Below are 72,089 nucleotides of genomic sequence, written 5' to 3' on the forward strand. Positions count from 1 at the left end.
CAGCGAGTCGGTGGCGTCGGCGCCTACCACAAGCTGAGACAAGATGTTGAACTCCACTACGACGTAGAAGTCGCTTACTAATGTAGAAGGGAGTGATTGTGTCTATTTACTTATTGGCTATTGGGTTCTGTCTGTACCTGATCGTGGGTTTCTTGTATTTTGTCATCATGGCAAAGAAGCAAGAAACACCGATAGACGTTTTGGTGATGACGAACCATGCTCGACCAATTGGTCTGATGATCTACTTCTGCGTGGTTATGTTGTTCTGGCCTATTGCAAAGTGGGCCATATTGGTGCTGGCTTATATTGAGGACTGGTTCTTTAAGCCATTGTTAGCCTACATCCCTTCCTTTAGTTGGTTTGTGTTTCGTTCACGTAAGAAGCCTAGCCAGTACCCTAGTAGCACGAAGGTGAACTCAGTAGGGTCTTTGTCAAAGCCCAAGTTGCCAGCGGGTCGTGTGAGATACGAACACCAAGATGAGTGAGGAGCAGTAATGCTTAAGCAAACTGAGACGCAACCGAGGCGAGTCAGTCCATTGATTAATCGTGGTAAGCAAGTGCCACGCATGGCGCGCAGTAAGTCGGTATCTAAAACCTACTACGTGCAGTTGACAGTGGACGGCGTACCAATGATTGCTAATGCGATCATGGCAAAGATGCTGCTGCTGATTCGCGATCACGGCTCTATGAGCTATCGTGAATTACTGCTGCATTTTGATGAAGACAGTGACGGCACTATTCGCACCTATGGTTGCCGTCTTCATCGCTGTGGTGTTTTAGCACTCTCTAAGGGACCTTGCACTGTCAAGCGGGGTTTCTCTGTCTACACACGTTTGAGTCTTGCTAGCGGTGTTGTAGTGGGTGAGCGGGTGGAGTTATTGCGATAAGCGGCATAGACGGGAGAGGCAAAAGCCTCTCCCTGTATGACGTCTTTTTCTTTCTTCTCACTAGGTAAAAACTATACCCTGTCTGTATGTTAAGAATGGGTAAGAAGAGAGCTATGCTTCAACTAAGTAAAAGGAACATCCCAATGTACTTCCTCGATAAGCACATTCCTTTGCCTGCTGGTTATGTTCACCTGCTGGCCTATAAGAAACCCATCAGCGAAGGCATGACCAGAGCGCGCGGTGGCTTTCGCCCAACCGACTTGGTCGCTATGTCGTCGACGCAGAATCAAGAACCTTCGATTCTGTCTCTAGTTGCAGGCAGTATCAATACCGAAGCAGGTGTAACTAGTCCAGCTCAAGCACTTGATATCCGTCCCAAAAACAAACACACCTGCAATGTGGTGTCAAGTAAGACAGCATTCCGGAAATCAACTGAACTGCATCATCCAGAGATCGACTACAACAAGGTGGCGATGGATGACGATTTGGTTGGTATTTCCGACTACTTGCTCTGTGCAGCACTTGAGCAGAAGAAGACGGACCTGCTGATTATTGATGCCGACAAGGTCATCGTACCAAGCAATGGCGAACCGACCAATACCACGCAGCGCTTCATTCGAGACATTACCAAGTATGCCTCAGTGCATGACGTTGCTGTGATACTGCTAGTTGAAGAGACAGGTGGCGACTGGCATTATCGTTCGGCTCTCAGCCAGCAGGTAAGTCAATACATCAGTTACTTCCCTGATTGCGGTACTGACCGGAAGGCGCGCCTCTACCGTAGTTCCCTTTACTGTCAGCATGATGGTAGCGAGTTCCGTAAGGCGTTGCCGGGAGAACGGTGATGGTACACCGTCTACACTGACGACCACAGCGATCCAATACTTAACGATAAGGAAAAAACAATGAAGCAATATCTGGATTCTCTTCGCCTGACCATGGAACAAGGCTACGACCTCCCTGACCGTACTGGTATTGGTCGTCGTACTTATCCTGGCATGATGATGCGCTTTGATGTCTCAAACGGCAAGTTTCCGGCAGTGACTACCAAGAAACTGGCATTCAAATCGGTGGTAGGTGAACTGCTTGGTTTCTTGCGCGGTAAGCGCAGCGCCAAGGACTTCCGTGATCTGGGTACGAAGATCTGGGATCAGAATGCCAACGAGAACGCAGCCTGGTTGGCTAACCCTTATCGAAAAGGCGAAGACGATCTCGGTCCTATCTATGGCGCTCAATGGCGTCAGTGGCCTGCGTACAAGGAATTCCTCTTCCATTTCGAAGGTGTGGAAATTCCTGAGTATTTCAAAGACCAGGACCGTGTGCATCACGTTATGGTTCCGCGCGAACAGACAGGAGAGGCCATCAGGCAGATTTTGGCAGAACGTAAAGCCGGGGTAATCGTCAGCGATAATCTTGTCCTCGACAACGAACGCAGCATGATTGGTTTTCACGTCATTACGTATCGTTCAGTGGATCAGCTGAAGGACTGCATCGAAAAGATCATGAACAATCCTACGGATCGTCGGATTCTGTTCCATGCTTGGAACCCAGCGGTTCTGGATGAGGTGGCTTTGCCGGCGTGTCACCTATTGTACCAGTTCTTTCCTAATCCGGTTACGCGTGAATTGAGCCTTTCGTTGTATGTGCGTTAATTGTAGCGCCCTCTAGGAGTAATCCTAGTTGAAAACTTCTCTAAACGGGGAAACTCTCTTTGCGAGACAATCCCGTGCTAAGCAGTAAAGTAGCATTAAAGCTACAGCTATTTTACTGAAATGCCTAACGACTATCGAAACCACTCGAAAGAGACAAGGGAGTAGAGTAGGGTTCAAGCGAACTCGAAAAGAGAAGGGTCCTTCTGTTTGAAGGACCATGATATAGTCTATCCTGCATGGTGACATGCAGCTGCGAGTAAAGTCGCGGGTTAGAATTAGCGAATCTAATCGAATATAGAGTCCAACGACAGCGGCCTCGGGACGCCCTTTAATATCGCTTCCGCTGCGTTGCTACTGAATATCGTGGCAAAGCTGACCGGTTACAGACCGAAAGAGTACATCCACATCGCTGGCGACTACCACATTTACCACAATCACTTTGACATGGTGAATGAGTTACTGACTCGTGAGCCTTTCCCTGAACCAACGCTGAGTATCTCCGACAAGATCGGTCCGGCCGCTGATGCGGACGATGCCATTCGTCAACTGGGTCGATTGAAACCAGAAGACTTTGCTCTGGTGAATTACCAGCATCACGAACATATCACAGCACCCATGGCTGTGTGATCCATCACTAGAGGAGGGGCAATAACCCCTCCCTCTGATTACCAGGAGACTCCTGATTGAAGACATACTGCTCCCCTTAGCCTAGTCGCTAAGGGGAGCTATGTCGACTCATTTGTTTTTTAGAACTATTCAAGCATATATTACCTACTCGCATCAGTGGAGAAAAAACACAGTGCAAACATCGTTTGAATTAGTACAAGGAGTACATCATGTCCACAGCTACTTACAGTCTGGACAAAGACATCAACAAGTATGTGAAAGGCCTGATCAAGAAGGGTTGGTCTTTCACACGAGGCGGTAAACACGCCTGCCTGATTTCGCCAGGCGATCGCAAGTTCCCAGTTCCCGGCTCTCCCAGTGATAGTCGTTCGTTCTACAACTTCAAGCACCGCATGGAGAAAGAGATCCGTCGCTACACGACATGTGAAGATGACGGCTTCATGCAGGTGGATTAGGAGATAGCATGGGTACTCATCATCCGGTACTGAACGCCTTAGATGTCAATGCATTCCGTCCCATCATCAGCACACCGATGACCAAGAAGGAATTGTTGGAGATTGTTCGTGAATTCGGTCCGTCGAATAACGCAGAGTACACAGTGCCTGTATTGCCGACGGACAATCTTCTTTTCTTTGCTGCGAATATGGACCACAGCGTCGTCTACCGCTGCAATCAGACATTCAAGATCACTATCTCACTCAGGTTGGGTGGTGACATGGGTGTCATCCTGCTGGTCTGTCCGATAGACGATGCTGTGACTATTCTCTATCGCAATAATCAACAAACCACTGCGAGTGACTGGCATGATCAGGCTATCCATCTTGACAAGCTGGCCATTTACGAGCAGCTCCGACATCTGAGACGCGCCTTAATCGGCACAAAGAAATGAGGAAGGGAGATTGAGATGAAAGACAAAATTGATCCATCGGAGTACTCATTCGAAAGGTTTGTTGAGCTGTACTGTCCGATGTTTTCAAAAGACCGTATAAGTGCAATAACGGCAGAATCGATCCCTTCACCTTTTCCCGTCGCCACACGGTTAAAAGCTACCGGTGATTTATATAGAAAGCAACCAATTTGGCCGGATAGACATACCAGTATCCGAAACTTGATTTCTGAGTTTGAAACAGAAACAAACATCTCCAAGGCACATGCCGCAACGACCAAGGAGAGAGTTGAAGCGCTGAATAACCGGAGTAAGCGCAAGAAAAAGCCTTCTGGTTTGCTCTCTTCTTTGATTGGTATCAGAAAGTGAACAAGGAGAACCATAATGAAACTAGATCAAGTAATGGCTGACATGATTGCTAGGCCGCATGAAGAAATAAGGCAAGACATTGTTTCAGTTATGACAACGGGTAAGTTACTACCCTACCCGATTATTGGGTCGAATTCCTACGGTAAGAGCACAGTAAGCATGATGCTTTTGCATGCACCACGTAAGGAAAACGGTGAACCAGGTCTTGTGCCCTTAAAGGAACGTGAGCCAGATCTCCGGTTCGATCTGGAATACAGTCCCTTCTGTGCATTGGAACCGTCATGGCTGAAGAACAAAGAATCCCACTGACTCGAACACAAAGACTCTGGATTGCTGGTGTCTACCACAATCTGAATACGGCTACGCCACAGTGCCCGGTCAGCAACAGTAACATCGATACACTGATGGACGAACACAAAGTCCCTGTATATCGGGATCAATTATCGCACGATCAAGGTTGGGTCTTGGATTCGCCTTTTTGATGGAGAAAAAGAATGAGTTGCGCGCTGTTCATCGGCGATGGGATTGATTGGAATCGCTTTGGTGGTTACCAGGGTATTGTGAAAGACTCGCGTGATCCCGAGGTGTTGCGGTATTTGCGTGAGTATCTTTCAAAGAACTCGCTGGGTAAGGACACTGGCGATATCGATGAGATGGAAATCTTCTTCATCAATACGGAAGATAAGGGCGCCAAGAACTGGCAGAGACTATTCGGTAACACTTACCGTGTTGAGTGGCGAGTAGAGGCCGAGGAGTTGGCGGCATCTCTGACTAATCGCGCCACATTACGCGATAGCAGCAATAAGCCCATTACCCAGACAGTCGATTTCTCCGGTAGCTACGTGCTGGAATACAACGCCTGGGGAGAGCCAGTAAAGCCGTGCTTGGTAGCCTACAACTAGACAGCATATTAGCCTGGGTTGAGTCCCAGGCTAATATGCTGTTGATCTCTTTTACCTGTTTGCCCTATTCGATGTAAACAAGGAGTTACAGATGGAAACTGAAAACAATTACTCGCTGGAAGTTCTCGAGCCTGGTTCTAGCGAAAACCCATCCCAGATTGTTCAACCTCCCGTCATTGGTGAAATTGAAGTCAAGGGTATAAAGTACGAGGGCTCCCTATTGCTGGTCACTGTGGAAGCTAGGTTTGATTACTGGGGAAAGAACTTCTTCAGGATGCAGCTATTCCTTTTTCGGGGCGATGCCCTGATGCGTCTGAAGAAAGACGGCAAAGCGGTTTCTCGACATGAGGCCTTACGCCCTGTGAAGATGACGGAAGTAGGGGATGAACTATACGAGATTAGTTTCAGCATGCTGGACTATCCGTCGATCCTTAAGTGTCGCTTGGAAAACATCGTCCAGCAATGTACCGATGCCGGCTTTGTTGCCACAATCGAGCACGCGCCTCTGAAGCCCCTTGCGTCCGGTAACTACGAACACGTCGTGAATGTCCGGCCCGCGCGCATCAATAGCCAGTACGACTAAGGAGTAAGTCATGATTGCAATCGTCGTTGTTCGTCACCTTCAGCCACATGATCCAGTGGCCTGTTACATCAAACTCGGTTCGGACGCCCCCTCTAGCGCCGATATCGTCGAAAACTGGCTGACCGATGGAGCCAACACCTACATCGAAGAATTCAAGGCTGAATTCCCTGAGTTCCGTGAAGCCAAGTTCATCACTCAATTTCTGGATGTTTGACCATGACGCAGATTACCTTACCGCTGCTTTGCACAGAATCCCGGCTGCTTGACTATATCGCCCTGGATAACACAATCTATCCGAAGGTGTTCGCGGAGTTTAAACGCGTGTTCGATATGCGTGCTGCCGAGAACGGCGAACCCCCTTATGAGGGATCGATCCGTGATATTGCGATGTTTGTCGATCTGCGCTGATTCCAATTGGTGCCCAAGGAAGACGGCAGTGAATCTTTGGAAGAAGTGACCGGTATCATTCTCAATATGGTGCAGGAAAAGCCCCTCGACAAGGAGAAACCAGTAAAAACCAAATGCTGTCTGGCTTTCCCGCAGCCAATAACTGAAAACGGCGTTCAACTGTACTTGGTGATTAAGGACATAGATGCCGTCCTACTAGAGCACCCGCTGCATATTGACCATCGTGTTTGGTTGGCTGATTACGACAATGATGAGAATCTGCTGAAGAAAATCAACATGAAGTATTTTCGCTTCAGAGTGGTCAAGTAAAGGAAAGCGCTATGAAGATACCCCTAATCGGTCTTGAGCTTCGATTGTTTCACGGAGGCGTAAGAGAAGTCCAAGTGATGCAGCCTCTTGAAACGGGCACAAAAGTGAAGGCCTACGTCTTCGAGAAGGACGGCTGGTTGGGGCGTATCAACTGGCCTCTTCTTAACTCAGATGATCCCTGGGCTAAACTCGCTTATAGCAAGAAGATTAAAGAGTTCATGGACTTCTACGCTCGAAATAGCTTCGACGTTTGTTCCATAAGGGAACTGAAAGAACTGGTGTATGGTAAGGACTCCGGCCTACATGAGCCCGCAGAAGTCTACGAGAAGCTACATCTTGTCCACTGCGTTGATTTCGGAACGCTGCCAACGGACCTCGTGGAAACTATCCCAGATTTAATCAACCAGTATTTTGGCACGGCTATGTTAGAAAGAGAAATTGACGAAGACAACTTCGCCAATGCACTACCTAAGCCGTAAATCAACATGTAAGGGAGTATCAAAATGGGTAAGTGGTGTTTTAGTGGTGTGACATTCCCTAAGGAGCACGATGAAATTGTCGAGCAAGTAAAGGGAATGCTGATCGAAGATGTGATCAAGGAAGTCGATCTTGCTTCGAAGGGAATTGGTCTTGAGGCAACCATGCACCGTCTGGGGTTGAGTTTCTATAACGGCGGTTCTGGTGGTGGTTGGGCCTGTGTCGATAACAGTGGCTGCAAGCACTACGACTACACAAAGCAGCCGGTCCGTTGGATCATGGATAGAAAAGACATCAGTAGCCATGAAGCACGGATTAATAACTCGTATCGTGCGTGTCTTGTGGCATTACGACTGGGTGTCTCTATTGAGCCGTCTCAGTCACTTGATAAGAAGGATCTGCTTCAGCGGATTATTCTGCTAGCGACGATAGGTGACGCCAATCAAAAGACCGAAGCACTTAAGGCGCTTTATACTCATCTTGATTTCGGTGATCTGGACTTGACGATGCAAATCTTGTTCAAGAGTCTGCTATATATGGCCGACAGCGATGAGCGAGATAAGGTCTTTTCTGCGTACATGGAGATCGTTCCGCAGCTTGAAGAGCAGCTCGCTATTGAGAAGCTCGCCGCAACGCAAGACACGGGCTACATTATTGCATCTTTCCTCTTCGAGCAAGACAAAGAGAAGAAAGAATACTGGTGGAAGGCACTGGAGGCCAAGAAGGAAACCCATCGCCTGAGACCGCGTGCGCATGATAATCGACTGGGCTTTTGTCTGGCTACGCTGGTCGCTTTGGTGGAATGCGGTCCGGTCCGGGATGGCGACATACCTAGTAAATCTGGCCGTGATGACCTAGTAGGAATGGCTGCGGCTGTTCGTGCCATGGTAAAAGGCGAAGACGGCTATACCGCTGCTACCTATCTTGGTCGCGAGTTGTACAAGTACCACTACGGTAATGCTACCACCGTCCAGGAAGCAAAGGCAAACCGCATTGCTCAACGTACGATTCGGAAGATGGAACAAGGCTGAGTCACTACATCAACAGGGATACAGAACGAATGAACAAAACACAGTACCTACTGCAAAAGCTGGCTGAAGAAGTCTTTGAGCTGACCGAGGTATGCAGTTTGATTCAGCACTTTGGTCCTGCTGACCACATCCAGAACTTCATCAAGGAGTACAATGATATTCTGGGCGTGGCTTACCTTTTCAAGGCGAACGGCATTGCTTTGTTTGATTACGAACTGAAGACTGAGTTGGTTATCTTTCAGTCTTTGCAGCACGCCGCGCGACCAAGCAACGTACTACCTGTGCTGATGCGTGATTTGTCACGCATGGGTCGAATCATCAGTAAGTGCCTGATCTTCGATTTGGACGACCATGCACCCGATAAGCCTGATGCTCCTACAAATCGTCAGGATCTGGAATTCCAACTGAAACAAGTTCTGAACACTGTGGAATTCTATCGATTTGAGATGAAAGGTATTCCTGACCAATCACACAAGTCGTTCTACAACCCGCGGGCGATCGAAGAGAAGATGGCTAAGATAGTAAAGTGGTCTGAGCGTTCGCGTTCTTTCGGTGTTCTGGACTCGAGCATCAGTGTTTATCATCCCAATCTGTCGGAGTGGCACAAGAATGCAGCTTGATGAAGCAGAGAAAAAGGAATTACTCGAACGCGTAACACCTTTCGAGTTTGTGGTCAGTGAACAACCGGCATTGGATCTCAGTCCTGCTTACGACGGCGAGACAATCACCCATGCCGCTATCCGAGCACCCAGTGACGTTGTTTACGCTGGTAAGGCCCCTGCAAGGCATCATAACGTCATTGCCTACATGACGTTGCTGGGTCTGAACGACGTCCCTGGTAGCGGTCTGCTACGCCAGCAGGGATTCCTGACCTCCAGAGGGCGTTACGTAGATCGTGTGTTGGGTCTGGAGATCGCCACTAAAGCTGATCAGCTTAACAAAGTCCGACCTAAGACACATCCCATTACGTTGTTGTATTCTGAAGACGTATGGCGATAATTGCTGACCTGCCTTATTCTGACGCCGCAGACATCGCATTGTGTCACGAGTTGTATGTGCGGGGCTGGTGTCTTTACGGATCACTCAGTAGATTCACCGAAGGCGAGGTTGTTCTTCTGGCAGTAGAGGGAGAAGAACCCGTGGGTGTAATACACTGTAACAATCTCAATTGTGTTATGCTGTACGTACACCCCGACTATAGGCGCCAGAGAATAGGAACATTGTTATTTCGTTATCTGGCTTCATTAAAGGGTTTATCCATGGGTAGTTTTCAGACCCATCAAGGCATCGAGGGATCTGAGCAGTTCTTCAATAGCCTAGGAATGTGTACTTTAGACTGGCAATAGACGACATACACCCCACTAGAGACCGCTGTATTGGTCTCTAGTGGGGAAAGTATGGCGCTTATTTCTTTTGCTTAAGCAAAAGGACCGTTTACTGCGGGATCAAAATCCACCCCACGAGTATAGGGTAGATTACTGCGCATCATCGTGCGGTAGATTTTACCGTACATCGGTGAATTGATGTAGCCGAAGCTATTACCGTATTGGAAGTTCGAACCAGCACCATCAGGCTGCGGGCGACCAAAAGGCTTATTGTCGACAACTGTGGTCAGGAAGACCCCGTTAACCCAAATACTCCAATTGGTGGAATCACGCATAACGGACACCAGGTTCTTCACGCCAGGTGTAATCGCATTACTTAGGTTATCAATCAAGACAACCTCATCCACGATCAATTTCAGGGTACCGTCTGCATTCATGAAGAGACCACTCATCAGTGTCGAGTAATCTTCAATGAAAGACCAGAGTGTTTGCGCCCTGTTCACTGCGTCGGGGTTAAACAAAAGGTCTACTGTCACATCGCCTTCGACAGGGAAGCCCGAGATGGTGTTTGTATCAAAACGAGGGTCAACACCGTAACCAGAGAAGTAACAGTATCCACCTGGATTATCAGGATCTTCGATTACTGCTGCTGTGCCCTCAGCGCTACCTATGCACCAGTAAGGGCCATTAATGGCATCATCATTTATACTGTAAGTGGACGTTTGGGTGAAATTGTGGGTTGAGAAAACTTCCGGTGGGTACTTACTACCCACAAACACAGCTTCGCCTGTGAAAAGTCCTGGTCCGTAAAGCAATGAACTATCGGCAATACGGAAAGTGAACCGCTGCCTGACACTGGGATCATACACAAACGTCAACTCGCTAGTGTCCACTAAGGCAATCTCGCCTGGATAGATCTTTTTGTCTCGCTGTAGTTTTGTAAGTAGCTCTGCGGCTGCCCAGTCGCGATCGTAACCGACCTCAAAAACCAGCTCAGGATCAAAGACCACAAGACGACCATAGCGGAACGTATAGCTACCCGTGTAGCCACTTTCCTGACGTGGTGTGATAGTCATCTGGGTATTGTATCCGTTGTTGGTGCTCGGATCAATCGCCATCGGAGTACCGATAGTCACGCCTTCTTGCGCGATAGGGAAATTACCCCCATTGCCGTCTTTGACCAGTTCGATCAGGTTACGACTGGGTGACCATTCTTCACGAATATTCATTGTGTTGCTCCGTTAAGCCGCGATGTAAGGAATCATCTCTTCGAAGTAGCCGACGTCATTGGCCAAACCAATACCGCCGACATCACCACCAGCACCTGGTTGGCTCGGTGTATAAACCAAACCGTTCAGCGTGAGGTTAGTGATGACAGTACTGAGTTGGATGTCTTCTGCACGCAGCTGGAACTCGAATGTACCGAGCCAGACCAGACTGGACGGCTTGGCGACAACCGATGAGACTTGAACCTCATTGGGCGTACCGGCGAAGGTGGGAAGAATTGCATCGGTGTAGTCTTCGGTCTGAAGATTCACACCGTAGCGAGCATTGATCTCAGGCACAATGTCCGAGACCATCGTCGCATCACCTATCTGAAAGGTGTTGCTCATTCCGCCGGCCAGATTCACAAGGTCCACACGATCATATTCGACCGGTACAGAACCCGTGAATCCACTGCCGGGCACTGCTGACACCGTCAGTATGGTATTACGCACTGGATTACCAGCGCTATTGACTTCCGGCGAAGAGAAGGATACATCAGCTGAGGAAAGACTCGTACCATTATCAAAATTGATTAGGTCGAGTACGATTTGTTCTGATGTCTTGGTGAAATCCGAAACAATTGGCATATATCGCACTTTGTCAGAGGTTGATGGGGGGGGGGGGTGCAGAACCTACATAGGATCGAGCGAGGTAAACTAGAACATTTTGCTCACATATCACCCACTTGATCTTAGCCTAGGTAGTTATTTACTAAGTGGAGCTATTCCGTGAGCATCAGTCAACAGAACAAGGATAAATCATGAGCACTACACCTCGTCCTTCATTACACCAGCAGGGACAGACAATCATCAATGAGTCCAATCTCAGGATGTTTGTCCTGCTTGACAACATGCATAACAACAAGTTGGATGCCGATGAGGCAGCTCATCTGATCAAGATGCTAGGCATTTACACCATGGCCATGAGCTATCGTGTCGGTAAGAACATCCGCGAGAACAATAAGCAGGTGTTTGATGAGTTGCGCCGTGTGGCTAGGTTTGGTGACTACACCGACGGTAAGACATTGCACATCGATGAAGAACTCAAGGATCGCGTACGCATGATGATTCTGAAGTTCGACGAGCTTATCATCAAGAAGATCGTGAGTCCTATGGATGTTGTAAATGCATCTCTGGCATTCAACAAGATCCTCGAGCGTAAGTTTAGCGAACGGATGCAGGCAGAACTCGATGGCGCAAGTCTATAGGCGACCGTTCCTCGAGGAAGAGAATCCCGAGGAAATCTTTCCCGGTGATGCAGTGTACTTTGATTACCAACAGAAACGTCAAGGCTTTGTTGTGGACGTTGACGAACAAGGTATTGTGATCTGTTTGTTTGAACCGCGCTACAAACTATCCCGAGAATGCATCACCATCCAGAAAGCTATTGGTCCACTGGATCAGAAGACGCTCTTCATGCTCAGTATGAAGAAGAACCCCGAAGCTCAGCCCCACTGGGCTGATTTCCCATTTCCCTGGAAACAACTTAACTAACTGGAACCTGAGTAATGAATAAGACAAACCCATTTGTTGTACTGGGCTTCACCACTGTCATGGTGTACTTGGCATTTGCCATTATTGGCAACGTAGTAAGTGAAGCACAGCCCGGCGTGTTTTACTTGTATCTGACTCTGTTGGGAATACCAATGACGCTGGTGATTGCATTCACTTGGTACGATACCGTCAAGCGTCACCGCAATGCGAAGAAGTACGTCAAGAACAATCGACGTGCTATTGATACCCGCCTGGCTTCTCTGCAATTTGAGTCCGGTACGATTCGTCAGCTGTTCCAGAAGTACGGCATGGATACTACTAATCCGGAACGCGTGATTGCCTCTGCATGTCGACTGAGCAGTGGTGTCATCTATGCAGTCGCTGATCCCGGCACACACCAAGATCTTGTGATCAAGATGTATGCCGATGGTGCACTCGATCACGATAAACTGCGGGACAATGGTTATTTGACCAACCGTGGTCGCTTCCTCACTGAGGCTGAGCTTCGCGCTTTACCTAAGGTAATAGCAAGAGCAGTCTAATCAAACACAGGAGTAGTAGACATGCGCACTAAACAAGAACCAGGCGAGAAACAGTACACGCTACTGGATTACATGCCGGGCATTTGCTTCCTGACCTTCTTGGCAGTGAGTGTCGTCATACTCCTGGGGTATGCCAAAGTAATCTCATTGGAGATGACCACAATCCGGTTACTCGGTGTGGTGGACGTCATCCTCGTGTGTCTCTGCGCTATCTTCATCATCCGTAGCGCAATACATGAAGAACTGGACAATTAATAAAGAGAGGAATGCACAATGTCTGAAAAGGATCGGGATCTGCTGGCATTCGCCAATCTGTACGACGACAGTAGCCTGAAGTTGTCGATGGCATTAAACGGTCTTGTGGAAATCGTAGAGGGTCTTCAGTCACAGGTCCAGGCACTGGGTGGTGTAGTCAATCCAGCTCTGGCTGAGAAGATGGTAGAGGTCAAGTCTTACACGACTGACGCCACTGCTCAATATAGTGTCCAGAACTACTTTGGCGGTACGGGTCCTGTGGCTAGTAAGATTCAGCAGCGGATCTGTATGGATGAGCTACTGACTGGTCAGCGTTCATTTGCACAGGAAAAGCGTGCTAGTGCACTGATGATGAAGTACTTCATCTTCCAGTGTGAGACTGATCGTCAGGCCATTCAGCAGACCAAACAGTTCCTTCAGGAAGTGACACATTACTTCCTGGGTAAGAAGCTGTATCCGAAGCCGAGTAACTTCCCGATATCCGCCAAGGCAGATCCAGTCTTCTATCAGGAGAATCTGTTGTTCCTTCGTGACTTAGAGGGCTATCTCCCGATTACGGCCACGCTGATTCTGGTTGGTGATCTTCCTTCGGGTGTTCGCGTGCGTTTCAAGGCTGATGAATCCGGTGATTGTAAGCTTTCCTATTTCCATCCGGGTGAATCTGAATGGCTGGATGTGGGTATGGATTACATCCTGAAAGGCACGCACGAGGTACTCCGCGAGAGTTACTTGCGTCTGATGCGGTTGCTGAATATCAAAGACCGAATCAGTGAGGAAGACCTCAACACCATGCGTGCGACTGCACTCATGACGGCTGGTTCGTTGTTTGATAAGCCCGAGACGACGAAGATGCTGATCGATGAAACCATGGAGTTCTACGTGGATGAATTCGGACAGACGATCCTCAAGATCGACGAAGGCTATCTGGGCAGTGTGGTGCTCAAGCGTAGTCCTAGCGGTGACATGGACTTGGGTATCTACCAGACGGTAGATGAGGTCGTAACACGCAGGCCCATTAACACCATGACGATCTACAGTCGTCAGACGTTCTTGCTTAAGCTCAATTCCGTGCTGTTGGAAATGGCTGAACGCATGAAGCGCGTGTTGCAGCGCGAGGCACGTAAGGTGCCAGCCAAGAAGCTTCCTAAGCCTACGCACCTTCCGGTACCTACTGTGCAATAACAGTCATAGCCCCTCTCCATTACGGAGAGGGGTGTATGCTGTCTATTTTTCTTTGGTGTATTTCTCTATTGACTAGGTGAATCTATAGACGACTAAATATAAGAGGTAGAGCAGCATGATTGAAACAGACGACTATGTTGCCTTCTACGGTAAGCGCGATATCTACAGCAACTTCTACCCCTGTGAATTTGTCTACGATGGTCACACCTTCAACTGCTCTGAGCAGTGCTTTATGTATCTCAAAGCCATGCACTTCAATGATCCGGACATTGCTTGGAAGATCCTGATCACGCGTTCGCCCTTTGATCAGAAGCAGCTCGGCAAGCAAGTCAAGGGCTTTACTGAGGCAGCGTGGATGAAGGTCAGGGAGCAAGCTATGTTTGCGGCATGCTACGCTAAGTTCAGTCAGAACGACTTACTGGGTAGGGCACTGCTACTGACCAAGAATAAGCTACTCATTGAAGCTAGTAGGTCAGACACAATCTGGGGCGTGGGACTCAATGAATACGATCCGAACGTCGGTAATCCGGAACAGTGGCGCGGTATGAATCTCTTGGGTCAGACACTGATGGAGGTCAGGCAAAGACTCTCCGACGAATAGCAGTGCCATTTTTATGGTGAACAGGAGAGAAACCATGTCTATTGCTGACGCCCTCGCGGCACTGACCAGCGCTACAACCAACTTCGGTTCAGCGCTCAATAATGAAGTACAGAACAAAGGCAAGAAGTCACTAAGTATCTTGCCATATGCCCAAGTGGGTGATCTGAACATGATCCCATTTGACATCTCTGCCGTATTTGAAGGGGCCGAGGATTACTACATCACGCGTCAGATTGTGATGAATGTGGAGACGGACGGTAGCTTGGCTTATCTGCGCACTGGTACCGACGGTAGCACAAATGGGGTCTACTTGTCGTATATCGATGGCATTCTGTCAGGGCCTATCAAGAAAGTGAACCGTAGCAGTAAGAAGTATCAGCCTTCCTTCCTGCAGCCCAACACCTATGTCAAGATGTTGTATAGCTGCGAAGAAGGCCTGATCGCAGGCATACTGGGCGATAAGACAACGAATGCTGACGTCTGTGGTTTCATTGCCTATGTCGATGGTTCTTTGTCGGCGCCCGCCCAACGTGCGGTATTGATCAATAACCAGGGTAACTATTTTAACTTCCGGACTGAATTCATCAAGGGTAATGACGATTACTTCTACGCCATTACGCCTTATTCCACCCAAAAGTCGGGCGTCACCATCTATCGAATCCCCAAGACAGGGATGAGTACTGCTGGTGCATTTGTGGTACCAGAGACTATTCCTAACTGGACGTATGAGGGTTTCCGGAAGTCTGCAAGTACAGCCACACCTGAGTTCTTTGATGTCCTGACCTCGACGAATGTCGCTGACAATCCACTGGTTCTATTTGGTGATGCGACAGGCATCAGTGGTGGACCAATCCAAGGTGGTTGCTTCGTGCATGCTTCGTACAGCGGTCCTTCGTCTGGTACTGGTGGTAAAATCCGTGTACGATGGTCGGCAGATAGCTATTTTGTTATCCCAGCCACGGCACAGCAAATTCGGCCCTTCCTCAGCTTTTCGTTCACGATGGACCTGACAACGAAGGTCATCAAGATGGACGCCAGTACGAATGTGAATGACTTTGCGAGTGTCACCCGTGTTGGTAACAGCGTTACCCATAGCGGGACGGCCTACAGTCGGACAATGGGTCAGGTTTATCCGTACGGCACAGCCAACACAGTTACGTCGGCCATTTATCATGCCGCCAGTCGTCAGTGGATTTCCTACAACGACAATAGTACTGCCGGTACCAGCAAGGTGATTGCGCGTGGTCGTAGTAAGCCAGAATGGACCACACGGTACGATGCGCTACAAGTTGACTGGGTAATCCAGGACACAGTGGCTACGGCCAATCAGTCTAATTACCCAACCGCTGTTGGTGGTAGCTTTTCTGGGTCTATTCCGCTGCCAAATGGTTATCAGTTGACGTCCTGTCTTGGTCGTGACGTAAATGGCAATACCAATCGCGGCTATGCCAGACTCAGGCGTGGTGCGTATGGCTTTACCTATAAGTCACTAAACAAGACGGCAGGTCGACTTGGCTATGAGCCGACATTGGACCGCAAATTCGTGACTGATCTGGGGTTCTCCAATGCTAATTACATTGGTGCCATCTCGCACGTTAGTGGGACCACAGTCAAGTGTAGTATGCACTCGTTCATCGAGGGCTACAAGACAATTGGTCATACGTCTCTGACTGAGAATCTGCTACATGGTGGCACTGAGGTGAGTTGTGATCCAGCCGTCTTCGGTTCGGTGAAGTCCGCCGTACTGGCAGCCAAAGGCGTACCCGTTGATGACGTATGGGTTTCCTTGTGTACGATCTACATGTTGGATCAAGCAGAGCTAGGGCTGGACAAGCCGTTGGACTTCTTGGGTATTGCAGTTGTGGAGGTACTTAAGACCAACAAGACAGCTCAACTGGCCATCGCTCACATCACAGCGGTCAATAAGACGAATAACGTCTACACCAGCATGACTATCGATCCGACCACAGTGTCGCCTTTCAGTGCTGCGCATGGTAACTGCGTAGCTATGGGCTACGACCCATACTGGATGTCGCTCAATAGTGGTTTGGTCATCTACACTACCGCGTCGAAGGACGGTATTGTGATTGGTGCCGGTAGTAAGGTACTTATCAGCTATGTCGGTAATAGTGGCGGCCTACAGTTTGCCTTCCACTGCGGCGTCAGTAATGGTAAGTACGCCAAGTCGGATTGGTCTGCCTATCGAAGCATCAATAATAACTACACCTACAATTACGCGCCGTACTTTGCGACTGAGCGTGGTTTTGGTCAGATCTATCAATCCAGTTCGACGGCCATTAGCGATGCTGGGACGAAGATGAACCTCAATCCTGTTTGTAAGACTAGTATCTCAGAATGGGTGACGGGCGCAGCACTCGAAGCAGATTGTATTTTGGCTGGGCAGTATGTGTCTGGCAGCTACAACGTCTTTATCAGCCAGATCATGCCTTTGCTGATGGATGGCGTCAAGCTGAACATACCACCCATCTCTTTCAATATCTCAGACTACTTCACCGTAGCTGCTACTCCGGCTGTCTATAAGCTCTACCTCTCGAGCTACAATGGTGCAGATACGGCGACGTACAAGCGTGTCAGTAGTGACGGGCAGTACAGATATTGGCTGGCCCTGTCTCCGAACACACCACCTCTTGTGGGTAGTATCGAGGTTGCTGAGGTCTACACTTCAGCAGGTGCGATTACTGAGATCATCCCGCTGCGTCAAACACGTGTTGGGTACTATGATCGCTCAGGTCAGTTCACGATCCCTGTAGCGAATCGTTTGCCTGTGGACACTTTCTAAGGAAGCATGATGAGTTTTGATCTAACTAGCCTCAACGCGGCGCTGGACTCACTCAGTACAGCCGTGGTCGATAAACTTGGTGAGGGTGCGAATGCACTTGTGCCTGAGGACGTCATCCCTGTCTCATCTTGGGGCGACCTGACCAATAGCGCACTCCCCATCACCGCAGGCACGACTAACACCAACTTCAGCATTGCTGCAAACGTGCCAGCTTTCTTGAAGGGTCGCTCCTATCAGATGCCTGCTTTCAATCAGGTACTGGCAGTTAACAAGACCTACTATCTGTACGTGGTCTGGGAAACCGGTAATGTGAGTTACCAGTTGTCCGAGACACAGTTGGCAGAAGGTCTCCTTCGCATGTTCATCGGTAACATCGTGACAGATGCTACGAAGGTTGCCAAGCACACAGTGCGCCGTGTTCGTCGTATTGATACTGTGCACTTCGAGAAGGCACCTTTCCTGGTCCCGTATCGTGCAGTGGCTGCTGGTTTCTCACAGACGATGCTGCCTTACGACAACGTGGGTCTGTGGCGTAACGGTGTGTTGATGACGAGCGTGGATCGTAGCTACGGCGTATCGCATGTTCTGTTCAATGGTCGTATTCGTCGCTGTAACAGCTACGATGTACACATTAGTGCAGCAAATGCTGAAGCCATGGCTACTTTCCTGAACGCCATTCCAGATGGGGCAAACGTCATTATCACCACGATTGATGAGCCTTACACCAATCTGGACAACGCGAATCTGCGTACTGCACTGATTCGAATGGGTGCCACTGCTGCTGTGCTGAACACCATCAAGCAACGTGGTGCTTACGTGCTGCTAGGCGTAGCAGCCAAGACAAGACCCACCTATGAATACGTAGGTGGTGTCGTCGACAGCGACCCCAACTCAGCCGTCGAGGTTTACTTCGACATCGACGCTAGCGGGAATTACACCAACATCACGAGAACCATCTGAGGATCAACATGGCTAACTGGCGCTACAAACTGAAAGAAAACTACAAGTACTTCACACCTGAACTGAAGGGTGTGGTCTTCAAGAACGAATGGACGGAGATTGACGGCGAAGGCAATATCTGGATCAAGAAAGATTATGCATGGGACGGCATGAGCCCCACCATTCAGATCTTTGGCTTCAAGGGCGCATACATCGCACCTTGGCAGGGCGGTAAGGATGAAACACATCCTGAATACCCAATTAGCTGGGAAGCCTCGCTCGTACATGACGTATTGTGTCAGTGGCGCAACCACATCCCCGTAACCAAGCGTCAATCGGTGCGTAATTTCAACCGACAGCTGAAGGACTGCAACTTCATCACAGGTCTTCGCTACCTGTACGTGAAAGCAGTCGACTGGTTCGGTCCTCAGGTATTCCTGGGTGACCAAATCAAATAAGGTCATACTCCCTCCTCACTACACTGGTGTTTTAGTGTAGTGAGGAGGGTTTTATGCCGCAAGGTAGATAATTTCAAGAATATATTACCTTGGTGAATTGTGCTAATACTCACCAAGGAGAGCTGTCATGCGTTTCGTTGATGTACGTCTTATTAGTTTCCTGCTGCTGATTCTTACTGCGGGTTCCCATTTGTGGGCATCGCATTACAAAGCCCCTCAGAAGCAACAGATCCTCTACATGGACCGTTGCGAGTACAAGCGTGCTGTGACGTCTTGTAACAAGATTGCAAGCAAACGGCAGCGTAAAGATCCCTCTTACCAGAACACATGTGAGCATCAGGCCCGTGTGTTCTCGTTTACCCGTAATCCGAACAATGTGCCGGCCGCTTGCTTGGTCATGACTGACCTCTAAGGAGTAACAATGTCTTTTCAGCTTTATACATTCAGAGAGTTGCTCGAGGAGTTCTTTGAGCATGAAGGTGTTAGATTTGAATCTGAGCGCCTGACAAAGGAACATTCAAAGCTAGCCATACAGGGAGTGCTGGCTATGATCCAGTATAAGGATGCTTATCCGGCACCTATGGTTGGCAACAAAACAACAGATGACCTTACGACGCGCTATAGTGATTTTCTCGATAAGCTGATCGAGGACAATCGGTTGTTTCCTTTACATCACGACAAAGAACCAGGCATCCAGAACTACACCCTGTACGCTAGCGACGATTTTAAGGTCTACAACAACGTCGGTAGTTACGACGCCACGACAACACTATGGCGACGTGCTTCTGAGCTGCAAAATCAAGTCTCTTTAGCGATCTATGACCGCGAAGAACACAAGACGTATTTCTTCAAGCGACCTTTGCAATAAACCCATTCACTATTCAAGGAATCCCCTCATGCGCCTGAACCAACCTACTCACAGCCTGACGTATGGTCACTACGTGGACAACAAGCATGTCAAGTTCACTCAAATTCACATTCACTGCACCAGTAATGCTATCGCGGCAAATCCTGGTTTGTCGTATGAGCAATTGGGCGAGCAGATTACGGCTCGCGTGGCGGTGGACGGTGAAAACATCCGCTGTGAGCATCGTCAATCTCTTGCCTTTATGGACCCTAATTATCTAATCGTCCGTGATGGCGTTGACGGGGCTGAGTTTCTGGATATCACAAGCATCTACAAAGATCACGGTGCGAAGTGGATTCCCATTAACCTCGAGACCATGACCAATGAAGAGCAGAACAGCGTGTATAGCACGTATGGCTGTATCTCCGAAAAATACTGCAAACAGCTGGTGTCCGGTCAGCTCTCTGACGAACATAGCGTCAATCTTCGTGTTGTGCCCATTGGCTACCATGAGGTTTACGTTAGTGAGTGCGTTCCTTATGCCATCTGGGATCGTAAACACTGCCCTAGTCTCTAACAAGGATCAGCATAATGAACATCTGTCTGGATATCCACCCAACTCAGCTTGAGTGTTACCTGATCACGCCGTCTGTACAGGCGGCTGAACTGACACCATGGCTACTCACCATCGAAGGTTTTCGCACCAGGGAATGCGTGATCGGTCGTAGCTTTGATGAGGTCGTTAAGTCGACACTCGACAACATCAAGCTGCTGAACAATCAGGTCACTCCTGTGCGATCACAGTTCCTCACGTTCTCTACGCGCGATTATCCCGAAAAGGAGGTGCTGTACCGCGTACAAGACGGCGCTGGCCAGATTATGGTCAATCCCGACTATGACAACCACAGCGGCATCGATCCGATTTGGCTGCCTCTCGATCTGGACAACGTGACCGAAGAAATCCAGAACGAGATCTATATCAGTTACGCTATCGAGCAAGCTAGCGACATTGAAAAGTACGCGCGGCTGCAGCGGGAATTGGTCAAAGAAAACCCCACTACCTGCTTCAGGACCATCGGCTATCACAAGGTCTACATTAGCACGCGTACTGATTCGTCGATGTTGCTAGACCTAACCATTTAATTTGGAGACTGCTGTCATCCAGAAACAAGTACCGCTGTTGTTGTTCTCTGGTGGTCTGGACTCCACCGTAATGCTCTCCCATGCTCTCACTTAAATCGCTGAAACCAGCATCAGAGAAGTCAAAGCAGACCCGCCGATTGCCTTCAACTGTAATCAACGACCACTATAAAGGAATCCCCCGAGATGAAACACCAGATCGTTTACCATGCCGACTGCATGGACGGCTACGCGGCCATGTCGTTACTGAGTTTCTACTTATCGCTTCGCATGCCCATTGGGGATGTCAAGAAGTACCCTATGCGGTACGATCAACGCGATCAATTCATCGATGAGTTTTGTCCCGATGAAAATACCGTACTCTGGGTGGTGGACTTTTCCTTCACACCAGAACAGACTCAGATGCTTGCGCCGTGGTTGCATCGCATCGTGATGATCGATCATCACGACAAAGCTATTGAGCAATGGAAAGACATTACTATCCATCCCAAGGTCGAACTATATTTAGACAACAAAGTCTCTGGCCTGATGGGTGTCCGAAACTATATCAAGGATCGACCACTGCTGCCCAAGCCTGAGCGTGAAATCACATACCAGATTGGGCTCAACATGTTGGAGGACCTACTGGATTGTGCCGGCATCAAGCTCCTGCAGGACTATGATTTACATACTGGTCTGTACGAGGAAACTCTACCCTTCATGAAGTATTTGTTGGCGCAGGGTTTCCTTACTAATAATGGGCCTTCGGAGAATCTGCTGGATGTACTAGTAAAGACTACCGACCTGGTTATTACTGGTAAATCGACTTCAAGCAGTCGGCCACTCATTGTGCAAGACCCAATCATCGAGATCGGTCGCCTGATCTTGAATTATGAGGAAGGTATTGTGGCTGGCCTTGTAGAGAAAGCATGGCAGGGACCAGTCTGTGGTCATGATGTCCCAGTGGCCAATATCCCTTACATCTACCGGGACATGGCAGGCACTATGCTTAATCAGCAATTCATTAATGCACCATTCAGTGCGACATTTGCTGACGAGTGGGATGAACATCGGCAGGTCAGAATTCGTCGCTGGTCACTGCGCAGTGCCAAGGAAAAAGGTGTGGATCTAAATGACATCATGTCCAAGGCTGGTGTAGACGGCGGTGGGCATCCGACTGCTGCTGGTTTTGTTGAAATCATTGACACCAAACTGATGGGGATTCAGAAATGAGCACACCACTGTTCAATTTGTGCTTGGGGCGTCTTACTAGCTCGCGTTGTCAGCGAGACTTAGGACCAGGTCCTGAGCGCGGTCATCGTGGTTCTGGGTTCTGCGCTGATTGCTACTACGACGGTATCGAGGAGGAATACGAGCACTACAAAGAACTCCGTAGCGATGGTGTAAGTGCCAAGCAGGCTGCAATACAGGTGGGCTGGGACGACCCCAGCTAGCCGGCCAGGGAGTCCAGAGAGTAATAAACTCTGGACTCCTCTCTGATAGTAATTAATTCATGTCATGCTTAATATGTTTAAAATGGGGTATGAACATGAGACCAATGCGTGCAGTAGATGCGGTACTAGATAAACTCTGGTATCCGTTATTCCTTTTTCCAAAGATTGATGGTGTTCGCGGCCTCATTACTGATCGACTGTATAGTCGGACGATGCGTAGCTTCAACAACACGTACACTCACAACAAGTTCCTCAATGCCGGTTATCCCAAGTTCGACTCTGAACTGACGCTGGGTGACAACTGGACTCTCGACAGGCTTGTCAATCACACAACGTCAGCACTAAATACGGTAGAGGGAGAACCCGACATCCGTGTAAATGTGTTTGATAGCCTTGAGCAGTTGAATCTACCATATCACGTTCGGTATGAGAAGGCGAGTAAACTAGCTGATAGGTACCGCCTTCAAGGTAGTGAGCTATTCAAGATCATTCCCTACGTCGAGTGCTTCAACGTCGACCAGGTAAAAGAGGTACACACACGTTACGTTTTAGAAGGTTACGAGGGCAGTGTGGCTCGTGACCCCATGGCCGCCTACAAGGAAGGGACAGCAACAGTAAACGAAGGTAGTTACCTGCGTATCAAGGATTTCACAGATACGGAAGGTGAAGTCATTGGTGTTATTGAAGGACAGACCAACAATAACCCGAAGACGCTGAACAAACTGGGCTTGTCAGAGCGCACCAGTCACAAAGCCAATATGGTGCCAAACGGCATGATTGGTACGCTGATTGTGAAGAACCTCTATACCGGGAAGATCCAGGAGGTTTCGCCTGGCAAGATGACCCATGCTGAGCGTGTCTTCTTTTTCATCAACAAAGAGTACATTCTAGGTAAGATCATCAAGTATCGGTTCTTCAATTACGGTATCAAGGAGAAGGCAAGGTTCCCAACCTTCCAGACCTTCCGTGATTTGAACGACATCATCCTACCTAGTTAGTACAAAACAGGAAGCGACATGTCCACAAGACCAACCACTCTTTCGGTAAGTGCTGTAGTCAGTATGAGGGGTATCAATGAGAGGGTAGCGACTACTAAGCTGGTGGATTTACTTAGCTCAGATAGTCGTGTGGCTTTCTCTATCCCTTATTTAGATATGCTGGCTTACCCCGTCTGCTTGATCGGGGTACAGCTACTGAGGGATACGGTTATTTCCGTTTACCTCGACAGCGTAGAAGAAGAGCTAAGAGAGATCCTAGTGACACAGAAGGGTCGCTTTGTGGTGGATTTTGTCTCACTCACTTATCTTGATAATCAAGGTACGGTGTTATCTGAGTATAAAAACACCTAGTCTTAATGTATGAGGAAATCCAATGTCGAATACCGGTATGCAGTATCCGGCCAACATCATCGTCGACTGCGGTATGCCCATGATGACGTTAGTGCGTATGTTGCCTGACAACCAGAGATCAGAATTGTTTCTGGATGACGCACTGGATAGCTTGGTGGATTGCGTTGCTGTTCCCACTACTGCTGAAACAGATGTCATGACTGCAGTGTCGAATATGCGTAATTCGCTAGCCTACACACTGGGCGTGGATGATCCATACGGCGACCAGGTGAGCTACTGCTGCACGCAGATGTACAACTTGGGCGTGGAGATATTGCATAGGCTCCGCGCATTAGGTGCTTATGTTTATGGCAACATGCCCTACAAGTACACGGGTAGGCTTGACAACCAGTGCATCATTATAACCAGGTGGACCAATGTATAACGAATATCTGAAGGAGATACCTGGTCCTGCAGCGGTCTATTTGGACCTCTATGACCAGCTACTCAAGCTGTACGGTGCCCTCAGTCTCTTTGAAGACTTTGGGTTTGATCTGAATCTGGAGATGACGCTACTCTTCAGCATGATCAAGAACAAGGAGACCGCGGGTGAGGGAGCACTGCATTATGTCTCTACTCAAATCCAGAGTCTGAAGAACAACAAGCTCACTGAGCAAGCCGACGCACTACTGCCGCATTTGACCAGACTGGCCCAGTCACTGGTGCAGCAGCTTGAGCGCTTTGGTCTTTATACCCACAACGACACGCTACCTTACGAATTCTACGGTTGGCTCGATCCCTTCACGCCTGTCATCATGAAGAGTCTCGAGACTGATGCCTTCGTAATGGACTGAGGAATAGGAAATGACACATATCACGAATTTACTGACGAGTCTCATCGCCAGGATGAGTGAGTCCAGTGGCTTAAATGCACAGCACGCGTCTGGTATCCGTTTAGTGCAGCTGGTGCGCCTATTAAGCCAGGACCATTCCATTCGGGAGCGCGCGGTGGTGGATAACAACATCACCGATTACCTGCAGTGGGTATTTGAGATTGCGCTGGGCTACTGTCAGCGCACTCACTACCAGCCATTACTGCAGGTCGACTCCAACTTTCCTGACCTCATGTCCTACGGCAAAGCCCTCATGGCCTGCAGTGCCCCCATGAAACTGAGCACTGCGCAGACGGTATTGAATACCACGCTGGCTGACGTATTAGAGATCCAGTTCATCTGTGCGACTAAGGACAGCTACGAACCCAAGAAAGCCTGGGACGTAGTGGATCGACTATTATTGTCCGTGATCAAGTACGCCGCCTACATGGAACATGACCTTGATCAGAACCTAGGGCTCCGGCAAACCAAGTTAGGTCGAGGAATGTCTGTACATGCCCATCAGATCGCAGGTGACGTGTGGATAAGCTAGTACTGGCTGAGAATACCGGCCTGAATCGTATTGAAGAAGACCTGGCCCGGAACAGGCAGATGGAAGAACTGGACTTTGTCGTGTATTTTGACGATGGTACGTTCAGTCGACTCCGAGGCGAGACAGCAGAGAAAGCATTCCATCGTTACTACCGTATCGGTGCGTGATCCAGAGTGATCGCGATGGAGCAACGAGACGAGCCTTCCTACGGTTGGTGTCCGCTTACGAAACTATGGATTCAGCTGAGTGTCACACATGCCTGCATTCCGAATACCTGTCACATTCCATCGAATTGGAGAATGCCGATCCAGCCTCAGAGGGGTAGCTTTCACCTTCAGGCTGAGTGAATTACCAGCCAGCTGCTTTTACATCATCGATACTTCCCGGATACTGAACCTAGGAAACTTCTTAGTCAGTGAGCCCTTCCGCGATAGCATCAATGCAGTTATACGTGACTTGTTAGCGGAGACTGGGTTAGAGCCCGGTCAGATAGTGGAACACGCTCATTGGTCTGACCTCACATGGGTTGAGCCAAAAGCACAGCAGCTACGGTTCTTTTCCACACGGCTACACAAGAGCGGCGCAGTATCTTGGGACACGGTTCTCGAGCAAGCACTGCCAAAACACATTTATCACTACCAAACCAAGTTTCCAGGCATGGCTTTGTTTATCAATCAGAGCTGTCTGGCTATTGGGTACTGTAGTGGTGACCAGATCTCAGACTTCATTGAGACTGAGTTAACGAGCAAGCAATTACAACAGCGCCTAGTTGAACTAAGGCCGCAACCAGCTTTGTATTACTAACGTCTAAGGTATTCACCATGAACGCACTCGACACCATCCTTCACGAAGCTTACACCAACAAGTTCGGCCCTGTCCTCGAAGGTCAGGAAATCGAATATATCCCGAGCACCATTTTCTTTGCCTGTGGTCGCTTGGTATCTGCTGGTACGCATACCGAACTCGTCAGCGCTATTCGCGCTGTATTGCCGTCGATCTATCGACTGGCGCTGCTGCAGGGTGTGCAATTTGGTAATGACTTCGATGCTGATTTCACGGATGAGAAGGGTGCCCTGGAGTGGTTTGCCGCGTACTTTGTACCGCGCAATCGTATTGCTCTGAATGAAAGTCTGGTACTTGAGATCAACAAGCTGACCAACAACATGCAAGCCGGCGCTTTGGAAGGCGACGAATACCTCGGCGTGATCCTGACCATGTTGTTCAAGGTCCTGGGCCATCTGGGTGAGCGTAGCTTCTTTGGTGCCATGATTACCGAGAGCACTACCTAAAAACCAACAATGGAGATTGACCATGAAAATACCTTACTCTTTCTCAGGCACCATTGAGGCTATTCACATGGTCAATCGTGAGGTATTAGCGCGACAGGAAATCAAAGACGTCCTGATCCGCATAGATCGAGCTTTGATAGATCGACTCTGCGCTACAGCGCTATTACCTTACATGCGGTCAATAGCAATGGCTGAATTCATTGCGCTCTTTAATGACACACTGATGACTTCTCTCAGTGTCAAACATGTATTACCGGGCGCAGTGGAGCTGAGAGTCAACAATCTTGTCTTTTTACAGCATCAGAAAGAAGACTACATTGTTTACTTCACAGACGGTGATGTGAAACGAGTCAGGGAGTATCCCTGTGATCTTGAGTTCTACCGAGCGAATCGCTTCTATGCGTTTCATGAGGTAGGGAACAAACAGAACCATGTTTGGTTCAGTGAAAAGGAAGGTTGGTTAAAGGAATGATGGTCAATTGCGCACGTTCTCGTTATCCTGGTCCTCGCTGTACCAACCAGGTGAAAGTAGCCAAGTTGTCGGATCAATGCTTCTGCGATAGTTGTATTGATAACAACATCCATGATTCGGTCCAGGCTTACCGGGATTATCGGGAAGAAGGCTACACTCAGCAACAAGCCGCTCAATTGGCCGGATTACTGGCAGCCGCCTAAACATCCATGCGAGGGAGAAAACTCCCTCGCTTTATGAGGTCTGATTAAAATGAAATCTGCAGATGCTGCGTCGATACTGAAATGCGCTGAATATCTAGAAGCTGGTAAGAAGATGATCAAGAAGACGGAACGTCGATTTGACAGAATCCGTAGTCTTGTATTGCGACAGGAAGAGGCTGTCTCTTCTTCCAAGAAGGGTAAGAAATATTCCAAGAAGACCATGAAGCTATTGAAGGAATTAGCTGATTGGCAGAATGAAAGTATTAATGAGTGGTATAAGTTGGTGCAGCTCGCTCGAGATGGTCAGATGAACAAGTTCGTAACTGATTACCCCGACTGGTATAAGCAGGCCGAGAAGAGATACCGCAAAATCAAGCAATGGGAACTTACTAAGTTGCAGGGCTCTGGTAAGTACCCTAACTACCGCGGTGTCGATATCACTCTCTACATCAAATCGTAAAGGAGACATTCCAATGAAGGGAAAATGTAAGCTGTGTAAAGGGGTGGGACACAAAGTGTTCGGTGCAGGCTGGCATGCACCAATGACCAGTAGGATCTGTTCTCAGTGCGGCGGCACCGGACGTGCCAGCAATCGGCAGGACAGACAGAATAAGAAGAAGTAGCTATGGCTAGACAACTCATGGACTTTGTCTTCTACATGCTGGATGGCTCAGTCGTGCACCTGATAGGCAGCTCCCCTAAGGCTGCCTTTGACAGGAAATACAAAACACGACCTCAGCCTCAGTATGTGGGTTATGACGTCGCTAAGGAACCTTTACGGCTCTGGAATGGCGCTCAGAAACGATGGGAGAAGAAACCCCGTGTCGTACGTAAATCTCAATCTAGCCGGCATCAAAGCAGGGGTGTCAGGCTACCGCCCACCTCGTGCTGTGCACTTGCCCCGCTCTTTGAATCCTCGGATTCGCTCTGTCTATGTGGCAAGGCTAGCAGTCGATAACGGCAAGCATGTTGTCCTTCGTAATTCCGCCACGGGTGAATTTGTCTGTGAAGCAGAGCACCACTATGGCGGCTTATTAGAAGGTACTTCATGGATGATTTACACCACGCCGTTTGATCGCAGAGTCTGGACAGATTTCCAGGGATTGGACCAAATGCTACACTCAACTGGCTAGCTCCATTGCAGTCATTGAGCTGGAACACAATACTACGGTCGGTTTCATCACGACTGATAAATACCACATGTACGATTTGCTGGATCATGACCACCAGCCTGTGGATCGTGATTGGAATCTGAACGACCTGAAAGAACGTATCGAGATGGGTACGTTACTGCAATTACCAGCATAAATGCCTAGGGCTATGTCCCTAGGTTGTATGCCCTCTTAGGCAAAGGACTATGGCTGTCAGCATACCTGCTTCCAAGTTCAGGAAGTTCATTCACTTCAATAAGACCAAGCGCTGGGGTCAGGCGTTCTATGACTATCTGCACTTTGGTGAATTGCAAGAAGACTGGGACTTCCTGGACAAACTCTACCACGAACCCGACGAGACTAAGGCCAAAGCAATGGTAAGGACTCGTCTAGATTACAGCAGATAGAATAGATTTACAGTTCGTAACTATTCTCTGCTAATAAAGGAAACAATCATGATTCATTACGCCAACACTTTATCCGACATCACGGCTATCTACCGTGAGAAGGTAAGTAAATTAACCGAGAAGCGACTGCGGTTAGTCATCAACGAAATGGAAGATGACCTGACAGATGGCAACTGGTTCTCCATTACCGTGAATGTCACAAACGACACGCTCGGCTATGTCCTGATGGGCATCATTGAAGGCAGGCTTGCCAACCCTTGGCGCAATCTGCCGGTATGGCTGACGCTGAACCAATCGGCCCCCGAGGCAGTATTCCAAATCCGTTTTCAATGGTGTGCTGTCCTCCAACTGGGGGCGGGATATATGCGCGACGCAATAGAAATCACAAAGGGGAATACCTACGTCACAAACAAGGGACATCGACGTGAGGTGTACCAAGTGACTACAAGTAATCCCCGGTTGGTCTACTTCATCCAAGACGGTGATCGCATCTCGCGCCATATGACGATGCCTGCGTTTATCCGTGACCTCATGCCAGAAACACAACCGACGGTCAGTGAGCTGAGAGAACAACTACTCAGGCGCACTACCCGTAAATAAGGATACTCCACATGAAGAAACCTGAGAACATTAGTAAGTTTCTGATGGGCGGTCGTAATGGGGAAGCACTCAAGGCCTTCTATCAACAAGCTTCTGCGCAGCCTAAGCAATCGCCTTTCTGGTTTCGAGCGGCTTCTCTGGATAGCAATGGTAAACCTACCCATTTGAAAGGTTAACCATCATGGCTGATGAAGAACCAAAATTCAACACGGCAAAGCTACTGGAACGAGTCGATGACATTGTAGCGCGTCTGCTTAATGCTCGTGTGAAATACCCACTTAAGACAGATGAAACTGGTAAACGACATTACTTCACGCCAACAATCGCAATAGATTGCTACGTCGGTCCTGATCCGGACATTGAGCGCCTGCGTCTTTACATGCATAGTTGCGTGGACGGCATCTACTGGGTAGGTGTACCAGATGGTACCGATCCTGATGTCGTGTTTCGTGGCCTGAAAGCAGGTAAGCTACTGCAGCGGATAGATCACGGCCTCGTACTGCGTCCTAAGCCCGGTTGTAAGTCCGAAGAGTTCTATCGGATTTATACCAGGGCTGATTTCAATCTATCCATTACTTCTTACTGGGAGAAGAATGATGCACACCCCGATTAACATTCCCCGCCTACGCCGTGCTGAGGCATTCCAAGTCAGCATCAATGAAAAAGGCAGCATTGTCGTAACGTCCGCAATACCCGGAGAGCCAAAGGATCACCTGGGTGCCGCACTGGTATTTGTGATAGATCCACAGACACCAGAAGGCGTGGCTGATAAATTACGCATGCTTCTTAACGACGTGCTCAAGGCTGGTTTCGAGCAGGGTCGTGAGCACGTACGCGAAGCACTGGGGATTGTGAAATGATTTACCACGAATACAGCGGTAATTACTTCAAGGTCATCGGTCCAAAGGGCAGCCCTAACCTGGGGTTGATTGTCCAGATGGTCCGCACAGCCACTGGGCCCAATGGCGAACATATGGTGCTGTGTCGCCGCCCACAGTCGTCACCTTTGTTGATTTACCTCGTGAGTAAGTCAACCGATAAATGGGATCTGCGTGCTTCTGCCTTGTTCTATCCATCCAACCTCATCAGTGCGACGCGGGCAGAGATTGAGCAAGCTCTGTCGGAGTACCAAGACGTCGAACACATTGCGGCCTAAGAGGAAACAAGATGATACAAGCCCTGCTGGACTACTACAGTCAGTTCATGACCATCAGCAATAGCAGTCCCGTCATTGCTAGTGTGATTGCGTTGTACGGTGCCGGTGTTGTTACCTACCTGATGCGTAATGTCCCTAACAAACTCTGGGAGAGCCTCACCCGGCAACTCACCACATCGCTTGAACTAACGAACGCAGGATTCGATGGTTCTGATCTGCAGTTCAAGTCATTCATGGAGTGGTATCAGAAACAACCATGGGCCAGGATGTCTCGTTCTCTTTCCCTCAATTCCAAGAACTACGAAGGTGATTGCTTTGTAGGCGCGGGGGTGGGTAATCATTACTTTCTTTACAAGGGACGTATCTTCCGTATCGAACGATCACGACTCGAGTCCTCTGGTTCCAATATGGAGAAACACCAGATCATCATCAAAGGTCTGACACGCTCTCATGCCATTATTGAAGAACTCGTCAGTGAGTTTCGCTTCAAGAAAGAAGACGATGAGTTGTATGTCAAAACCTTCAGTGACGGTAACGAATGGCAGACACACTCAGTCATTGCAAAACGCCCGCTCTCTACTGTGATTCTGAATGCTGAAGATAAAGCAGAACTCATCCGTCAGATCGATGACTTCTATGCGAGTGAGCAATGGTACCGTGAGCGCGGTATCCCCTATAAGCTCACCATCGTCCTCTACGGTAAGCCAGGTACAGGGAAGAGCAGTCTAATCCGCGCACTAGCCTCTCACTACGAAAACAACCTGAGCATCATTAACCTGGCCGGTTACAGTGATGAGCGGTTCTCCAGAGCAATGGCTGCAGTAGAGAAACGTAGCTTTGTACTGATTGAAGACTTCGACTCCTCCACAGCAGTCAAGACACGTGAATCAAAGAAACTGTCGATGCCGAGTATTTCTGGTGATGATAGTGCCGGCTCTCTGTCTGATATCTTTGACCTCAAGTCACTGACTCTCTCTGGTGTACTCAACACCTTAGATGGTGTCGTCTCTCTGAATGGTGTCATTACCTTCATGACGACTAATCACATCGAGAAAATCGATCCAGCACTCCTTCGTAAAGGAAGAGTGGATTTGATCATGGAGATTAAGTACTTTCAGCATGCTGAAGTCTGTCAGTATATTCAGCTCATGTTCCCTGATCAAGTCATCCCTTCTGGTATCGAGTTCAATCCTATCCCTGGTTGTGATCTGCAAGATCTCTTCAAGGTGCATCGAGATGACTTCCTTACCTTCCTGTCTCACATTCCTCACAAGCCACTCTCTGATCGTGTTGTACCTATCCGTACTCGTGTACTAGAAGTCAAGGAACACTAGTCGACAGCATATTAGCCAGGCCTTGAGAGCCTGGCTGTATGTCCCTGCTCTCTAATGAGAGTACACAGTCAAAGACGAGCAGTGAGAGGACACTATACCTCTCACTCTATCGCGGCTAATAGTAAACAACATAAGGCCTATCGGCTAGCCCGATTGCATTAGCAGTCGGCCACAAACACTGCTGCTTGTGACATACGATAACCACACAGTAAACATTTACACTGACCTTGTCAAAAGGAGTACAAAATGATTAACTTAATCAGCTTAGACATTGAAGGACTGAGTGGGGAAACAGAAGCTTACGTAGGTAAGCCTAATCTTTCTATCACTGGTGACATTGTCGTCATCGAACGAAACAACGGTAGTGAGTGTCTCTCTTTCCCTTTCACAGCGCAAGCTGAACGTGTAACCAGTACGCACATCACCGCAGGTGTCAGTGCACTTGAGATTGATCTTGATAAGCTCTACTTGGAGCAAGAGATCACTAGCCATACCCTGAGTCGACTGAAAGCGCGTATGGATTGCTACCTTGTCAGTAAAGAAGGTAAGAGCACACCTGGTGATGCTACTCTGGCTATCTTCTTAACAGCACTGGTAAAGTACAAAAGCAACATTAGTCTCGTGGTCAGAAACACGAAGTACCAGACACTGTCATGATTTAACTGAAGCGACCTTTATTGTGTCCACTGATTAATCGATTGAAACAAGGAAACCAAAATGAGTATTCTGGCAGATCACGAGATCGCTGCGCTGTGTGCACCGGATTTCGTGTGTAAGGTGATTGCCACCCGTAAGGATACAGGGGAAATCATCCATACCTTCAAGGGCTTTGCTATAAAGAACCACGAGGATAACGAGATCAATCGCCTTACACTCAAGGCATTCACGGCTTTCATGGGTATCGATACTGGGAATGTGGAATTCAAACGAGTGATCGAAGAATTCGAGTCCTCGGAAGAGGCTGAGAGTTTTAAGCCTATGATCGAGGACTTCGTACCTAACCAAGTCCGTACTCGTATGGTGGTCAACCCTGATCAACCTGACGATCGCCATGAGGAGAAGATTCTGAGCTATGGTCTCTCCGGTCACGGTTACGATGTTACGCTGGCCCAAGAGTTCCGTATCTTTACTAACATCAATACGGCCATCATTGACCCGCTGCATTTCGACGAAGATGCCTGCCTGGTGAAGCACGTTGGTGAAGTATGCATGATGCCACCCAATAGTTACATCTTGGGTCATACACGGGAAGTGTTCAATATCCCTGAAGATATCATGGTCGTGTGCTTGGGTAAGTCCACCTATGCTCGCGCTGGTGGACTGGTAAACGTGACACCCATTGAGGCTGGCTTTAGTGGCACAGTGGTCATTGAGGTAGGTAACTCGACAAATCTGCCCTTGAAAGTCTACGCCGATCAAGGTATCGCTCAGTTTCTGTTCCTCAGGAGCGACGAACCGTGCGATGTAAGCTATGCAAAGGGTAATCGTAAATACCAAGGACAGCGTGGTATTGTGGTGCCGAAGGTTTAAGGGTTTCCAAATGACTAAAGTCCGAATGGTAGTGCGTCTTAATGAATACGTACAGGAACAACTGGAGGAAGCTGCTGCTTTAAGTGGCATGACACCTCAGAAGTTCCTAGAGCAAGCCGTAATCGAGAAGGGAACCAAGGTCATTGAAAAGTTCAATGCCCGCAAACAAGAGCGTGCCTTTGCTGTGCGGTTTAATACTTGGTTTTCTGATCTTATCAATAATCCTCCTGAGCCAAGCGATACACTGAAGAAAGCGCATGCCAGCTACGAAGAAAGACGTACTGGTGACAATAATACTTTCATCCTGAAAGAGAAAGAGACTAAGCGATCTTAAGTCAAACGCATTTAGCTAAACTTCTTTGGTAATAAGGAGAAAAGATGAAGCTACGGGACAAATCCAAGAATAAGCGTCGTTTTCTTCACAACGACCGTTACAAGCGCACGGTTAACTTGCTGTTCAAAGACCGCAAGAAACTGAGCGATTGGGATTTCAATATCGCTTCGCTCCGTATGGGCTGGATCAGTGTCAAGCCGCCAGAGCACATCGAGCAGTTGTACAACCAAAGCATTCGTTCAGAATCAAAGAACGACTAGACCTGGTAGCATTCTACACTGGAGACCTTTCCTATAGCAGGAGGGTCTCCAGTGTATGCTGCGTATGAAAGGATCAGTAGTGAGTACTCAAAAATCAAACTACCAGGTGGTCAAGGAATGTATCTTTGATCAGGAGAAAGTTGTTTTCTCTGTTAGGAAAGACAGTAGTCCAAGAGACTTGGATAAATACATGGTGTTTCTCTCAAAGTCAGGTAATGTAGAAGATGCATGGGCGTTTAGAAGACACCCTGACGCTATTCGTAAGTACGATGCTCTTTTAGCTGACCGCCGCACCCACCAATCAACAACACAGTTTGCTGGTGCTGCCCGTCTGCGTGTTGGTGAGTACTACATGTTTACCGCTACGATCAATGGTACGGAAGTAAAGCAATACGGCCGTGTAATTGGTGGTGACCGTTCTGACTGGATAGTACGATTCATCGGTGAAGGTAGAATCGAAGCGAGTAATCACTGGGTTTTAAGAACAGCTCTGTTTACTATTTACCATATTGCAGACCAGTCTGTAGTGAAAAACCTAATGGTGAAAGAAGAAGCCGAGCTGCTCCTGGATCAACCGGAAAGTAGTCGACTAAATCGCCTGTGGTCAGCAATTGCTGTGTCAGTGATTATGTTAGGGCTCTGGTTCGGTTCGCTACTCAGCAAAGAAGAAATAGATGACGAAACTTTTCATACGCGTTGAAAGGAGAGTATCTGAATGAATTACCTTGAGTTGTTCGTTATCGGTGCGTGGTTATGTTTGATTATCAGTATTGCGTGGGTGCAGTTGTACGCACTCCGTCGTGCTGACGATCTGAAGTCAGAGGCTGAACCTAGCTTCTTCACCGATACGGGTATTCTGCTTCTGACCATGCGGCGTACTTCATACGCGGCCGTGGTCCTGTATCTGTTACCGCTGATTGCCATCGTTCTCACTGTTCCAGGTACGTATCGGTATCTGGTCTATGTGGTACTGGTGTGTTTCTCGTTTGATGGTTTGATTCAGGTCTATACCAGGACCAAGCCAGGCCGTAAACGCGTCGTACAGGTTTTCAAGTACTCTATCTATTACCTGGTTGCTAAGGGTACGGTAGAGGAGCACTACATCGACTACAGCTTTGTGCTGCGTTTCATGCGTAGCCACTACAAACGCAAAAAAGAGGAAGCTAGGTAATGGAAAACGATTTCTCGCTGTATGCAATTCTGATATTGGGCGTCGTCGGTATTCTGTTCTCCGTCCACGTCGCCTCCAAACCCGATGAAATGAAGAAGGACTAACCATGAAACATCATCGTCTCAGAATTCTGATCATTGAAGATCAAGACCACAAGGCCGACGCTATTCATTGCACTATCCTGAAGGTAGCGCCCGATGTGATCATGGATCGTGGTCGTTCTGTGCGCTGTGGCCTGAAGCTGGTAGCTGATAAGGAGTTCGATCTCATCCTACTGGACATGGGACTACCGACCTGGCCGCCGAGTGCTGATTCACAGCGCTTCAATATGCCACACCCCATGGGTGGTCGTGAAATTCTCTACCACATGCAGGAGGATAAGTGCACGACGCCAGTCATCGTCATTTCGGCTACAGAGGCCATTGATGACTTGAAGAAGGAACTAGAGGGCATCTATACTGACTATCTGCTGGACGTGCTTCAGTATGCGTCTTATACGGACGCCTGGCGGAATCGCATCCACGAGCTGATGCGTACCAAGCTGACCTGTAACTGGGAAAAGAAGAAGCAAACTGAGGACGAAGAAGAACCCTCACTGCAAGCCGAACAAGAGTGATGGTATCATGTGGATACTCTTTATCCACTACCCTCTCAATCTAGTTTGGAGCGCCCCATGAAGGTCATGAAGGTTGGTACCCCAGTTTCGAATAGCAGCGTAGGTGCTGGTACTTACGACGGTCATGCTGCCGATGGCAAGCCGACTGTGAATGGACAGCCAGTGGTGTGGATGGTTCGTGCTTCGGACGGCTACGTCTGGAACCCCACTGGCGTGAAGTTGCCTGCCTAGTATCTCAAAGACACCCTCCTCTCCTAGGCTATGCTTGGGCAGGGGAGGGTGCTCTTATGTATCATTTTCTTTTGGGAGTGTCAGCTCAATGCCAGTATTAAGTATTCTGAATGTCGGTCTAGCCATGCTGGCGTTAATGGGGTCGTGTTGGCTGACGATGTTGCTGGTGTTGCCTGTGAACTGGTTCCAGCACAAGTGGTTAGCATTTGCAGCATGGAGCACGGCGTTGGTGATTCCGTTCTTGCGGAACATCGTCTGGTATGCGTCTATTACAGCTGTGTTCTACTTTGCCAATATGGAACTGACTGCTTGCTTATTCCTCCTCAACATGGGGATTGGATTAGTCCAGCAAGTCATTAACAGAACGAAATATATGGCGACTCGTCGCGCCATCTGGCTGGGTTACGTCGCTAAGATTTAACCTGAGGGCATAAAGCCCGACAGAACATCGGCCTAAGGGTGAGGTAAGGTAACATGAAAGTGCTCTACACCACGAAAGCCATCTGCGAACAAATTCAACAACACGAACAACATCCGGTCATTCTCAGAGATGAGGTGCTCTTTAGTTTGTCGTACACTGATGTGTTTCCCGAGCCTTTACCCAAGCCCGTAGACCCAGGCATGCTGAGAAATCGAATTATCATGTTCGTCTCAGCGGCATATGTGCCATACACAGATGAAGCCTACGCTCGGTATCCTAATAATTAATAGATCTATATTACCATCGTGAGTTCGGACCAATCCGAGCCACGTAGTTATAGGGGAAATTAATGGATACACTGCAAATCGCAGCAACAGTAGCTACATGCTACTTGCTGATGTCGTTTAGCATACGCTGGATGGGTTTCTATCTAGCGGGTAAACGAATCAGCATGAAGACCGCCAGGTTCTTCTATAAGTTCTTCAAGATGTACACAGGCATCGTACCGGCTGCTTTGATTCGGATCTGCATCATCCTTGTCTTGCTGGTTGCCGTGTTCATGGAAGGACACACCACTTACGTCAGGGTGCTATTTGGTATCCTGGCCATGGAAGTCATCTTGTTCTTAGTCGTGATCTCACCATACGGTGCGGAGCGGCTAGACCTTTTGGACTTCAAACAAAACCCGGAACGTAACTTCCACAGCCGGGTGATGAAAGGATGAGTCTCATGCTGGAGTTCTTCTTGTACTACTTCTTCCGTGCTGCCGAAAGCTTCACGATGCTCTTTCTGATCTGGACGCTGGTGGAACTGGTGTTCATGGTGCTAGTGCCTGTTCGCATTATGCATCCAAAGTTGGCGTACCAGGTGCTATACCACATAGAGCATGCAAACGCAGCAACCGGTGCGTTGGTGTCTGTGCTCATGTTGGGAATTTATTTGTCGACGTATTGGACAAATCAGTTCGTACTTGGCTATACTGCTCTGATGGCCTTGTTCACGAGTGCGCTTGCCCTGTTAGTCAAGCTAAGTAGCATCATGGACGGCAGGAAGGCAGCACTGTGGCGAAGAGCCCACCCCAAGCTTACTGGGTTCGTGAGGAGTCTGTGGGACGTCGTCGGGCGTCCTCAGAAACCACACCGCCCGTAAACGACGTCGTATGTTGACGTCACAAGTCGGTGAGGGGAGGAAGTAGTCTTTCCTCTCCCCACTATTCAACTCAACTTCCCTAAAAGGAATGCATTACCTCAACACAAGGAGTCTGCTTATGGATTTACTTCCAACAATAATAACTGCTTCACCTTTCCCCTTCAAAGAACTGTTCGCTCTATTAGGACCAGTGAAACTGATGGTGACATTTCTGAGCTTCTTCTTACCCACGGAAGCTTTTAAGTCCCGTATTGGGATATGGGTATATCGATACTTAGTGGTCGATAGGCAATTGCAGTACACGCAGGTCATCAAGCATTTGGCATTATTAGGTGTTTATTATTGGTATTTTGATAGTGGGTTACTCGTCGCTTGTACTATTGCGGCGTTGTTAGCTGACTTAATAGGTCATTATGTTTATCAGGATAGGACCATAGTCCGAAGAAGGACTGTCCTGAATAGGTATATCAAGAAAGTAGCAAAGAAGTAATCAGGCCAATGGAGGGAGGGGAGAAGTCCCCTCCTTTTATGCCGTCTAGTCGTAACTCTACTCCTGAAAGGGAACTCAATCATGTCTGAAATTCAACAACTCATGTACAACGTCGATGCAGCTAAGCGCTACATCGCCACCCGTGCTCGTGAAGCTAAGATTTTGGCACACGAACTCAATCTGACCCAAGGTCAACTGTCGTGCGCCCGCGTAAGCACTAAGAAGGACAAGCGCGGTAAGTACTACACCGTTGATGGTCGCGTCACCACGGCAATGATCTGTGTCATTGCTTACATTCTGGCTAAGTTCTGGTAAGGGGAAGGAAATGGAAATGAATGTTGCAGACTGGGTCATCTTTATTGCCTCTGCCCTCATCGTAGTAGGCAATTACTCATTACAGCTGATTGGTCTGCTTAGGCCTACTGTTCTGAATGTCTATCTAGCTACGCTGTCCTTCAGCCTGCTTTACGGGAAGCGCGAGGGTGGTCTCTACTACATCGCTATGGCTGGTTACGGCGCCGGTGCCGGTGTGTTACTGACTAGCGTGGATTACAAGGGCGCAGTGGCTGGTGTCTTGGTAATTGTCATCCTTGAGTTTGTGATCCGACACGCTAAGAAGCGCATTACCGTAAACAAGAATGCGCTCTATGACGCTAGCTTGTGGGCTAGAATGTACGGCAAAAGTAATTGACGTAAGACGTTCCCCAGTAGATAGAGAAGCCATGTTGTGTAGGCTAACTTTATTTACCAAGGGAACTATTATGTCCAGACCTCGCCCTGTCCTGAAGAACCAGTGGGCTGTATTTGTCAATGATTGTCTCACCACCCAAGCCGGGGAATACGACCTCGCTAAGGTGACAGGCTACATCGGTACGCAGATCACTGGTTTTGTCTTCATCGGTCTCGCTATCTACGATACCGTGCAGAACAAGAAGTTTGATTACTTGGGCTTCAGTGCTGCAGCATGTGCTATCGGCGCCATGATTGCCGGTGCGGCTGCTGCAGTACGCATCAAACATCCTACCGAGAACAAGCCCGGAGAGGTAGAAGCTTTCGAGCGCTCTCCGATTACAGCAGCTGAGAAAGAGAGCAATGGTGGTAATTCATAGTCGTATTCGACTCATCAATCACCAGGTATTAGAACACTGGTGTAAAGGCTGTGACAAGCCACACAAGCTGGATGTGAATGCTGGCTGGGATTTCGATCCCTTGTTACCGACATTCCGAGGCATTATGGAAACCAAGGACAAGCAATGTAGGTACGCTATCCGTAATGGTAAGATCATGTACTTGAAGGGCACCAAGCACTATCTGGAAGGCTAGATGATGTATTTGTCGGCATTTTAGATATATTAGTATGCGGAGTGTGCTTTGCTTACTCTGGTTGTCAAATCTGCCATGTTATTTTTCCGGTTGGATTGGGTAGCGTTCGAACTGATTGTTGACCATGGGGATGCGAGATCAGTTCGTCTTGTCAGGAGGGGAGGGTTCTCACTCATCCTTCCCCTCCTGCTTTCCCTACACGTTTGAATTTCATTCAGGCGGGATAATTTAAACTTGCCGGGTATGTACTAAGGGTGTGAACTCGGCGGACAAGCGTGTGTAGGAGACTGCCTCGTCTCGGGCCTCTCCACACAAACCCTACGCCGTCTGTAAGACGGAAGTTGTACACGCAAGTGCGCAGCCGTTATCTCTATCTATAGTCGGGACGACATTGAGGAGTGAGATAATGGAAGTGCATTTCCATGACGAAACCTGCCAACCCTTACCGTCCACTCTACCTTTCAGGACGGTGCCCTAGGTAAGTCATGAGCACTCCATCTCGGGAGGGTCTTCGGACCCTCCCGTTATGCCGTTTAAGTCCAGTGGGTCACTACTCTTCTCTAATCAGAGGGTGGTCAAAAGCAGGCTCACTGGACTACCTGTCAAGTTTTACACTTGCGGATATGGTATGCTTAGTAGGCAAACTAATTCGTGAGATTAACAACCTTGAGGTGTAGACGATGAACGACAACGAACAACAGGCTCAACAAACCGCCGCCGAAGCTCAGACCCCTGCTGCCGAGGAAGAAGACTTCCTGTCTGGTGTGGCGCCGGCCTGCAATCTTGGCGAAGAGTGCGAGAGCTGCACTTAAGATTGTTCGATTCTGGCACTGAGTGTCAGTCATACGTGGCTAGGGGAATTCCCCTAGCCAATATGCCGTAAAGTCATTAATCAACAACACAGTACAAATTTGAGGAACTAGCATGACTCAGAATGCCCCTAAGAAACGGTTCACGTTTTTCAACGTGCGCGCCAATCTGGATATCTTGAATTTTAAGGCCGACGGTGACCCGGCGACTGAAGAACTGCTGGAAAAGGCAAATAAATTGGTTGATGATTTGACACCTGGTCAGCAGCGACCAGATGGCTTGGTCATCTCCATGGTACAGTGTTCGGTCTCGACCAACATATACAGCATGGGTTATACCACAGCTATGAATTACCTGCACAAAAATGCTCAATTCCATGCTGACGATTTCAATGAAGTGGAAAACTTCATGCACGTGGTTGGGCGGTTAGGTGATGCACATCACTCACCCTTTGAGCGCCGAAAAATAGTAGTCAGCATCAAAGACGGTGCCCTAGCCGTTCAGCAGTACAGTGAAGACAAATACCAACACAATCATCCGGCGTTTATGTCGGGAAGCTTTGTTCAGACGCTGCTGGATAGTCTGTATCGCAGTGTATGGAACGGGGACAGTCCAAAGAAACTAGAGATTTGGCTGGTATACGGTATTGCTGTAGGTTACAACAAACTAAAAGGGGAATTTGATGCAAACCAAACAAGTAGCAGTCAATGTGTTCGATGAGATGATGGGTACTTCCAATACACTCTGGATGACCGTCAATTCCAACGGTGAGCCTACATTAACGGTGGCTCGTCGTAATGCCAAGCTGTTGACTGTAGCCGAGGCTGCTAAGGAAGCCGATTATCTGCAGCAGTTGTTCGACATCCGCCGTCCCTTGACGCGGCGGTCGATGGTACTCCGTGAGCGCGTCCGTGAGATGCTGGGGTCCAGATCCGAATCCACAGTGCTGTACAAGGTAATGGTGGTGGATAAGGACACTGACCATACCTTGAATACCAACGCCATGCACGATGAGTGACATGAAACACCAGTAAACCCCAAGGAGCTAGAAATGGATCTGAAGCAATTTAAAGGTCCCATAATCGGTGCTGTAGCATCTTTGATCACTGCGACGATAGTTGGTGCTTTCAGCGCCTTTCTAGCGCTTAAGGATAGCCTAGCTGAACAAAAGGTGGCTATTACAAAGTTGACAGAAGACATCAAGACGCTGGAAACCACAGTGGCCACGATGTCTGGGAATGTCGACGAATGGAATAGGTCTTCTTTGCTCGTATTGCGACATGATGACTACCTGAAGAAATTGGGCGATATTCTCAGTGAGTCTCCAGCACTGAGGACAGCCGGAGCTGAGTCCAATCTGATGGTGGCTAAACCTACTGTTATTCGAAAGTACAACAAAGATGCTCCGCGTCTACGTCTGTTCTCCACTGGTCCTAAACAACTGGAAGAGATCAAGAAAGAGGAGCTACCTCCAGAACTGGAGTGGTCTCAGGAAATAGACGAGTCAGTACAAGAAGAACTCAGATAACGTCATACGCCCACCACACTAGTTAGCGCTAGTGTGGTGGGCTCTATGCCGTCTATTGTTTTTTGCTCTATCCTATCTTATTTCGAGTATATATTACCATCACGAACCTCCCCCGAACCCAGTAGGAGAAACAAATGAACAACCCCTTCACTGATGCGCTTGACCAGCCAACTCGCGAACAACTGATAGCCCAACTCACCATGGAATCCGATGTTTGGGATCTGCGGCCGATGATCAACACCGGTGCACTGGTTCAGCTTGGCATCGCTGGTTATAAGACACTACAGTCCCTGTTCAACGCTAGTGACGCCGTACTGTTGGACGTCTATCGAGTTGGGCCTGTGCGTTTGAAAGAGATTCGTCAGGTGCTGCAAGAAGTACGCGACCATTCGGTACAGTCAGAGGACGCGACAGCAAACGCGGCATCTACCTCCACTAACCCAGAGAAGACAACCAAAAACAACGCCGTAAACGATCTGATTCAGCTGATCCGTGATGGCGTTCGGGATATTCATAGTCGTCTCGACTGCCTGATTCCGTTGGGTTTGTCCGAGACAGTTATCCATGACCTAAGTAAGGACCACGATATATTGAGCCTTAGTGATCTGGCCAGCGTTCCCATGGAGTCCGTTCAATCGAAGTACGGCATACCGTACGAGGTAGTTGACTCCATCGGCGTTGTCCTGAACTATTTGAAGACGCGCAGCGGTAACGCCACGCAGATGCGTCAAGGTCTGGACAAGGCTCGTGCGGAGAAAGCAGCGATACCCGGCGCTCAACCACCATCATTCCGCACCCGAGACTGGCCGACTACCCCTACCTGGTCCGAACTTCAGCAGTATGAATGGTGTACGGATATTGTTGGCCTGCCGCCATCTACCCAGATGCGAGGAGTGCAGTCGTCCATCAGCTTCAGTCTGAAGATGTGCATGCGTGATGAACACGGTACAATCAAGACAAGGATCACCAAGAATATCATCTACGATATTCTGGAAAATCTATTCCGTGATAGTCATGTTCTGCCGACAGACCTGCGGGCGGTTGCAATATGTCTGAACAACTTCATCCACACGCGGCTGACGGATATCGGTACCATCCGCGTTACGTTGGATGCAGTGACAGCCGATATCTTGTTGCTCGATTATCGTGCCCCCGATGTCTTGTTTTCTACGACTCCGCGATATGGCATCCAGCGTTCTTGGTACGAGAATGTTCATGCTGTTCAGGAGGTTCCATTCTTTCCCGACATCATTGGGCTTCGCTTTACGCTTAAGCTGGCTATTTCGAACAATATGGGCCATGTCAAAGTACTGGACAAAAGCATCATCGAGAATATCCTCATGTTCGAGCTGTTCAGCAAGTTTGATCAGCAGACTGTGAGTCTCAAGCTACTGGCGATGGCTGTGAATACTCTCAGTGCCCGTATCGAGATGGTTCGGGTACAGAACATTTCGACCATCACCGTAACCATGGATCAGCGAACAGGTCGGCTCTTGATGGTGTGATGAAGTACTAACCCAAGAGAGTCGTGACAGTGTCTAGTACTGTCACGACTCATTACAAGGAAACCACTATGTCTAACAACACTATCCACTATAAAGACGACTACCCTGTTGTCGAACTCAATGAGGACAAGACAAGAATCCGAGTCTTGACCATAATTGACGACACCTGCCTGATGTCGCATAAAGACGACCTGCGTCGAATGCATTCGGTATTAGGGGAGTTGCTCAGTCCAGAAGCCACAAACTTGTCTACGGGCGTTTCTGTGGATTTCATGCAGATGTTTGACCGTCTGGTCGAATACAACACACTTTCTCGACATGGTGAGGTACCTACGGACTTTATGCCGTTCGAGATCAAGGAGACCATGGACGTCTGGCGTAAGCAGATGACGGAGATCATCCAGCGGATCGACAGCATCAAGTATTACAACAGCAGGGAATTGTCTGAGAAGCGCCGTCAGCAATATAAGACGGTTGAAGGTCGGGCAACAGTCGTCACACAGTCTACGGTCTATGTTAACCCAGTCAAGCACGACATGGAAGGAACAGCATGATTATTGGTTTGGATTACGATGGCACCATCACCAGTGATCCTGAAGAAACACGGACACAAGGTCTACATCGTCACGATGCGTTACGCGTCGGAATGTTTGGACATTCCCAGTATCTGGTCCACTGTAGTCGACGGGATTTATCCCACTGGCCGGATGGCAAAGAACGAGCACATGCTGAAATTCGGCATCAAGGTGGACGTCTGGATCGACGATGAACCACGCGCCATTCATCAAAACGCCGAACAGGCATTTGGTGGTAGCTCACCGGAAGGCGTGGTGATTATCCCAGTACACAACTAACCTGAAGAGGTCCACAATTATGACTGACGCTAAACCTACTCCGCTCTATTACGTATCCGATCTTCGTAAGAGCCATTATCGCGCACTCAGTGATGCCGGCTTCAAGAATGTCGAGGAAGTACTGAGCCATGATAACGAGACCTTGATTACACGTGTTAAGTTCCTCGAAGCGGATGCCATAATCGTGCGCACCCTACTACAGGACTTTTTGCTAACAAAAGGCCACCATAAGCAGCTGGCTTAACGCACGCTGTTAAGTAACTTCTCTAATCCCCAAAAGGAAACCAAGTAATGATTGACCTCACTCTCCAGACTCGCCAGTTCAACATCTCCGTGATGGATACCGACACTGCGCTTGAGCGCCTCGGTGGTAGTAAGAGCTTCAGCGACCTACCTGACTTTGCGATTGGCATTCGCATCGAGGGTATCTTCCGTATCATGTTCTTCGTGAAGCTTACGTTCCTACTCGAGAATGCTCCTAAGGGACACATCAGTGTGGAATACGCAATGCGGGAGATTGACCTGATCGATCGCCAGATCCGGCGTGAACTGAAGGTGTTGTTCTCTCATGAGGACGGTGAGTCACTGAAAGAGCAGCTCCATGCTGATATCCATCGTACGGTGATGAACTACATCGCCAATGCTGGTAAGCGCAGCTGGATTGGTCTCGAAGGAACCCACATCCAAACCAAGCGGGAAATGAAAGCAGAAGCACTGTTTCCCGGTAACGTGAAGTACTTGCTGCGTGTCGGTGCTAATACGCCATGGGAACAAGCAGTACGCGGCAAGCTCGACATGTCTGGTAAGTCCTATCGTTTCTTTGTCTGGAATAAGAAGTACGATATTCGACTGTTCATGTCGGATAAAGACATTGAGCGTGAAACCATGCGCAACCTGGAGGAATGCTTCCCGTTCTTCAAGGAGGGTGAGGGTGGTATCCTGGAGCACGTGATGTGGCTCCACAACATCCCTGAGGAGCGCTCCCTGATGTATAAACGCCTTATCTCCTCCCGCGTATTCGAAGGTATCTTCTACAACTAAGTATCAATCATAGCTCTGAAAGGAGCCAGCATGACTAGCAATAATAGTTCTGGAAATGACAACATCCTCACTGACGTGCTGATCGAGCACGATCTGTGGGAACACCTTGCTAATTACTGTAGCTACGAAATGCTGCAATCTATCAAGACGGCAGTGGGTAGGGAAGTACGCAAGATCGTACACAATGTCGGCATGCCGATAGTGCTTGGTTTTCAGGTGGTGTCGGTCAAGCCCTGTGATTACCGCATCAACATCACTATCGAAGGCGCAGTACATGGTAGTGTGCGTGTGCTGTTGTGTGCGATTAATGAAGACACGCTTTCTTTGGTATTGTGGGAAGACTACTATTCCTTCAATGCACCAAATACCATCGTAGCGCGGACGATGCTGATTGCGCCGAAGTGGCGTAGTTTGTTTAATGGGAAGCAAATCGAGCAAATCGATGAATTCCTGAGCAAGTACGACAAACTGGCCGGTACTGAGTACACCGTCAACTGTCATCTGGTCGAAGACGCACACCGTCCTGATCTGTACTTCAGACTGGAAGTAGTGTACGAGAGACAACACGATCATAAATCGTGGGGTCTGAACTTCTACATTAAGCAATAGACGACATACAGCCTCCTGCAAAGACCAGAACATCGGTCTTTGCAGAAGGCCAATATGCCGCTATTTCTTTTTGGCTTCTTTACTACTACAACTGCGCAGCCAAACCGCGATACTTAGTAATAACCTTCTCAATCTGTTCACGATCACTGATACGCGAGTAGACATCGAGTTTCATTACCTTCGCAAACAAGTCAGCGTACAAAGTGTACAGCTTCTTGAGGCCATCCACACCGAGAGCAATCTTCTTCTCCACATAGGCAAAGATAGAACCAATTTCATTACAGGCCTTGGTCAAAATACGCAGGCCCTCTATGAACTTGGTATCCAGGAAGGTATGCTGAGTCGTTGTGTCGAATTGCACATGGGTAGCCGCCGGTTCTTTGGAGCTACTAGGCTGATTTCCGCCGCTTGGATTACGCTCCAGCTTTTCCATGTGCTTGATGAAGCCATCCAGATCCTTCATGATGCGTTCAGTTTCAGTGGTATAAAACTTAACCAAACGATCATCGATCCAAACCTTTAGCGCCCTGGTCATCCTGAGCAACGTTTCATCTGTGCTACGTAGCTTGACAAGGCTATTATCCGAATAAAGATTACGGCGCAGCACGTATGTATTTTTGGAAACTTTTTGTTCCGCTTCCTTAAACTCATCCATGACTTTCTGGGATACATCCGTCCATTTCATCTCGGCCTTAAAAGCTAGCCCCAGTGTCCCGGCTGTGAATTCAATACCACCAGTGGGTTGACGAGCCCATTCTGCAAAATCCGAAGAAATGGCCTCATGCAGTTCTGTTTTCTTACTGAAAGACTGAGTAGCGCCAGAGTCGATTTTACTCATCGTGGAACTCCACTTATCGCGAAATGCTTCCAGTGAAGTCAGACCACCATTCAGCAGCTTCGCAATTTTGTCGTGTGTGGCTCCCTGAATGATTTGCTGATCAAAACTCTTGAACGTCTGAAAGAGTTTCATCACGATGCTGTCGCTGGTATCGCTAACGATGGCCAGCTGCATCGGTGTCATGCTGTCAACAAACCTCTTGAACTCACCGCCCTGTTTTAAGGCGATTGTCAGAATGGCATCCAGATCACCGGTTTGCAATGTTCTGAGAACACTGTCAATATCGTCGAATGTCGCAAGGTACTTCTTCAAACGCCGGATCTTCATGAACTTCGGCTCAAAGACCATGTACCACAGCTTCTTCAAGAATTCAACCATCTTCTTGACGGCATTCACCACCACGTCTTTAGCCTTCTGGAAGATGTTCTCCATAGCCAAATTGTAGCGCTGGACGACCTTGTCGCTACTTTGATAGGCAGTCATCAGATCACGGCTGCCCATGATGAACTCGGACTCCAAAGCGATCTGGTGAGTCAGTCCACCCTGGTTCTGGAGTCGATCAGTCAATTCACCCAATCCGAGGAGCACGTGCTCCAGTCCGATGATTGGCTTCTCGTCAAATATCAGTTGTTGTTCCATTTGTGTTCTTTCGGTTTAAGAAAATGGGATGTTGGGGGTATTCAGCAGCTTCTTCAGCTGATCGCGATAGCCAGTCATTTTCAGCTTATGGACTTTGACCTGGTCGTCTTCGGAATTACCCGCTCTAACCAGCAAGGCATGCGTGTCGATGTAGTAGTCCTGACAGAAGATGAACAACCGCACGCACAACCTGAAATAGTGCTCCAAGACATTGTAGCACTGCACCAGTGTATTAATCGCATTGGTGAGGCCCGTGAGGACTTTTTGGTACAGGCTATAGAGGTACCACCCTCGAGCAGTCATGCCTCGTTTTTCATCACCACTTAAGGCGTACTGTAGTGATTCACATTGATGCTTGATCTTCAGTAGCGACCTTAGTTCACCTTCCCTACTAACTGCAATGTCAGCAAAATCAATTTGCTTAACAGCATGGTGAGCTGTAACTAGATTACCGATAGCGTCAATAGACAAATGATTCATCACGCCCTCACCTGACTTTGGTGGTTCTTTGATTTCCTCATACATCCGCTTCAGTTCATCATTAATAACGCCCACACTGGTGACAATGTGCGAAGTTTCCCCAGTCATTTGACTTTTGAATGCCTCAGTCACTGGTGCGTCTTCTTTGCCATGCTTAGCATAAGCTTCGGAATGCCATTTATCTGCATTAGCGGCATGATCCATCAGTTCTTTGATGAAGTGGCCTTTTACCAAGTAATCCGCTAGTCGCTTATGTAGTTTGGCCCAATTGGCGTTGTTGAAGATAGACCATTTCTCCACGCTCAGCTTACGGAAGTATTCCACATGGTGGTCTTTCCCCGCTACTTTCCCGATATCGACATGGAAGCCCAATGTGATCAAATGCGTGGACTCACGCATGATCTGTTCAGTGGTCTTCTCGAACGAATCAGCGTTCTGCTTTGACATGTCGCCGTTACTCTTACCGCGCAGCCAGTTAATGAACTTAGCGATCAAGTTGACGATGTACTTCAGACCCCGGACAATTGAGTCTTTAATACTGTTGACAATGCTCTCCAGCGCGATCTGTTTCTTCTGCACCTTAGCGGCGCCGCTGTAGTAGACTTCCAAACCAACACCCGCCACCAGGTCTTCCAGTGCAAATGCATTGTCCAGACTGTAGTCCGAGGAATTACTCACGTCGGCGTAGAGACCAATCAAGGCACTCGTTGCTGCCTGTGCCTTTTCAGCCGCATGAAGATCTTTGCCGACCTCACGCTCCAGGTCGAGATGGGTTGAATAATGTTGTTCCATTTAGATCTCTCTTCAATCAAGTAGTTTCTGCAACTGACGTTTGGATTCCTCAATCGCACGGATACTGGCCTTCAGTTCCTCTCGATCTGCGTGATCCAATACATCTTCACGCAACAGAGCGTGATTCACAGCCACGTAATAGTCCTGACAAATCAGGAAAAGCTCAGTACACTGTTTGAAGTGTCTGTCTACGTACTGGTAGGACTTCATGACGATCTTGATAGTCGCCATCATCTCAGACAGGCAGCTCAGGTGTGTGCGATGTACAAACATCAGTCCTGGTTGTTCCTTGCTGTCGTTAATGTCTTTGACAAGGGTCTTATGGAACGCCTGGCAGTCCTTCTCGATGTTCTGGAGGGCCTGCATGGCTCCTTGGCTGGCCTTGGCAGCATCAGGGAACTGCATGCTCTGGATGCGCTTCTGGATGATCTCCATCAGCACAGCGACGTTATACTCCAGAACTATGCTGGTAGGTAGCTTCAGCATCGACAACTCACGCTCCACCCCCTCATTGCACTTCGAGAGATACATCGAGGTATTGATGCTTTGTGCCACGTATTCCTCGGACTTGGCCTGAATGCTGGCACGAAGTGTATCAGGCAGCGTAGCAGTCGGAGACTTCTGATCTTCTGCTTCTTTGCCAAACCAGTTCTTAGCCGCGGTGACAATCGCACCCATGTTCGAGGATACATTGTTCTTGGAGACGTACCGGAGCAAGACACTGCATTCCGTGTTGTACTTACCGGCGTTCAGGATGTCCCAATGCGGGATACTCAGCTTGGCTGCAAACTGAGAAGACAATCCTTGCTTGGCAATGCTCTCACCTTTACGACGGATGTGTGCCTTAGCAATGACAGAGGACATGCCCTCCTTACTTGTCTTCTCAGCTGCCTTCTCAAAAGCCTCTGCGGTCTTCTCAGTCATGGTGGTGGTCTTATCACCACGGAACCATGCAATGATCTTCTTCAGGAGATCCATGACGACTTCTACGCCACGCAGGATCATCTCCTTGATCTTGGTCATCGCCCCTTCCAGCGCTATCTGGTGCTTCTGGTGCTTAGGGGCAGCACTGTAGTAGGTCTCCATGGCCGCAGAGACACCATAGCTCTCCATGACGTGGACTCGCTCCAGGGTGTACTCGGTTGGGGAGGCTTGCAGGCTGTCGTACATATCGCACAGCACGCCCAATTTGCCTTGAGACTCCTCCAGCTCCAAGAGGTAATTCTTAATTGCGCCTTCCAGCGCAAGTGAAGTAGTCATGTCTTATTCTCGCTTTTGAATGTAATTACCACTTCATGAATGCCGGTGGCTCCAGGTGCAGACTCAAAAGGTCAGCACAGGCTTTCTTACTGCTGCGGTACTCATCAGCAGTGATTTCACTGATGTGGAACTCGGATATGTCTTTCCAGTTATCCAGCATCCAGAAGTTAGGGCCCTGGATACGATGGTAGCCTTTCTTCAGGTGGATGTTCTTACTGAAGTAGATGCCGTCCTCGTGAGTAATCTCCAGGTAGCACTCCATGTCTTCAGCAGGCGTCTTACCACTGCGCGCTACCAGAACGATAGAACGGATGAAGATCTTGCCAATATCGAATGGCTCGTACTCGACCGTGTCTTTGTCATGTGTGATCAACCAGTGCTCATCACTGATGCGAGCATCGGGCACCATCTGCTTATTGGGACGCAGGCAATGGCTGAACTTGAGGCCGTAGATCTTCCAACCACCCAACCAATCCCCACTACCATCCGAAGCCTTCACGAAGTCTGCACTGGACTTGCTGTAGCCAATCATGCAGCCAAGGAAATGCGGCGCTACACAGACTCGCGGTACGGTGCGGTCCTCAGCAGCCATCTGGCGAGTACCGATGCGAGGAATGAACTTACGGATCTTGGTATCCGTACTGACGTGCAGCATGTAGTCTTGCCCGGCTTCTTTCGGGGTAATGACCTTGGTATTACGAACTACCTGGCTGGGTAATGTTTCCAGATAGCTTTCAAATTCTTTATCGGTAGCCATGATGGTCACTCAGGGGAGAGATGGATGATCATAAAATCAGCATGTATATAAACTAACGTCATAAACCCGAGGGATACCGAGTCCCTCGGGAATGCTTTATCGACCAGAAGCCGCGCTCATCAGTTCTTTGAAGCAACGCGCCGTGCGTTCCTTGAAACACCCGATGGCTGAAACCATGTGTTGAACTGCCAGCTTGTTCTCCTTAGCGGGCTGGATGTTATCCAGTTCACGAGTACGAGAGATCAGGATAGCCAACATGGCCTCATTGGTAAGTCCCTGCACAGACCCATTCCGTAACGGACCACTGTGAAACACCAGTGTCGTTAAGGACTGACCCATCATGACGATGTATTCCGCTTTGTTCTTACGGTAGACACGCAAATTTTGCTGGCTGTCTTCGTAAATCATTTCCATCTTTTCAGTGTTCTCAGACATGGGGTAGCTTTCTTATTGAACAATTTGAGGGTGAAAAACCACCCTAACACCATTGACGGATGTTAGGGTGGCTATACTACTAGATCTTGCTGTTCATGCGCATGGCGAAATAGCCACAGAAACGACCGCCGGTAATAGCGCGCTTCATTTCCTTTGTGCAGAACTCAGTCAACGTTTTCTGGACGTCAGATTGATAGATGTCCAGAACCTTGAACAAGTCCTTCACATCAGCACCATGCTCACCAGAGGTAGTGGTGGATTTGGCCATATCCTCAGCCAAACCAACAGACCGACTAGCGTAGTTATTGATATTCTTGATATACGACTCAGCGCCATCCAAATACTGATGGCCAATCTTGATGGTATCAAGAACATCCTGCTTGGTAAATTTGATGGATTTCACGCCAACGATGTCATGACCCAGCATGTAGTACATCGACAGTGGACCAATCACAGGTACAATCACAGCAAGTGGGCTATGACGCACGGTTCGGAGCCAACTGGTCAATTTGGCCCCACCCGAGCGCTCAAGATACGGCGCACCGGCTACCAGGTGCTTTACAGACTGGATGTTCTGATCGTTCTTATCCAGTTTGTTCACTTGCTTATTGGGTACCTGGACAACAACGTTCTTGCCGAGCAAGCCGCGCTTATCCGACTTATCCCAATTTACAAGCTTCTTAACGCCGGTCAGCGACTTCATGGCGGACGCTATTTTATTTTTGTCAGCGTTCTTACTACTGACTTCGACCACCTTTGCTATACTGGCCATTTCTGTCAGTACAGCGTTTGGCACCTCAGTCAGTAGATAATTAGATGTATCGGCGTCTTGCTTGATGTCAGAAATAGATTTAATTGCTGAATCAATCTTTGCGTCCTTGGCAGGAAATGATAAGAAATCTATCACTTGATCCAAAGAAACCTCAGCGTCGGTCTTGAGCTTGCTTTTGCCGCTAAGCTCGTTTTCAGCAGCCTTCAGACGACCACGGATTTTAGCGATCTCTTGTTGGTCGGTCTTAACCGAGTCAACAACCGTATCCCAGATGCGTTTCCAGGATACAACGATGTCCTGAACAATACGTATCAGGAAGTCACCAATGCCCTCAATCGCAATGTTGTATTGCTCCTGAGGTGTGATGTCGGACTCCATGGAAATTTGCTGCACCTTAGCCGGGACTGGAATCTGGTAGTTTTCACCAATCTGAGCCACCGCGCTCTTAACAAGCACCAGTGCTTCCATGCTGTAATTGCCTTGGCTCGCCAGATTCTTGAGCTGTGTGGCGTAGTTTTGTAAAGCAACTGCATCGGCAAGACTACGCTCACGCTCTACTGTCAGTTGCTCAAAAGCTAAGCTCAGCTGCTCACCATCCATAGGAGGAAGTTGGGACTCCTCCTTAAATTGCTCCAGTGCATGTTTCAATATACGGCGACTCATAATTGACCCCAGTGGTTAGTTTGTGTTTACCCGACAATGAGAATCATCGGGTAAATCATGCTATATGGCATTAAACCTGAGTCTCATGTTCCCACCAGGGTGTGAGGGATTCGTTACCACCGATAGGACCACCACCAGGCCGTCTGCGTGAGGTGTCGGCACCGTTGATGTCGTCTCTGATGGTGCCAATGTCTTCAAACGGCAATACGGTGTACTTATCTTCTTCAGGCGTAATACCAGGCAGACGATGCTTACCACGCTGACACGTCAGCCATGACTTGCCATTGACCTTCTCGATGTGGATATAGATTTCCAAATCCACCTCTTGGTCGATCTGCTTACTACCCGCATAGTAGCCCTTGTTGGCAATCAGCTTCACAAAGTCACTGTGGTTGTCACGGATGAGCTGCTTAGCGTCCGTAGACAGCTGGTGCGGCGTGATCAATGTAATTTTACGCTTCTTGTCCACTGTGGTCGTTAGTCACAGCCGGTACACTAGGCACCTGCCTACGATTTCTCGTAGGAACAGACTATATCTTCATCCGGAAAGCAGTCGTATCTTTCGATCCGTTCAGTCCGGAGTTCTCCGTTTGACCTCACTTGAGGCTTACTCGCATTTCAGCGTTAGTCGTTGAACCTTACCCATGCGCTCATGCGTTTAGGGTCTTGGCTGCTAAAGGGGATCTTAGATCCCACGGTTGCCCAATCCGTCTCGTTTTCAAACCGTCGCTTTGTCTTTCGACTCGCAGTGGTGAGACAGCTATAAGGGGTTTCCAGCAGTTGGAAGAATTTCACTGACTCATTACTGAATCAGAGCCCTGAACAAATAGCCCTTACATTCGTAATTTGTGAGGGGTATTTGTAAATTAAGGATTCGTGAAGTTACGCATCCTTCGGAACAGATCACGCACGTCATGTCCGTGGGGGCCTTGTGAGCACCCAGTGGTCGGCACCAGGAACAAGTAGTCAAGCATCAGGACATGAACCTCATAGCCGTCAGCTTCGTATTCCAGCAGCTTATTACAGATGTGGATGAGGACCACTGAGACGGATCTACACGGATCATCTCGATGTGGTAGCCATTGACCTTCATCTTCTCCATCACGTATTCAGAGATTTCATCCGACGTCATCTTGTCGAACTCTTCATCCGTCACAGCGATGCCGGTCTCGTTCTCCTTGAGCGAAGCGTACAAGAACCGCATGTTCGAAGATAGGTCGTCTTCGAATGAGATCCGAACCAGAAGTGGCTTCTTGGTTGGGTCAATCATTTCAGGGACGTTGTACAGGGCCAAGTGCTTAAATATACTCAGCGTAAAGCCTGTCTTGAAATTGTGCTGGAGTGCGGAGATCAGGACTTCCTCACCGCGTCGGAAACCACCTCGCAACATACGGTTGATGCCTTGCCAGCCTGTACGGAGAATACTACTACCGTTAGCTTGCTTACGGACATCCTCAAACACCGTAGCGAGGGATTCTTTATTATTGAAGTTCACCGTCGTGACGATGGCGGGGTCCTTAGTGACCACGTCTTGCTGGTAGGGCTCAAGCGCCGCACAGAGTTCAGCGACATACTGCCGCATGTCCACGATGGTCTCGCGATTGAACTTGATCTGAACGCCGGCCTTGTGGATGATGTCCTTGATCTTCTCTTCACGGAAGTGGTTCTGCAATGTACGACGCAGATTCGTTACGTTGCGTTTCAGACCCGTCTCGTTGAATTCAGTCGTGAAGACTTCCTTCAAGATCTCGTACAGGGTCAGGTCTTCCCCAGCAATCATCTTGGAGCGCTGGAGGAGTTCATTAATTTCGTACTCATGGTCCTGAGGGTCACTCGCCATGGCCAGAGCAAATTGTTTCAGACCGGCTAATTGCTCAGCTTCGGGATTGAAGGTGAGCGCAGTCTCTGGGAGCTTGATCGTCGTCAAGATATTTCGAACAAGCGTAGTAGAACGATCACCCAGTGCCGGTAACTTGCTTTCGCGATACAACAGCGTAATGCTATTGATCAGTAGATGTTTGTCGTTCATTCTTCTAATCTTTATGACGAATTGAAGGTTAGCGTAGTAGCTCAGCCTATGTAGCTGGCTTTCCGGTACATAAGACAAGTGACCGTGATAATTTTTAATCAAGCCACCCTTGTTCCGAAGTGGGGAAACTCCAAATGAATAACGTGAAAAATATCGTGTTTGTCCCCCACTGGGTGGCAGACACACTCAAGCGCAACAGACTGCCACTGAGTAGTGTGTTGGACTTGAAAGTCCTTCGTCAGTATTTGTCGACGAATGATATTGGTAGCCTGATGGCATTTCAGCAGGCCGCCATCGAGTACATGTTTAGTCCACTCAAAGGTATCATCAACGGAAAAGATGACCTGTGCTACGATTTGCATTATCATTGGAGCCACAGCGTCACTGAACAAGCTGATAAGGTATTCCTCCAAAACACGCTGAGTGTATTTGCCGGAGGTGACGATGCCAAGTTGTCTGAGTTGCTCGAGCGTATGGCTGAGGACCACGACACTGCATCCGACAAGTCTGAACCCTTTATTACTTATGACCTGTCGCCTGAAGTCACGGCGATGGTTGTTTACCCAAGCGGTATCACAAACGATGCTAAGCTTCGCGTCCGCGCCGTAGAAGCCATCCTGAAAGCATTGTATGTGTACAGCGAGTACCATACTGTAGCCAGAACCCGTTGGTTCACTGGTTACATGGAGTTGTTGAGTTAATGCGGTATTGTCTGCAGAACACTTGACTTCCATCCAGTTAGTTTTATCCACAGCCCGTAATCAACCTCAACACATAGAGGATTTTTTCTCATGTCCAAGTTCAATCCTTCGAAAGACGCCAGCCAAGACGCAACTCGCGTACTCCTGGACACCCTGACCACCAAGCAACAAACCAACGGCGGTTCGCTGGTTGAGCGTGCCTCGGCTCGCCAATACGTTGCGCTGGAAAGCCTCGACGTGGGTCAAAAGGCCGAAATCGCCACCAGCCTGAACGATCTGAAGTTCGCCCTGGAAGGCATGTGCAGTGATCTGGAAAAGCGTGGCTACAAGCTGAAGCCCACCCAGGCTGCCCTGGAATCGGCTGAATACGCCGCCCTGATCGGTGCTGATCCGATCCGCGCCGCCGGCATGCGTCCGGCCAAGCCGTCGCTGGAAAACATGGTGCTGGTCGACGCTCCGCAAAGCCATCCGCGCATGGGCCTGGAAGCTTACAGCGAGCAGGACAACAAGCACTCTGCCGTCTACACCATCGCTTACAACCTGAGCGCTGCTCGCCAGAACGAGTTCGGCGAAGCCTTCTTCCCGACCATCACCGTGGCTCCCGATGAATTCGGTATGGCCGTGTCGATCCGTCTGGTGCAGGTGATGAGCGAACAGCGTCGCGCTATCAGCGGCGCCGTGGTGGACAACTTCAACAAGCGCAACATCATCCAGGCTCTGATCGATCCGGAAATCCTGCGCAACGAAGGCACCAAGGTCATTCCGGTTGTGCGTCCCGAGTCCGAGCAGTACTTCGTCGACGACGCCCTGCTGCCGGCCAAAACCATCGTGCACGAAGGTCAGACCATCAGCACCTCGGCTCTGGCTGTCGGCAAGACCCTGTCCCTGATCGGCATCAGCCAAACGGCCGCCCTGCTCGAAACCGGTATCCTGGACCAATCCGATGCACTCGATGCAACGGTGAAGCTGGCTGCCGTGTACATCAAGTTCGGTAGCCAAGTGGTGAAGTTCGACACCGTTCAGCACATGAACCTGGCCCAGTTCACCGCAGCTGTGCAAGGCAACTACCGCGACATGACCCTGAACTTCACGACCTCGCAACTGATCGTGAACAAGGACACCAAGGCCGTTGACGGTACTCCCGTTGCTGCCCTGGCTGACCTGAGCACTGCCAGCGCCACCGCCTTCGTCGGTATTTCCCTGTTCGGTAACCTGAACCTGGAAATCTCGAACATCACGGTGAACTCTGGTGCTGTGGCTGCCAAGCAGATCCTGGACACCGCCGGTAACGTGCTGGCTGAAACCGATCCGCTGTACGCTCTGTTCTCGGCCGCCTCCGTGGTCGGTTACGACGTCGAAGCTCGTCGCCTGAACGCCAACATGCGTGAGCGTGTCCAGCTGGTTGACCTGACCAGCCTGAACTACGTGTACGGTATCCCGCTGCTGTCGCCGATCCATATCGCTCGTCCGCAAGTCGGCACCGACATGAACGACGGCGCTGATCTGGGCGCTCTGGTGATGACCGCTCGCGTTCGTACCAGCAACTCCGCAGTCGACGCCATCCTGGACTTCGTGGCTCTGCAACGCCAGTTCAACGGTGTGCCGGACGGCATGCTGGAACCGGGCAAGTTCGAAGCCATGGGTATCGGCCGCTTCCTGGTGACTCGCTACTTCGAAGAAGCCGCGATCGATCTGGAAGACGTGGTGGATTCGCTGACCTCGACCGACCGCTTCGCAGACATCTCGGCCGCGCTGATGAACGTCATCCGCGACAAGACCCTGCGTGCGTACATGATGTCCGGCTACCAAGCTGCTGCTGATGCCATGGCTGGCGGCATTGCTCCGAAGCCGACCGTCATCATCGGTACCGACACCGAAATCGGCGCTTACCTGATGACCCAAGGTGACCTGCGCACCATCGGTCAAGGTTTCGACATCCGTGTCGTTACCACTCAGAACAAGCGCTTCCGCGGCAAGATCTTCATCTCCTTCGGCCAGTTCGGCGGTGCTGAGAACGCGATCAACCCGCTGCACTTCGGCAACATGGGTTGGAAGCCCGAGCAGACTGCTGTTCTGCCGAGCATCCATCGCAATGGCGGCAACAGCAAGGAACTCGTGACTCAGCCGTCCTACCGTCACGTGGTTCACCTGCCGGTCGGTGTGTTCCTGACTGTGACTGGTCTGAAGGAAGTTGCTGGCAAGGTCACTGTCAACACCAGCAACTAAGCCTAGTCGGCCGGTTGAAGGGATTGCGTAGCATGCACGCCCGGTGCTGCGCTTTCTCTACAGCTTGTCTTCAAGTCTCTGCATCTGTGTGTAGAGTGTTGTTGGGCTGTGTACCCTCCTCCCTGGTTCTACTGGACTGGGGAGGAGGGTCCTATGCCGTCAGTTTGAATAAACAACATAGACGCCTCCCTTAAAGGGAGGCTTTATGACGTCTTGTATCTTAGTATTTTTCAGTAACATATTACATACTCGAGTGCAGCAGTAGTGTACTTAGGTACAAAAATAAGAAACCTTACAACGATAACAAATGTTGGAGTCTACGATGGCCTTGCCTGTACTTGACGGCCCTTCCCTAATTGGGGAGCCTGTGTATGCCAACATGAATGGCGCCGCTGATTCACGTTGGTTCCACAGTCCAGTAGAGTATTCCATTGCGTTTCACAATCAAACTGATCGACCCATCACGGTCAGTTGGCGTAATGGGCTGAAGACGGTTATACCTGGAAACATCAATTTCAGGAGTCCGGCATTTACGGTCAAAGTCACCATGGAGTTCATTGGTGATGTAAAAGAAAACGTAAAGCGAATATTAAGTGTTGTGAATGATGACTCACCAGTCGAGCTGATTGAGATGCGGAAGTCGCTGGAATCCCAGACGATCCCGTATGGTCAGAAGACATTGCGCTTGTTCTTGGATTACCCAATCGATCTGAATAAGATCGACTCATTGGGTGGTAGTACCTACTGTCACGAGTTGGATTTGATGTTGTCCACTAGGACTGAGCAAGAAGCACTCCCGCATCCGTACTCGGAGGAAGGCAGACGTAGACGTTTGCTTGCGGATGTACCTTCTGATTTCAACAAGGCTACATTTGGCTTTTATGTCCGACTCGTGGACAACACCGGCACCATCGGTGTGAAGTATGTGAACTATGCAGACCACATTTATCGTGTCGACCCCATAAAGGACCCCACGATGAGGAATGGCGTGTATATCGTGGCTACCCAGCCCATTATCACAGACCTCAGCGAGAAGTTCGTGAAGGACAAGTACTATCCTTGTACTCCTGAAGCATTCAGGAAGCTAGGGCTCTATGACACGTATGCTGACGCTGCTGCATTTGGTGACAGACAAACGAGTAAGAAGTCCGAGCTAGCTGACCTCGAGCACAGTGTCCAGGTTGCTAAGCAAGAATCTGAACAGCTAAGGATCAAGTTGCAATCAGAAGCACAGATACGTGCAGCCGATGCAGCGAGAGCTGAGGACGAGCGAAAAAGACTGGAGGCTGAGTTGAAAACGGAGAGAGACCGTATCGAGCATCTGATGACGCTCGAGAGACTCAGGAAGCGCGATGAGTACGAAGAGCGTAGTGCGAAACGGAAAGACTCATCGGACGCTTTGAAGATCATTCCCACGATCATTATTGGGGTCGGTAGTGCGATTGCTGCTTTGATGGCGCTAGGATCTCGATCTAAGTAATAAGTTCAAAAAGGAGAGCACGTGGACCCGTATTTGGCTAAGCTGGTAGATGAAGATACGCCCAAGATGAATCCCGACCTTGCCGGTGGTTTAGCGATGAAGCATCTTCAGCAGGTTGAAGCTTACATTGATTCTGTATTCCGCGCGGTAGCTAAAGGCTTTCCGGAGTGGTTGCAGTATGTCAAGCTTGAACGCTGTACGCCACAACAGGAATACGACGAACTAACGCGCAAGCGTCATACTCGTCGTGAGTACGATTCCGCCCATAGCACGCTATACATGGTGCGGTACACGATGCGATACCGTGGTGAAGAGATTCACCGTTATCTTCAGTTGCCGTATGCTGAAGAGGCGGGCATCATCTACATCAGTGGATCTCGGTTTGTGGTATCGCCTATTCTCGCCGATAGAGTGCTCTCGATTGGCGTAACGAACATCTTCTTGCGTTTGCTGCGTGCCAAGTGTACGTTTGAGCGTCTGGATGCTCGGTTCAAGGTAGATGGCGTGCCTGAAACTCAGCAAGTAGTTTGGTCCCTGATTTACAATAAGGACCCAGCGAAGCTGAAGAACAAGCCCATTGCTCGTGCTAAGACGACACTGGTGCACTACATGTTCGCGAAGTATGGTTTCTATACCGCGATGAAGCAGTTTGCCAACTGCACGCCGATTGTCGGTAATTCAGAGACGATCAATCCTACTAATTACCCACCGGAAGAGTGGGTGATCTGTAGTAGTGCCCAAATCAAGCCTAAGACCTACATGAGCAAGATGTATTTGCCATCCTACATTCGGGTGGCTGTACGTCGTGATGAGTTCACGCCGCAGGTGCGTAACTACTTGTGTGGGTTCTTCTACATCGTTGACCACTTCCCTAATCGATTCGATGCGGATCACCCCGAGTACTTGGAGAATCCAAGACTGTGGCGTACGCTAATGGGTCATCTGCTCTTTGGTACAGGGATCAGCGAGGGCAAGCTGGACGATGACATTATCGAACACATCAAGTCTTTGGACGAGTATGTGGATGAGGTGATGAAGATCCGATTCCGTGACATCGGACTACCGATTACTGATATCTATCAGCTGTTTGATATCATGATCATGAAATTCAACGAATGGCTACTCTCTGGTGCAGACAAGATCAACAGCATGTACGACAAGGAACTCAGTATCCTTTACTACGTGTGTGTCGCTATCACTGAGGCCATCAGTAAGTTCTATTTCCGACTCAAGTCTGCTTCTCGTAAAGAGCTGACCAAGAAGGAAGTAGAGTCGATACTGTCACAATCTCTCAAGCCTGGGTTGATCTACTCGATTAACAAAGGCCATGGTGAGGTGTCCTCTCAGACCACGCCAGGTGACAACATGGCGTTCAAGTTGACTTCCATCTTGGTGCCGCAAGGTAGCTCGACGAAGGCAATCGGTAAGAAGGACAATGCAACGCTGAATGATCCATCGAAGCGTTTGCACATATCCATCGCAGAACTTGGTGGGTATGCCAATATCCCTAAGGCAGCGCCTGATGGTCGGTCGCGTTTGAATCCGCACGCACTGACAGACGCCAAGGGGAATGTCCTCCGGAATCCATTGTTCATGGAGCTTCTGGATGACGTGCAAGAAAAGATCAAGCGCAACTAGTGGTAAGCCAACTGAACGGGAGGCGTGGACGCATGCCTCCCTTAACCGAAACAAGGAACAGATTTCATCATGATGAACTACAACATGCAACCGGCACTACCGTTCCAACTGCCGGAGGGGTTGTCGCAGCCTTTGCGCCAGGCACTGATTAATCCTCAGCGCCCACACCCGCCTTATGTGCCGGCCTCGGCTTACCCCATGAATCATGTCAACCAGGTCCTGCCCGAGTTGTCGGCATACCTGGCACTGGACATTGAGAGCCGTGCCAACCAGAACCCGATGCGTATGTTCGCATACAACTTGTTGGGTTCGAACAACTACAGCAACCCGTACTTCAGCGACTTGTTGGCCAAGACTGCCGACCAGTACGCGATGTATCACACGCAACAGCGTGGCAACATCGATCCGAACCAGATCGCTGTCAACACGAACCAGATGTACTTGGGCGTGCTGTATATGCAGTTCCAGAACTTGCTGGCCAACATGCTCGATCCTTCTGTGGCGCAAAACGCCATGGGTCTGTTCCAGAACTTCCAGAACGCTGAAGCGATGTTTACTCAGTGGTGGAATTCGGTGACCAATACCCAAGGTCAGATGGGCGGCATGATGCGCAACAGCCTGGCACCTAACATGGCTATTCAGCAGCGCGCCAGTTCTGGTGTTGGTGGTATGGTTCAGACGCAGCAACCGCGTCAGATGACTGGTAGCTATGCCAATCGTCCTACGCTGGGTGGTAATAACAATACCGCACCAGTTGGCGGTGATCCGCTGCGTCAGCCCTTCAATGCGCGCAATCGTAACCAGACCACGCAGCAGCAACCTGAAGTACAAGAAGAAGAAACCGGTCCGTACCTACTGCCGCAGATTGGCAGCAAGAAGAAATGGTACCCGACTGCCGATCAACCTCAACTCACCGCTTGGAACCAGTACTTCCATAGTGCCTGGCTCCAGGTTGAAGGTGATACCATTCGCCAGCTCATCAGCGAAAAGGACGTCTCCGTGGATCAAGACAAGCATGTAATCCCCACGTTCTTCCAAAGCACCAGTAAGCCCTCTGAACGTGCGACGGCAGTCAGTAGTTTGACCAACACGCTACGCCACATGGCGCCGGTGGACGAAACCACGATGATCGAGCTGGATGCCAGCATGCCTGTCGTGGACATGAGTGAGAAGGATTCGATCTTGGCTACCTGCACGCAGGCCGCCTGGATTGAGACCATGATGCGCCGCGCCAGTGAGAGCCCCAAGATCGACGTGATGGCCTATGAAGTACTTCTGGCTGAGCCGCTGGTTCTGGACGGTGTGGCTGATCAGACTCCGCTGATTGATGCACTGGGTGAGTCGGTTGATTACCGCGCACTTGCTGAGCGGCTGGTGGGACTCAAGGCTGAAATGCATCCCGAACTCTGGGCTGCTATCAATCGCCGCATGACCGACCACATCAATCGCATCTTCCGTCTGCAACTGTCTACGACGGCTGTACGCATCACTTCGTTCGCTGAAGACTGTGGCGATGCTTTGGCCGCCATTCAGCGTCGTTGTGGTGAGGGCGTCTATAAGGCGGTGCTGACCACGCAGCGTAAGGAGATTCGTCGTCTGTTTGGTAAGCTGGATGCCGACATTCGTGAAGCTCAGAACGAACAGCTGATGGCCAGCGGTGATTTCGCTGAAGACAGCAAGCCGAATATCAACTATCTGGTCAAGAAACAGATGTTGGTGTTCCTGAACGCACGCATGGCTGATCTGGGCGTTTGCTTCGATCCGCATGTGGGCGCGGCATTGGTGCGTACCCATACCCCAATGGTGACCTACATGGCAGAGAAGCTGTACCAACAGCCTTATGCTGATGAAGTCAACAATGTATTGGTGCGGACGGCCGACGGTGTGATCTTCGAACTGAGCCGTAGCTATCTTGATGATCGTGGTTACATCATCTCGATGGTGAGCGAGTAATTGTAGTCAAACGGAGGGGGCGATGGCTCCCTCCACTGTATGTTAAACAAGGAGAGCATCATGGGTGTCAACATTCTGGTCGTCGCTGACGACAAAGAAGTTCGTTCGGCTGTCGTAAGCGTCATCAATAACGGTCTGCTGCAGGCCGGTTTCACTGATGTCAACACCAACCCCACGGGTGAGGAAGACATCCTGCATTCGCCGGAAAACATCCCGAGTGCTCTGGATGCCATTCGTGCCATCAACCCGCAAGCGTTCGATGAGCCGGTGCACATCAACTACGGCGATCTCGGTCTGGTGCCTGCTGACGCCATCATGCAGGACGATATCCCGGCCGAGGCCACAGCTGGTGAGTTCTAAATGTGGTTGAGCATTGATATCGGCGCCTTGTTCGATCTTATCATTATTTGCTTCCTAGCAATGGTGACAATCGGCCTCATTGCGCATCATGCTCAGCAACACAACTATCGTCGACTGGAAGCAGTCTGTGGCTACGGTTTTATAATGGCTGCCTCAGTGGCTGTTTGTTCCGTAGCAGTAATGATCGGTCGCGTGTTGTTCCAAGCCTAGACGGCATAAGCCCCTACTCCACTACGGAGTAGGGGCGTTATGTTGCTTCTTTCTTTTTTGTCCTCTTCCTTATTCAGAAGGAGGAGTTTCTTCCGGCGGTGTATCCTCAGGAGGTGTTTCGTCCTCCATAGGGCCGCCTTCTTGCGGTGGCGTAGCATCAAAATCGAAACCACCACCAAAATCATCCTCAGGTGGTGTATCACTACCGCCGCTGTCACTATTGCCAGTACTGCCTGGCTCCGGTGCGTTGTCGGTCTGTGTGTTATCGACGTTGTTACGAGCCTCTTCTTCCTTGTTGGCCTGCAACTTGGATGGCGTGATGTCGGACATGAAACTACCCATGGCCTTAGTCATGGCCTTGATGTAGTCCGCATGCATCTCTTCCACATTGACGACACATTGTCCTTCTTCGTTCACTGCAAAGATGTCAGTGACCTCAGTCATCAAGCCATGCCTGCTGAACCAATCACGAATGATCTTGTTACGGACCACGTTCTTGAGGGAATCGATGTGTTGGGAAACATCACCGATAGTGTCGCTATTGAGGAAGTCAGCGCTGAAGTGTGCATCCAGTGCTTTGTCCACCATCCCAATGAACGACTCAAAAGCCAAGGCATGGTTCTCGAGCGATACCGTATCAGGCTTGGGCAGTCTGGCCGTGAAGTTACGCAAGTAATGACTCAACTCACGCTGAATAATCACTTCATCCGGCAACTCCTTCAGCGACTTACCTACCTCATTACTGTCGCTCTCCATGTTCGACTCGTAGGCCTTACGAAGACGTTCCACGTTGTTCGTCAGAATGCGGGTGAGTTTATCCACCAGATATTCCGAGTTCATGGCTACCTTGTGGCAGTTGTCCTCGATCATCGGGGTGAATTGCTCTTGCATCTGCATCGTCCGCTTAGACAACATGATGTTGTTTTGGTTGACGGTGGTGGCGTGCTCAGGCTGGTATGCATTGTCGATCAGTTCAGGCGTCAGGCCAAAACCCATGATGCTTCGACGACGCAGGTCTGCTTCCAAGTCCGTATCAGGCTTAGCGTACTGGCTAGACTTCTCACCAAACTCAATACTGACATCCGGCAAGCTCGGGTGACCTTCGAATGCAAACTCCATGTTGGCCATCGCGAGGTTAGTCACGATATCCGTAGGGTTCATCGAGCTTAGCGGATAAGACATGGTCTTAGTACGCAGAATCTCATGCTGAGCACGCTCGATGGTCTTCAAGGGATCAGGATCATCCTCATCCAACTTGATCTTCACATCGGTACGTGGAATCGAGTTCTTCACTGCCGCCATGGTGTTGGCGAACAATAGCAGAGCACGCGCTGCATTGACGATGTTCTGTTCTTGCAGCATGGACTTACCGATACCGTCATCGTTGTAGGCCACGGCGTAGTAAGTCACGAGTTCAGCAGGAATGAACAACATCTGCGTGAACTGAGCCTGCAGCTGACGTGTCAGCATCAAGCGATATACTTCTTCACGCTTAGCCAGCGCCACGCCATTACCGTAAACGCCATTCTGCAGTCGGGACAGCAAGTCCTTTTCCACAATGTCGGCATAGATACGAGCAGCGTAGTCCATCTTCTGCTGGTTGGTACAGTTAGTACCATTCATGCCCTGATTGACCTTCTGCATCATGGCTGACGAGAAGTTGCTATTCGAATTCAGTCGATTACTCAACTGATTGTAATAGTCAGGGCTATTGTTCTTGGAGATGGGATTACCCGTCTCATCGATCAATACGAAGATACCAACCTGTTGTTCCACACAGCCAGGGACGTAAGCAGGGATCACCGACTCGGACGGCAGATGCAGGATTAGTGGATTACCCACTGTCCGGCGAGAGAGCTGCTCTTGCGTCTTGATCATGGTGATCGGATTGTACTGCGTGCTGGGGCGCTTGTAGATCAGCGAGGCAAGACCTTGTTCAGTGATCTTTTCCTTCATGGTCGATTCCAGACCGACACCGGCACGGCGCAATGAGTTGCTACCCACGGCATGCATGATGCGGTCTTCACGAATGCGCTGATTCAGCGTCGGCACCTTCAGTAGATTGAAGTTATCCGTGACCACCACGTAATTCTCAACTGCCGGAACATTACCGAGCGGTTTCAGATTGATGTATGGATCAATACCGCCCTTACTCGGCATGTCACTGAAGCTCTCCATGCTGAAGGTAGTAGACTTCTTAACAGCAGTGGGCGTCTCAGGAACCGAAGGGCCAAGCAGACCCATGGGCTGCATGTTACCATCCCTGTCCAGCTGATCAGACAGGGCCTCCATCGAGACACGACGTTGTCCGTTGATCACTTCGTCGACGCTGCTCTCAGGCAAAACAGCCACAGTGTAGCTGCCTGTTTCGAACAAAACATCGTAAAGGATCTTGGGGAGGTGGTCCTTTATTTTATAGACTTCGTCGAAAAACTTACTGGTCTCGAGATTCAGTAGGTTATTTATTTCCGCAGGTAGTCCATTGTCTGGCGCACCAAACGTGAGTTCGGTGGTCATCATGTCCTTTGGAGACAGAATGGCACTGATCACAATCTGGGATGCGAGTTTCAGGTCTGGCAACAGTTGCATCGCCAAACGTGAGTCCTCGACAGCAGTCATTGTCCGTCTGGCGGTCGTCTGAAATTCCGAAAGATTCGGGGTATCGATCTTACGGTTACCGCGCTGATCATGCACGGGCTTGATACGGCCCGTGACCAGTTTACTCATCATCGCGGCGAGCTGTGGATCATCTCGGACAAGGCTAAGTGCCGGAACGTCCTCACCATCCCTCACCATCTTGACGACTTTAGTTAGGTCAGATCGCATTTGAGTACCTCTGCTAATAATTCGGAGAGTAGCAATGGCTACCAATAACAGTTACAGCATTTATCTGGAGCGAGTCAAACAACTCGCCCGGACCATTGTGGTGAAGTCTACAGACACAGTGGAAAGCATGAATGCAGTCGTGCGTATTTACTACGGTAAAGACCGCGTAAGTATAGACCCTACCACTTGGGTTTACTACATGAACCTTGCTGGTGAGTATCACTTCACCAACAAAGAGATGACCGTGGTGTCGATGGACACACTGGAGACGATTGTCTTCAGTAAAGAGAATCTCTTGATCCATAGGGCAACTGCTCGTGCTTATCAATACGGCACGCGTCAGTATCGTGAACTCATTACACGGTATCCTGATCAAGAAATGTTGGTTCTGGGTATTCTTTACCCAGTAGACAAACAGAAAGCAATTGAAGCCTACGACGGTCAGATCCTGAACTACCCTGCTAATCTCGTGGAGTTCAACGAGTACACGTTCATTGAGCGCTTGCAGGAGTGGATCAACGCTTATAAGCTTCGTTACTTCAATCGCCAGTACAGCGTGAGTGATGATCTTTATATTGCGAACAATCTAGGGATCATGTACCTCTTCATGGTGCCTGCTATCCTGAACATTCGTGAAGAAGCTTGCCACACAGTGGAGGCCCACAGCTACCATGTGCGGGAATATCTTCGCAGTCATGGATTGCTGGATTACCACTTGGATCATTTGTCTACCAAGCAGACGATGTTCCTCTATCGTAATATCAACTACATCGAACGCTATGCCGGACATACCGACACGTTCAAATGGTTGATCGAGCATATCATGACCGAACGGGGCATCCCGCTGGCCGAATACGATATGCGTCACGATATCTCAGATATGCCTGAGTCCTTGTATCCTAAAGTGGTGTTTAAACGCACGCCATTGAATCTTGGCTATAGCCTGGATTCCAAGGATGTCATCGATCTGCATGAGATGCTGATGAAGGAAGATGTCGTCGCACTGGGTAACGAGGCACTCCGTCCTTATGTCGAGGAGGAGATCAATACCCTGATGGAGAACTCTATCAACAATAACTTGGCCACCAAGGTATTGGAGTCCTCCATGATCGACTACACTGATAGCGCCGTCTATACGTTGTCGGACACCCTGCTCTATCATTGGTTGTGGTTTGCTAGCAATGGCTACTACAATGCCGTCGTGGGTTTCACTAACCCACGCACCGGGGAGCGCATCCCGCTCTCGATGAAGGATGCATGGATACTGATGTGGTACGCCTTCTGTGGCTCGTTTGGTCTTGAGCTAGAAGTCATCCCCAAGATGATGGCACATCGTGTCGTACGCATTCCGACACCAGGTATCGATGAATTGATGTCGATGGTGGACCACAGCTTGATCAGCCCAGCGTTTGCTGAGAAGATTCTGGCAATGCACCCCACTGTGGAGCCAGTGATCTCTACTGAGGCCTTCTATTTGCAATGTGTGGAGATTCACACGGCAGCGAATGCACAGCGTGACGAGATTGCTAAGCTTTCCCACATGGATGCCCGCGGTTACGCTCATGGACTGATTAGTCGACTCTACAGTGACAACATCTGTGCGTTTCCTGAAGATGGTGAGCCCTATCGTCGCTGGTTCGCTGGTAGGAACATCACGGTAGAGGATTTCACTCGTGAGGACTTCGATAATCTCTGGAAAGGGATCGTAGAAGAAGCCACAGGTGCTAATCTAACCACCAAGGAGTCCGTGAAGGATACGCAGGCAGCGCTGTGTGGTCTACTGGCTCAGCTCTCCAGCTACAGTATCCAGATTCTGGTGCAGATCAACCAAAGTAAGATCATCTCGTCCGGCGCACCAGGCGTGCGCATCGGTGACATTGGTGCTGAGGTCTTTAACGAGATCAAAGACCCCGACGCAGCAATGCGTGTGATTGCTCGTAATACCAGAGTGATTAATGCGGTACCATTGGATGTCAGTGATATCGGCTTCGAGATTTACAACAATCAACCAGTAAGAGGCGCCACCTCCCTGGAGTTACCGAGTCTGATTAACGCCACACCAGCCGGTAGCTTTAGCTCCATTCCGCTTGATATTGGCGGACTGAGGATCACCATTGCTAATCCAGAACCACCCAACAACGAATTCGTATTGCCTGTACCTGGAATGAATTCGTACTTGGCACTCCCTATGGAGCAACGTAAGCTGGCTGGCGATATCTATCGGAATCGCTAATATTTGATTACTCACCCAGGGCATAGTGTGACTGTGCCTTCTTAATACCACGTCCAGTAATTCAAGGGTCTTATCAACATGGAAAAAACCGTCCGTACTATCGCTGGGAATTACCTGCAAACGGTACTTCTCGAGCGTCTGCCTTACGAGATGAAGGAATTCACCACACTGAATGAGAAGTTTGGCATCATGGCCAATACTTATCCGAACGTGGGTGAGATTCCTGCTGTTCGTTACTTCGCTATTGGTAACGGCGGCCATACCTTCACGGCTGGTGCCAATGGTCGCTACAAGCCGGAACTGTTCCAGCACTTGCCGGATCATCTCGCTCTGTTCAATCAACTGCCATTCGTACTGCGCGAGACCACCAACGACCTGACTGCGGTGCAGCGTCAGAACTACGGCCTGCGGCGTGCTGAGACGCACAATGGCGTCAACTACATCGCATACTACCTGCGTCGTATCGACATGACCGGTGTGCGTGCTGAGATGCTGTCCAAGAAGATTGTAGATGGGGTGGCCACGTTGACGCCATTCATTCCGACCAGTGCCAACCTCAACCCTCAGCCGCCTTTGCTGAGTCCAAGCGGCGTAAACGTCACAACTGGTGATTACCTGACGGCCTCCGCCAAGACCCCGGTGAAGATGTCACCATTTGAGATCACTGAACTGATCAATGTGGCGAACATCCTCTACGCTGATCCTGGCATGGCCATCATCTCCGAACTGGCAGTGGTGGCCGGTATTGATCGCGTCATTCAGATAGCAGACAGCGGTCAAGTGCCGTTTGCTTTCACTGAAGTGATAGCCGCCCAGATCGTGACTCATGTCCAGCAGTTCTATGTGGCGCCGTTCACCAATGAAGGTATCGATCAGACGCTGGACGTCGGTGCTACCGAGCCGCTCTTCTTGTACGAATAAGTAGCGCGGCCATGATTGCTATTCCCAACGATAGCAGTCCTCTGGCAACCATCATCGGCATAGACCCAGGCACTGAAAACCTGGGTCTATGTGTGATGGCCTTCAATGTATTGACCAATGAGATCACCTCCACTTGGGCCAAGACCTTTGTAGGTTCGAAGTTGCCTGGGGGCAGCCACTGGATTGAGACGTTGTTTAGTGCGCGTGAGTCCCGCATCATGGCTCACCGTATTAATCTCGTCCACATCTTCAACTGCGAGCAGCCTGTATTTGTGGCATGTGAGTCTCCCTTCTTTAATCGTACCAGACCTCAGGCCTACGGTGCATTGACAGAGATTGTCTGTGCTATCCGTGGTGCCCTGCAAGAGTATGACATTTGGACGGGATTGGTATTGATTGATCCACCCAGTGTCAAGAACGCTGTGGGTGCTAGCGGTAATGCCGGTAAGGATGATGTACGCAGTAAGGTACTGAGTCTGACGCACCTTAACTACACTGGTGATACGCCAATAGAAGAACTAGACGAACACAGCATCGATGCGATTGCTGTAGCGTATTGTCAATTCAAGAAGCTCATGGAGTAGACATGTTTAAGCTAATCGATGCATTGACCGGCGGTACCGCCAAGAAGTCGCTGTTCTTGTATGGTGCTCTGGCAGTGGTGCTCGTCATTGCTGCGTTGCTGAGTTATGCCCTCTATCAGCGTGGTAATGCTGAGAAGGCTAAGGGTGAACTCGCTAACCAGAAGGTGCAGCAAGAAAAGCACAATACGGCAGTGACCATCATCACGAAGGAAGCGGACGTCAATGCAGTAGTGAGCGACGCTAAGGAAGGCAAGGCCCTGACTGACATCTTTGCCGAGGCTGAAGATGCGCGGGAAGCTAAGCTACGTGAACTGGAAGCCCAATACAAGGCACAGAAACAGCCCTCTAAGCCATCCAAGCAAGTAGAAGGTGGAAAGTTATCAGATACCCAAACAGAGCCCGCTCTGGAAGCTGTAATGGCTCGTGAGCGCGAACGTCGATTCAGTGAGGTGCAGATTACTGCGAGTTGGGACGTCTTCTGTAAAGTCGCTCCCTATAACCCTCACTGCCCAACGCCATAGAGGTGCAGTATGAATACTTACAGAACGTGTGTCCTACTGTGTCTAGTCGTGCTGCTGTCTGGCTGCGTGACTAAGATCCAGTACGTGGATCGTCCTCATTTCCCTCCAGCTAATCTGCTGACTGATTGTGATGTTGCTGAACCACCTGAGAAGGAGAAGTACCTTCAAAGCGAATGGTCCGGCATCGACGGGAAAGAAGACCAATGGGTAAAGGCCTATATCGCACAGACCTACAACGTCAGTCGTTGCAATGTGACCAAGCGCAGTCTGCGGGATTGGAAGACTGAGGTAGAAACCAAACTGAAACAGCTCGAGAAGAAAGAAGCACCATGAGCAAAGCTGATCTGGTGGAAGATATTCTGCGGGGGATTTCGGATGACAGACTACTGATCAATCGTCGAGAGGAAGCTTCGCCTCTGGGAGATCTGATTGAAAGCTACAAGAAGGCCTCCCAAAACAACGACAATCTGGAAACGCTCAATTCTGACTGGACTGGTCGGGAGCTGAAGGATGCCGTGAAGAAGGTACCTTCCGACGAGCAACTCGCCATGCTGTACAAGTACATGGTTGCAGTGAAGTCGCCGGGTGATCCATTCAGCTATGCTGAGCACCCGCGTGAAACAGATGAACGCCGTCACCGCCACTGGATTGTCAAGACGGCTGTGATTTCTGCTATCCTGATGACGTTTGCCATCATTGGTGCAGTCATTGCATTAGCAGTCAGCAGTGGTCAAGTTGAGAAAGGTGTGATGGTTGACACCTTCATGAGTACTGCGCTTGAAATCCTGAAGCTCGTCTTCTCGATGGATAACGGCGCTAGCTAAGGAACCTGATATGCGTATTTTGAGTGCTTGGAAGCGACGTACCCTGCATACGGCACTGGAGGCCATGCAGCTGCTTCAGAACACCCATCGCGGTCTTCGTATTGCCATGGAGAGCGAAACTGATTCCTCTTCCTATCTGGAGATCGAGCACGTCTTCTATGCCAAGGTGGCTGATCTCGATGAACTGAAGAAGGCAGCAAGTAGCCAACTTCAGGAGCAATGGGAGATCAAGGTACCTAAGACTGATACGAATGCCGGTGAAGGTGGTATTCGTGTCCGTAAGACCTCCATCGCTGGTGATGAGCCTACCTACACGCTTACGACCAAGGTTAAGAAAGGTGACGAGGGTGATAAGTTTGAGGTGGACGTACCCTCGAACAAAGACCAGTTTGATCAGTTCCGTTTCCTGTCGGATCGCGGCATGATCAAGGAGCGTTTCCATTTCCCTGTGATCGGCACTAAGCTGGTCTACGAAGTGGACATGTTCCTGAAGCCCGAGGGTGGTTATCATGAGTACTGCAAGATCGATCTGGAAGTCACGGATCGCGATGCTCAGATTCCTCCCTTCCCAATCGAGCTGACGGACGTCATCTTCCCGAAAGGCTACGGTCGTCAGAACGAAGAAGAGTCCGAGCGTCTCATCTCTGAACTGTACGAAACCTGTTTCATTACGGGTAATCAGTTCTTGGCCGCAGTGAAGACAGGTGCCGCCATCAGTAATGATGAGGAACTGGCTACAGGTGAAGAAGCAGGTGCTGCTAAGCCTGGTGAGGTTGAGCCCACACCACTGCCGGGTACTGAGACTGAGGAGAAACCTGAGCCCAGTACTGAAGAAACACCGCCAGCTGAGGGTGATGATTCTGAATCCGATCCGGAAGCAAGTGCCGGCGGTGAAGGTACCGACGAGTAAGTGAACGACATAAGCGCCTCCCTTTGGGGAGGCGTCTATGCCGTCTAGGCAGGAATGACGAACTTGGTGAAACCACTCAGATACTTAACGGGAATCATCTCACCCATTGCACGTACTTGTGCTTTACCAGTCCATAGCGTGGAATGAGCCTTAGCACGCAGTTCGAAATGCGTCTGCATGGTAGTGAATCGATCATTGTAGACGTCATCCTTGGTCAGATTCAACCCGTGTTGCTGATTGATCTTGTTCAGGATGTCGTACACGTTGAAAGGAAACACCAGATCATCGACGACTTTATTCTCAAGTACTTCGTTCAGTGGCGTACGGCGATAGAGGAAGCCGTTCTTACCACGGAAGCGTTCATCCACGTTGTTGAGGATCTTCGCCG

The 72,089-nt window shown here is 49.4% G+C and overlaps 4 protein-coding genes across 4 annotated transcripts; all 4 read left to right on the forward strand.

Moving 5' to 3' along the window:
- Nucleotides 1–1,825: 1,825 nt before the first annotated feature.
- Nucleotides 1,826–3,166, forward strand: LOC308391413 (thymidylate synthase-like; the record flags this gene model as incomplete). Its single annotated transcript, XM_080907974.1, has 2 exons — nt 1,826–2,507; nt 2,838–3,166. The coding sequence occupies 2 exons, from the start codon at nt 1,826–1,828 to the stop codon at nt 3,164–3,166; spliced, it is 1,011 nt and encodes a 336-aa protein (XP_080764100.1).
- An 11,143-nt stretch (nt 3,167–14,309) lies between these two features.
- Nucleotides 14,310–14,795, forward strand: LOC308391414 (N-glycosidase YbiA-like; the record flags this gene model as incomplete). Its single annotated transcript, XM_080907975.1, has 1 exon — nt 14,310–14,795. One exon carries the CDS (start codon nt 14,310–14,312, stop codon nt 14,793–14,795), a length of 486 nt encoding a protein of 161 aa, XP_080764101.1.
- A 15,659-nt stretch (nt 14,796–30,454) lies between these two features.
- On the forward strand, nt 30,455–31,777 carry LOC308391415 (putative mitochondrial chaperone BCS1-B; the record flags this gene model as incomplete). Its single annotated transcript, XM_080907976.1, has 1 exon — nt 30,455–31,777. The coding sequence occupies one exon, from the start codon at nt 30,455–30,457 to the stop codon at nt 31,775–31,777; it is 1,323 nt and encodes a 440-aa protein (XP_080764102.1).
- Nucleotides 31,778–35,178: 3,401 nt separating this feature from the next.
- On the forward strand, nt 35,179–35,688 carry LOC308391416 (uncharacterized protein y4jR-like; the record flags this gene model as incomplete). The annotated part of the gene is made up of 1 exon (XM_080907977.1): nt 35,179–35,688. The coding sequence occupies one exon, from the start codon at nt 35,179–35,181 to the stop codon at nt 35,686–35,688; it is 510 nt and encodes a 169-aa protein (XP_080764103.1).
- Between the last annotated feature and the right edge of the window lie 36,401 nt (nt 35,689–72,089).

This window comes from Rhamphochromis sp. 'chilingali' (assembly GCF_963969265.1).
Source record: "Rhamphochromis sp. 'chilingali' genome assembly, contig: SCAFFOLD_94, whole genome shotgun sequence".
Lineage (NCBI taxonomy): Eukaryota > Metazoa > Chordata > Actinopteri > Cichliformes > Cichlidae > Rhamphochromis > Rhamphochromis sp. 'chilingali'.